At 39.4% G+C, this 59,120-nt stretch overlaps 1 protein-coding gene across 1 annotated transcript; it reads right to left on the bottom strand.

Annotated features, from left to right (window-relative positions):
* Positions 1–4,829: 4,829 nt before the first annotated feature.
* GAN (gigaxonin) lies at positions 4,830–57,947 on the bottom strand. Its single transcript, XM_030581579.1, has 11 exons — positions 57,682–57,947; positions 40,821–40,935; positions 39,192–39,542; positions 38,462–38,679; positions 36,300–36,421; positions 35,690–35,802; positions 34,070–34,219; positions 32,843–32,979; positions 31,831–31,959; positions 22,289–22,398; positions 4,830–20,426 (listed from the first exon to the last, which is right to left on the bottom strand). Exons 1-11 carry the CDS (start codon positions 57,846–57,848, stop codon positions 20,245–20,247), a joined length of 1,794 nt encoding a protein of 597 aa, XP_030437439.1. The 5' UTR covers positions 57,849–57,947; the 3' UTR covers positions 4,830–20,244.
* Positions 57,948–59,120: the final 1,173 nt, after the last annotated feature.

The following is a 59,120-nucleotide window of genomic DNA, read 5'->3' as shown; positions in this document are numbered from 1 at the left end:
CAAGGAAAGAAAAAATGTTTCAAAATTTGGAAAGAACTTGGAAAAACTAGAGTCACATGTGACACTTCCCTTTCCCCAGAGAGATAGGATTGCTGCGTGGCTTTCCCTTTCCTGACGATAAGCATATCCTGGTGGATAAAAATACATTTGTTCTTACCGTAAATTCCCTTTTGCCAACTCCTTCATCCCATGCTGGGTGTTCGGGTCTTAGGCCTCCTCACAGGCATAGGAAGACCAAGAGCTTTGCCTGTTTCAACTCTGAATAGCAAAGGGAGAAACAATAATAGCCTGAGCCTGCTCCCATCAAAGTCAATGGCAAAACACCCAGTGGCTTCACCTGGAGCAGACGCCGCAAGATCTAGACCACGGCAACATAATACACCTCTAAATTATTTATTCTTTCACAGGGCCCCATTGACTTGACAGCAAATTGGACCTCAATTCTTCAGCAACTTCAAATACATGAAAGAAAATGGAGGACTTTGTTGAATTAAATCTGATCAGCAGAATCCCTTGTGTTGTCTAATTAAATCCTCTTTCCCTACATTTTCAATGTGCCACAGATTTCTGTCCTGGCAATGCAGAGCTATGCACCACAAAGTGGAGACAGATGGTCTAGTGTGCAGAGGTTTAGCCCAGTGATTAGGGCACTTCCCCAAAGTGGGGACACCTGGATTCAGTTCCTCTGCCTGATGTGGAGAAAGGATTTGAGTGGTGGTCTCTTACCCCCCAGGTAAATGCCCTCACCACTGGGCTAGCTTCATTCTCATGCTCTCTCTGGCCAAATGCACCTTTAATTATTTGATACAAAGCGGAACAGCTTCAACACAGGAGGGAGGGAGGGAGAGAGAGAGAGAGTGCGAGTGCCCTGTCCCAGAATGCCCTATAGCTGAGCAGTTAGGACACTCTCCTGGGCGACTCTGGGTTCAAGTTCCTGCTCCACATCAGGCACAGTGGGAATTTGAACCTGGGCCTCCTGCATTCCAGGGGAGTGCTCTAATCGCTGGACTATAGGATCCAAAAGGGGGCTCCCCCCCAGTGTTTTGTGGTGGGCTCAATCCAATAGGCATGCTCAGAGCACATTTACCAGCTCAGGTCCCACTGCTGAGACAGGCAGGGGATTGCATAGTCTGAGGATCTCAGCAGCAGAAATTTAGGCGGCAGCTACATCAGGGTTTTGAGGATCTAAATTTTGGACCCGAGTGCCTAAACCCATTTGTGGCTCTAGCCCCGTGCATGTTACTAGCCAAAAGGCACACCAAAGGAGCAGACGTGATACCAAAGGAGCTTGGGCTAGGAGTGCTGTGGTGGCCGTCCACTTAGCCACTGCGGGCAAGGCATTGCCGTACTCAGCTAGGCCTAAGGTGCTAGGGAAGGCAAAAAAAAACCATGACGTTTTAGGAAGCATTGAGGAAGGGGCAGCATGGGAAGGTAGCTCTGCAGTTAACAGAACACACACCTCAGTGGTCTGTAAATACAGTAGGTGTCTTTCCTAAGCAGACATGAAAGGCCCATTGCTCAAATTCATCTGGAGGACAGAACTGCTACGTAAAAACCTTTCATATTAAGTGCAAAAGCTACATAAACATGAAGCACAGATCTAGACTCAACTGCTAGAGAGGTTGGTGCAGACAACCTGAGGGCTCGAGTGTAAACACAGGCTCGATGATACAGAATCTAATGTTGATTTACTTTTGTTGCTGGTGTTCCCATGGTTATTGCTGCGTAGATGAGCTCTGCCATATCTCCTCTGTCTTACTGAGACTTGGAAACAACGAGGAGAGGTTAAACTTGGATTTATCTTCGTTCTACAGGCCGGAATCCTAACTGCTACTGCGTTTCCTTTGCCTTTCATGTACAGTGGAGATATTGCTCCCCCGAAGGCTTGAAGCTTCTATTTTACCACACCCAGAAAGTGGGGGCTTGTTTTTTGTTTAATTTTTGAACCACAAAGGGGTCAAAAGCCGAATGATTTGCAAAGACTGCAGGTAGGAAAGTCCTGGAATGTACAGACATAGCACTTTCCATGCAAGAATCTTAGAAATACTTGGCAAAGGATGGGGGAAAATGGAGGAACAGAGAGGTTAAGTCACTTGCCCAAGGTTATACACTGAGTCAGGACCACAGATTTCTATGCTCTAGCCATGTGTCAGAGAGTGGATGGTATAATAACCTGAACCATAAGATCTGAAATACAGAGTCTTGCTGGAATTACTGACAGCACCTTGTCCTACTAAGATAGTTCACTGCCAGTATCTATCTGGTATGCAGTGTATGGCACAGGAGATCTTTGCCAAGGTGTGCATGGGCATTGAAGAGCCCAAGGCTATTTTCATTATCACAGTTTGGCCTTTGGAGACTCAGAGCAAAATGTCGCCCTCTCACCAGCATTGGATGTTGCCCTCCACACTAGAGTTAGCTGCATTTCACTGCATACAAATTATTCTGAGACTTTAGGAAAGAAAGACTATTTATGGATATATGCAATATAAGGTCTGTAGCTTGGTTTTGCTCTCTAAAAGAGAAATTATCCATCGACTGATAGAAGAGCTTCCTTCCAAGGACAGATTCCAATGACATCAGGGGAAGAGCATGCAGACCCCACCATGAAAGGGCAACCTGTCTGCTTTTTAGTATTTCTCTCAGCTAAACACAATCTGAGCAGAGCACTCCTCTTGCCGCTTAGCCATGTTATAGGCAGATGGCTTAAACGGATGCTGAGCTGTGTATATCTGGAAGCAACCTGATATCTGGTCACAAATTTGTTATTGGACCTGAATTCATTCAGGGAAGTAGAAACTGTTTTAGCCATATTGGCATAAGAGGACATTAACCGGGCAGCCTGGGCTACAGCTGGCCAGATCCTAGGATGGCCACTAAGTCTATCCTCCTCAGACCCCTCTGGTGCCAGATCTGCAGTTTGCTGTTTCCAATTTTGGTTTTGGAGGGTTGGGATGGAGTAGATGCAGAGAAGAAAAGGTAGGAGGACATGGGCCTGAGTTTCAGACTCAGTAAAAGGCCTTTGAAATTAAGCCTAGGCAGTTCAACAGGACACACGAGGGTGGCGGACAGATTCCATACCCTAAGGAGTCCAAATTCTGCCAGAGTTGCAACCAAAATAGCATTTACCTCCTGCATGGACAAGGCATCATTTCTGGAATTCCAGTGTTCATATCACAGAGTCATATCTTCTGAGATACGGAGTGCTTCCCACAAGGCCCTGAGCATCCTCCAACTCTCACTTGCTTTGACAGGAACTTAGCACCCCGCAGGACTGAGCCCTAATGGCTCTCTTGGTAAGTAAGAGACACAAGAACAGTATAAACTATTTGCTGAAACACAGCAGAGAGATGACATTCCTAGTACCAAGTCAGTCACCGTCTATCGATGTTGCTGCTTATCACATTCAGCTGAAGATCTATAAGCCGTACACCAATGTAGGGCTACTGGTGGTTAAACTGTGAGTTAAGCTGTTTAACACTAATTTACCAGTTATTCAAAAGTAATTGGGCCAAACAGTCTCAATACAAGCATGTGAAATGTTGGAGCTGCACCCATGTGCAGCAGATCTGAATTTGGGTTCTAGTTTTGGTTTCTTTAATATACTATATTGCATAAAGAAGCCATTCTAGAGAAGGGTCTGGAGAGATGTGCCTCCAAAATGGTCAGAGCCATATTTTCTTCATTAATGGCAAAAAGACAATCTGGGTCGGCTGGAAAAGAAGTCAGGTTTGACTGTTTGATCAAATGAAGAGCCTGGGACAAAAATTCAGGGCTTCTGGTGAAGAATAAAGTCTTGCTTCTCTAGTCTCACCATGACAACTGATAAGCTTCTGATTAAATGAGAAGCAGCACAGAAGGAAGGGCCTTTTTCAGTCATGCACACTCTTTCTAACCTATAGAAGAACTTGTGACTCTGACACTAGTTAGGGTTTTTGTTACCTAGTTCTTCAAATTGCATCCTCTTGCTTCTCCCAAGATCCATCCTTGTGAATTTCATCTATTACCCAAATCTAATTTTTATTAAAGATGTGTAAGCCCCAATGGTCAAAGAAAGTGCAAAATGTATCTCTATCATGTACCATTTACAATGTTAATAATTAATAGATGTTGTTATAACCATGTTTCAGAGATGAATATTGAGTGTTAGAAATTATTATAACTATATCAATAAGTGGGGTTATATATGGCCATAAGCAACCTATTGACCTGGACTAATAGTTAACTATCAATCATATACTAACTCCTAATAAATGGAATATTATCAGGCTTTGTATTAAAGACAGAATGCATACATACCTTTTGTACTTTTTGTGACCTACTTACTATCTATTTCTCTATTTTTCTCTGTTTGTTAGTTTGGTAGAAAATTTCGAAAGTGCCTTTGTGACTTATACAATAGATGTGTTTTTGAAAACACATTTGGCAGCACTTTTTGCATAGTAAAGCTTTCACTGCGTGTGTAGATTTTTAAAATGTTTTCCTCCTTTTCTGCTGCTGCATGAAAACGAGGCAGGAAAATGTGAGTGTAAAATTATAAAAATTGGCAAAGGGACCCAGGGTAAGGTGGAGCATCTGAAAATGCTAATCATTCTTTTTTTTTTTAAATGACTAGATTTCAAGTTGTGTCCTCTTTTTAACCTTCCATTTAAAGAAGAAAAAGGGAAACACTGAAAATTTCACTTGAAATAATCAATTTGGTGGTTCAGTAATCATGTTTAAACGAGATCCCAATAACTTTGAAAGTGAATTCTGAACTACATTTCACCATTTAAAAAAATCAGAAAAATAGAAAGCTGCATTAGGTATAACAGAGTAATTAACAAGTCTTCAAACTATTAATGTTTTATTTGGTTAGTTTATTAAACACCTTTAAGACAATTACTTTTGGTCTGTACCCTTCTAAAAAATATTTCAAGTTTTGAACGGACCTCCAATACATAAAGCAAAGGTGACTTTACCATACACAAATTTCAGATCAAAATACAACACTCTGTTTTCTGACATTTATAAAACCCGGTCAATACAAACTACATTAAAAAAAGATAAAACACTTTCACTGATCCTTGGTAAAATATTACAGCACAATTTGCACATTGGCAACTAAGTCCCCGGAGCACAATTCATGTGCTTTTAAATGGGAACTTCCCCTCAGTTACTCAACATTATACTGAACATGTAAACAAAGTAAGTGCTACTTAATCCAGGAAAGTTTTTGTATCCCTTTTTGCATCATTAAAACATGTAAACCAAAGAACAATTCTGCAAGAAAGGTTACTGATAAGAATCAAGTAATTGCTCCACATCGTAACTGCAAAGTTATGCAGGATTACGCCATGAAAATAAACTGATGGAGGTGGATCAGAGAGTTTGTTGGGAGATTTTATGACAAAGTAAATTCAGCAACATATTATTCCTAATAGCGTATTATAAAGCTCTGAAATTACATCCCCACAAAATTATTTGAGGGTACAGCTTGAAAAATTACCAATTTCAACACTTGAAAGACATTCAAGTACACACAGTCCTCTTTTAACTGTTAATACAATTTGTTCCATTGCAAAACCCATTTTTTCAGCAGGTCACAAAGTACCATTAAACATTGCACGTTGAAAAAAAAAAGAATACATGTTAGCATGAATAATGTTTGTTAATAATTATTCCTAGGAGCTTGGACTTCTGCTAACCTATGAAAGATGCGGAATCTCTTATTAAGCAAAACACGCCAACAAATCAGAAAATATATATAACTATAATGAAAACTGAAGTGTGAGTTGACAAACATTCACTTGGAAGTCCCTAAATAGCAAACATAACCATAACCATCTTTGAGAAGATAAACTAAATCAGAGTAATGACAAAATATAAGATATCTGATTTTTGCAAACTGTATACCTTATGTTGTATAGGCAATTGCTCATGCAAATTAGTTGTGCGATTCATATTTTCTACCTGCAGTTTTCAAAATCAGTCTTTTTATTTTTCCCTGTAATAGTTCTCCAATAGCCTAATTTTGTTTAAAGTAATTGAAGTTGAAATTAAATTGTATAGTTTCCACTAACGCTAAAAGAATATTGTGCATCAGTTAAGGGAAAATATATAAACCAATCCAATTACATGAATATTTAATTTTTTCAATACATCTCATCTGGTTCTAATTAAGAGCCCATTAACTGGGATGCCATAAGAACTCTGGAACTTTTCAGGTTCGTGACCATTAATGCCACAATGATCTCATGAAGGAAAATTGCATACTGCACAAGTAGTACGTATTATGAAATTAGCACTCAAATGTAAAAACTATAGGATGGAAAGAGATTACAACAACAACAACAACTATAAATTTGGTAACTTAGTTGGTCAAATATGACTGAATTACTGCACACTGCTCTTTTCAAAAGATAAAGTATTCCCGAATTCAGCCCACACTGCTAGGATTATTCCCTTAAAGCTACAACTCCATTCTATAACTCACTATACTGACACTATGAAAATACGTGTGTGTGGGTGCGGGGGTGGGAATTAATGTACAGGGTTAGCTAGGGCTTTGTAGTAACTGAATGGAATGGAAGGAGGAACCATGGGAAAATTTCATGATGTATTTTAAAAAATATTACTAATAATTTCTAACACAAAACAGTAAGTATATTTTGAAAAATGCATAAAAACCCCATCAATACAAAAATCCCCACTAAAATTACATAGCTAATGAATTTTAATCTAAATATTTTATGTGCTTTTCCTATAAAGGCCACTTTGACATCAAAGTACAAAAAATGTACATTTCCCAAAATAATATTTCTCAATTAAAAATATTGGATATGGAAGCATAAGAAACTTCTAATCTGCTAACAATGTGGACTGGCTACTTCTAAGGAAGAAAAATATTTTCTAGACACTAACATTTTCAGTAAACAAAAACAAAACACTTTCTGATTTTGTTCTGATTGCATTGTTCTATAGAAGAATTTGGGTTTAGGACTGAAGTGAAACCAACAAGACATTTTATTTCATCCAAGCAGAGTTGATTTCAGACACTTCACAGTGTGATATGTCAGGTCAGAGGGATATGTACAAGTAAACAAAGGCTAACCTGAATTTAAAAGGGCAAAAAAGAGTAATGGAGATTAAGAAAGAGGCATGGGGTAAGGTAAAAATATGTTCAGTAAACCAAAAAGTCCACCTGGAGGTTAACATAGAGGTGAAAAGTGAATGCAGGCAAGAGGTGGTAATTGGAAGAGGATAATTTACCAGTAGAATGTACAGTTAGAGGCAAATGTTTTCTATTTTCAGTTCCGTTGACAGAGGGATGAGTGAAAGGCGATAGAAACACAATAAGACAAAACCAACTTTACTGGAAAACAAAATAGCGACAGAACTCAGGATCTCTAGCAAGACTCCGGTGCACACAGGGTCCATCTCTGAATTCTGATGCAAGTGGTACAACCAAAAGAGTGGCAGAAATTAAACAGATTTAGGCTGGGTTTTTGGTATCTAACTTCTTTAGGCTCTTTTCAAAAGACCAAGCTACCAAGTATTTCTGAAAATATCAGAGGCACCAGTGGATGACATGGGGATACATGCAAGAGCTACATATACCTGGAAGGATCCAGCAAGTTACAATGGCCCAATATACCACTGGCATAAAGGAGTACAAATGCTATGAAGTTAATGGAATGACACTCACTCTAACTGGTGGCAGATCTGGCTTCATGTCTAGAAGCTCTGCTTCACAAGGAAGAAGTTATTGGCAATAGTAATAAGAGACTGCCTAGCAGGACACACTGGGAAGTATATTATTTAAAGAGTCAGAATGCTTAACAACTCAGAGAAAAATCTGGCAGGAAGCAGTGGATGTAGTTTATTTGGACGTGAGATTTTTGGGCACCAGTCCATCAAAAGCTTTCCTAATCTAAGGTCAGCATGGTATAAAGAGACAAGTATTTGAATGGTTAAGAAAAAAAAAATCAAAGCCAAAACATGCTGATATTAAAAAGTTAGCACTTATATAAGTTTTATCTTCAAAAAGCTTTAAACCATTAACACCCTCATTTTGCAGATGGAGACAGAACAACCTGGGAAGACATTAAGGTGAGAAATCCAACCCCACTTCCATGGCCATGGCAGGCCTCTCATGCAATAGAGCTGTGGTAGGGGTATGGTGGGAGGGGAAAGAGGACTGTGCTTGGAAGAGCCACAGACCACATGCACCTCTGTGTTGCAAAAGGCTCAGCTCCATGGTGATCCTTGTGTGACTGCACAGATCCTCAGTTGCACAGATCCTCCACTCCTTCCCCTGTGGAAGAGGCAGGGTAAGGCTAAAGAGGATTCCTACTATCATGAGTCACGGCTCTTCCAGCCCCTCATCTCTCAAGCAGATACACTCAACCCCAGCCCGATTCCCCGATTTGGCCCTGAGTGATTTACACTATACAATTTAAAGTCAATTAATGAAGATTCGGAGTGGGAATACGATGGAAATAAAAGATCAGTTTCCATAAATTACTAAAAAAAAAAAAAAAAAAATCCAAGTTAAAACCTTCAACAACCAGCAAGTTTATAGAATGACAATCTATGAACAATTCAGTGACATATTAACCTTGTTCCTAAACTGAGACTATGTAACCGACCAGATGAGCATGTCTCTAGAGAACTATGCTTGAAGACTTTCTATGGGAAAGCGACAAGACATTTTCCTTGACCCAGACAGAGTTTTACAGGAAAGTCGTCATAAAATAGTGCTATCATAGCAGATATTGATGTAGGATACCGCAGGAGTAGCACCATGCAAAGGCTAGACATTGTGGGGATGTCAGCATTCTGATTTTTCTAACATTACTTTCACTGAATGACTAATGCAATTATAAATGCTCCATTGAGATTGTTATTGCATTGTCCAGTGCTAAAACATAGTAAGGAAACAAAGTGGGTGAGGCAGTATCTTTTAATGGACTAACTTCTGTTGCTGAAAAAAGACAAGCTTTTGAGCTACAGAGAGCTCTTCTTTAGGCCACCTGAAGAACACCTGAAGGAGGACACCTGAAGAAGAGTTATGTGCAGCTCAAAAGCTTGTCTCATTCAGCAATGGAAGTTTGTCCAGTAAAAAATACTACTTCACCCACTTGTGTCTAATATCCCAGGACCAACACAGCTACAACTACACTGCAAAATATATATTAAGGGCCAAACAGGGACTGCACATGATTCAGCCCTAAGACTGGACCAAATAAAAAGCATGAATTTTTTGTTATTATTTATTCTTTAGCCCCACCCAACAAGATCCACGATATTATATATACCGGGTTTAAAGAAGGCAAATCCTGAAGACAGAGTATGGAGGAAAACAGTGACTTTTCTTTTGAAGGTCTGATTAGAAGAATCTCAAATAGCCAGACTCCAAAAGAAAAAATCATGAAAAGTAAGTGTTCAAACAATTAACCACAAAATGTACACATCCCTATAGTTTTTTTTCTGTAAGTTTGTAAAGAATTTAGCTGTCAAATACTTCCTAATATGTATTACAACATTTGGTAAACTCTCTTGTAGTAAGACTTCCATATCCTTCACTCCCAAATTTCCAATACCTTCTGCCAACATGGCAATACTGCACAAGAGGACAGTTCATTACTCTGCCAAGGGTGTTAGACAGCAGGGCTGAATTAATTACAGAACCACTGCTTGCAGGCCCACAAACCAAAGGGAGCCCTAGACTTATCCTAGTCTTGTTCAGAACAAAAATGTTTTAAATTGTTGAGATTTGTATTTTGTTGCAATGTCACAAAGAATATTCCATTTTCATAAAAGGCCTGTAAAATTTTACTATTTCTCATTTACACTCAAAACATCTTTTTTTGAGCAAACATTCTAGCCTTTTTTAATGTCAATATTTTGAGCTTAAGCGATCTTGTTTGGAACATTATCAACCTTCTCAATGAAGAATATGAACATTTTGAATTTTTATATCCACGCAAAAATTGTGTTTTACAAGATTTCAGAGAATGGACATTAGACAAACATGGTGTTAATTGCAATGAAATTTGGAGAACTGAAGCAAAACACTTTCATGGTTTCCTAACGTCCTGCTAGTAACACAGCAAAGTAAAATCACATCAAACTTCAAACATTATGTCATAACGTGTAACGCCACCTACATCTTATATCCCAGGACTTGTATATCCCATTTTTTCTTGCCCTGCTACGTAGGAAATAATGTGGACCCATCATTCAGAGAGCTGCAGGAGGCAATGGCCTTCCATGCAGAGGTCATGTCTACACTGCAGCAGGGAAACGTAATTCCCAGTTTGGGCAGATATACACAGCTCTGTCTAAAATCGTGGGTATGTACAGGGGCAGCTAACCAGAGCCATCATGGTCACACTGCTCTTTATAGCATGCCACCTTGAGCAGAGCTAGCTTGTGTATGTCCACCTGAGCTGGGAATCTCACCTCCCAGTTGTAGCACAGATGTATCCTGTCAGCAGGTTTGGCTCTGGTGCCCCCTCCTTCAGCTTTCCTAAAACAAGAGGAAGGTTCTAAGGTGAAGAATAGAGATGCTTTAGGTTCCGTTACTTATTGGTGAATTCCCCAAGGGGTAAGTGAACAATGCATATAATGCCCATCCCCCCTACACTTAGGGGCTCCCAGCATGGAGGATTCTCAATAAGTTTGTAATGCTTGCCATGGGGGCAGCTGAACTCATTTTATGTTTGGAGAAGTGACATGGGCTCATAAATGGCTATAATCCCATGATTCTTCCCCTCCCCCAACTGGTGCAGGAGTAAGAGCTTCTATGTTCTCCATGGCATCAAAAACCTTTTATAATAGTCAGTTACCAATTCCCCAAACTGAGCTAATGATCTTGATTAAAAGAAAACAGGATTAAAATATAGCTTTTTATCCCTTAGCCAGCATTTAAGGGACTTGCTCATCAGACCCACTAAGTCTGTTTTGAGCTCCTCTGGGAGTGCAAAGCAAACAAAGCTATACCACTTCAAGCTGGCACCACACCACATAAGTGGCAAGGCTGAGGGAAAAATATGTGAGGGTGGAGGGAGGCCATATCCAGAACTCCACTGGGGTGCAGTGGTCCCTAGCTGATATAGTGGCCCTTTGTAGGCTAAGTTGCACCCGGGACTGGCCCAGCACCCTGAAAAATCAGGGAGCCACATGGATGGGAATGCTCCCCACAGGCAGGATGCAGGATACACCTCCCAAGTGCAAAGCAGATGTACCATTTGCAGGAACATGCACAGTCATTACAATTTTAGTTTAACTGAGTTAAATTTATCTGAACAATTTAAGATGAATATTTTGAGGGAAGCTTCCTTTGTGAAATATTTCATATTTTGATATTACAAAAAAGATGTGAAGGCTATTTCTTAAAATTTGCATTTGTATCTTTAAGGCCCTTACAAGTTAAGGAGCTGTACAAAATTCAAGATAATTGCATATAAGCACTGAATACTCAGAAAAAAGCACTAACAGTTATCAATTTACTAGTGGCATTTTAACAAGTCAAACACAGTGTGTAAGAAATCAGAAGTGTGTCAAAACAGCACCATTAGGAAAGAAAGAATGAATTGGTTCCTTTTTATTCAAACTGAACGGAAGCTGGATACCTGAGGTTCCAAAGTAGGTGGCAAAATCATGTTCTCAAATCTGGAAGATATTCTGCTCTTCCTAGATGGGCAGGTTGGGAATTCCAAACATAAAGGGCCTGATCCAACATCAATGAAGTCAATAGGAGTTTTTCCAATTACTTCGAAGGAGATGTAATCAAGTCCACACACAGAGCAGAACATACCGTAGGACTAGACAGAAGCTTGCCTCACTGGTCTAGTTCACTTACAAGTGCAAAGATTTTAAAGTACTTTCCTATTTAAAGCCATAAGATCATATGCCTTTGCCTGCTTCTTACATTTACAACTACAAAAGTTTATTTACTTTCAAGTAATTGTCTTGCAGCAGCTGCAGGAGAACCCCTATGCCTGCTAGTGAAGACTAGGGTAAACTATCCTTGAACAATGGCAATATTCCACCCTGCTTCCCATTTGCATCTAGCCTTTTGTTAAAGGATAGAATGCAAGCTAAAAAAAATTCCACAATTTGGCAAAGTGCAAAAAATAAAATAAAATAAACCACTGAGGTAGCTGGGTATAAGAGTTTATCCCCAATCAAAAAAAAAAAAAATCAAAGGACAAATTATGAAAAAGACAAATACTTCCTGCTACAAATAAAACATACGTGGAAGCGTGCTACACATGTTCTATCCATAGACCGATCATAGGTATTAGGTGAACTATAACCCATACATGTTTGATGGAAAGCAAGTCTTAACTGAAAATGCACAACTGAATTATTCAGCTAAATGCAATGCATAGCATAGAAGAGAGTACAAAGCCAGTGGCAAAATGCCAGTGTATAGAAAAGTAGAGTTGTTTGTGGCATACTCCATTCAAATTTAGGGATTAGCACTGGGCTGGAGTGGTAATAGAGCCATGGTGCTAGCAAAGAGAAAAATGGAGAGGGTAGGAAGTAGTTAAATAGAAGGCCCTCCACAAGAATGGCCAGAGACCTGTGACCCTCTGATTCCATAAGGTTTTGAAAGCTGCCCCTCTGGATTTCCAACCAAGGTCTGCAAATCCTCTGCCCCTTGATTAAACAATTGGTCATTAACACCTGAAAGTGAGCTCTAGGCCCAAATTACTAGCTGTGCTGAATATCTGATGGGTGCAGTTGAGGAGAGGGTCACAAAAGAAGCCAGTTGCAGCCCGTTTTCTACTAGGTCAGGCCCCTAGAGACCAATCTGGCAACTGAGGATCACTGGAGCACTGGATCATTCTAGCCATGGTTTCAATGCCAGGAACTGCAAAGAAGGCAGCATTTATGTGAGAATTTATGGGCCCTTTGCTCTGGCCTGCCACAAGGCTATAAGCGCATGTCCCTGACTCTTGGAGCTTGATATTTGCCTCCTCACTCTCATGTTTAATATTAATGCTATATTTTAAAAGCCCACTATTAGTACTGTGTAAGATCTGAATCAAATGCACTTAAGTATCAATACAATATTGCATTACTCTGCATAACACTATACAGTCTCAATGAGAAACATATTTCTCTAGTATTAAAAAAAAAACCAACCTCCAGGTATGATGAGAAAAAACTACTAGGTTTTGGAACCTCAAGGAAAAAATTAAATTCAAATGGGCCTGAACATTAACCTTTTTTTGCGCCAAAATAAGGATGAATTGTATTTCAGCAGATCATCCACAAATCATTCTGTGTGTGTGTTACAGCCACCAACCAAAAAGTTTAACACTAATTCTGAAAGCATTTGTTCATGTGATTGCATCTCTTGATTTCTACTGAAAACGATCTGAAACCTTAACAAGTGCTTTAATGAAAGCTACTTTAGTACAACTTGATTACTGTACCAGACATCCTTCTGTGCCCCCCTGCTGGCTCTTAGTCAATATACAAACTTCAGGGAAGCTAGTAAATTTCTTGTTCCAAGTTTTGGGGAACAAAGTCTTATTTGTTTGCAAAGCATTTAGAGTTAACTAGTTCTTATTCTAATAACGAAAGGATGAAATTAATTTTTCTGCTATAGTGCTACATTTTTTTAAACTTAATTAATACAAGCAATAAGCGACACAGCTTAGTTCTTACCTTTAAACTAGAATCTATGTTTTCCTATTGTGCTCCATGAATAAATTAATCAAACAGATGCTGCCGAGCTGGAGCTCTCAAACACATGAATTCACTAAAGAGAGAGAAACTCAGGAACAGCCAGTGATAAATATGTTGTAGCCTATTACCTATTGCACATTAAGACCCAGATTTTCAGCAACGGTCTTTGATTTTAAAGGTGCAATTTTGTGCAAAAAAATGGTTTTTAGCCTGCCATTAATTAAATGCAGGTGTCCACGTGCATGCACAAGATTACATCAATAAGAACAGAGACAGAGCTGGGACCTGGTTTAAAAATCAGGCCCCCAAACTGGATTTAAATTAAATACAGCTTTAAAAAATACATTAACATTAGCATTGATATGGAGAGGGAAGGGAAATCAGATTTAGAAGTACTTACTATGTATAATTTAAAAAATTTTTTACATTTTCATAACTGATCACTGAAGTAACACTATAAGTTAGAGTTTCTTCTAGAGATAGTAATAAGAAAGCGTCCCTCTCCCAAAAAGGTCTCAATACGGTCTCATTTCATTATTAAACGAGAAGGCTATATCTAGCTGATTTCATAATTAATTTACAGTCTGAGCAACTCTGTGACAGATGTATATGGTATTCACATGCTCATCCTGCTTGGAATTGAATAATAAAAAAAGAAAAAAAAAAAAAAGACACCACGCAACAAGATTTAAGCTATTATGTTGAAAAGTTCCAGCCCTTCCAGTTTAGTTTTAAGGCATTACAACATGGTCTTTCAGGTGACCTCCAATTATTATTGGATAAATTTCCCCCTTAGCTTTAAATATTTATGATAATTTAATTTTTATAAATAGCATACAAGCTACCTATTTTAGGGTTGCCAAGAAAATTTAAGGGATTCAAATCACTGAAATAAATGTAAAGTACCTCACCTGTAGGTAATGCCTTATGATTTAATGCATTTATTACCACAGTCCCTGTTTCACCTAACAGAGAAAGCTTTGTGTCTGTTTAATTAGGCACTTGGAAAGGTGTTCACTAGTCTTAAAGCATATATTAATCTAAATTTTATTTAAAAACTGGTAACTAGTCCAACTATTAAGTTACAGAAATGTCATCTGCCATTTTGCCAAAATCAGTAGGGCTGCCATGTTATTACAGCATTTAGTAAAGTACAAGTGGTTCTTCCTAGAGTGATTTAAATTTAACATTGCACCCTACTGAGGTTTTGTAGGTAAACTGTGTATTCAAAAGGCCCAGCCTACCAACACACCTTAGAACACTTGCTTGTGCATTCTGAAGTAAAGCCTATTTATTTATTTATTCCCTCTGGACTAAATCCAACAAGGAGCCAAGTGCTATCAAGTCAATGAACACTGAATGCAATCAGCACTTCATAAAATCAGGCCCTAAATCTTATTGGATGAGTGATGTAAGTATGGTTGCCAACCCTCCAGGATTGTCCAGAAGTCTCTAGGAATTAAAGATTATGTCATGCAATGAGACCTCCAGGAATATGTCCTACCAAAATTGGCAACCCCAGATGTTAGGCATATGAAAGTAAACACTGTGCCTCAAAATATATGTATATTTTCCATTATAATGTACAGTAGCATGCTACTGAAACATGGACCCTACCTGGTAAAGAAAGCTTTTAATCACACTAATAAGCAAGAGGATTGCAAACATTAAAGAAGTTACAGTACTAATGTCTGTCTAGAGCTGAACACTTGCCACCAGTTCAACATCACCATAACATCAACAGCACCAAAATCCTGCAAATTAACCGAGAATCGGTGCATTCTAAGTGAAAATAAATTTATATCTAATGAACCCAGGAGACAGAATTTATACACACAGCTCAGGAACAAAATAAACTTAAGAGAAACCCAGACAAGATGCTTAATATGTCAAGAACAGAAAATATCCTTATCCTAAATTAAATGCAACACCACAAAACTTCTTGAAAAGTGTCATTGAGTGTGGCACAAGAATACACACTGGTTACAATAGAAGGAACTGTAGCCTATGAGTACGTCTGTGTCCCTGTTAATACTCACATTTGCTGTGACTTAACCTGAGACACAACCTTCCTTCTGCAGGCGAGATTAGTTAAAATGAATTGCACTTTATCCAAATATTATTATTGTCAGCTGCCATTTTTTATTTACATGCATGTAACTAGTGCCCTAATAAAGAGCAGAGTGACCATATGCATCACATGGAGTGATGTTTCAAGGCAGCAATGTAGAGTAACACAAACCTGCAGAACAGTATTAAAAATAAAGAGATTTACAGTGTTTAAAAGTAGCATTAATTTAAAAAAAAAATCACTTTTTTTAAAACACAGTGAATTTTAAATATCCCTGTAACAGAAGAATAGTGTATTACCTGTATATATAGAGAAAACCAAAAATTTGGCACTTATAACAGCTTTCCTTTTGTTATTGCATACTACACCGTGTATGGAAAACACATAATACCAGAAACAATCATTCTGTATAGACTGTATATTTATGGAACTACTGAATAGAGAAACTGCACTTAAAACATAAAAATTCACTTTTGACCATTGTGCAATTACCAAGACATGCAAGCACAAGAAATATTAATAAAATAAAATTAAAAAAAAGTACTACCACTTAACTCCTTTGAAATATTACTAACATCTCTAATGGAAACTAAACTGCCTGGGATTTTTTGGAAGGGGAACCCAATGCATAGAGGTAAAGTATAGGGCTGCAGTAGCTTTGATGAATGTCCACCTTTTATATTTTCAGTGATAACTCCGACTCATAAGACAGCGTATGAACATACTTTTGAGTATTATGATTCCACAGGCACACAGAACCAAGTTTGTCTGCAGTGATTAATAAATAGGATTTTAAAAATTGGGATTAACTTCCAGATTCATTTTCTTTTCTTGTTAGTTTTAAAGAGAGCTTCAGGGCTACTGCAAGTCTCTTGACTGAAGACAAGTTGACATGGCACTGTCAGGATAAATCATGTGCTGTTGCTGGTAAAATATTAAAAGGAGAAATGACCTGTTTTGCTATAGTTAAGCAGAGGACTCTTAACTAGAGCTATATAAAGGTTAAACAAGCAAAGAGGTTGTGAATTTGAAATCCAATCTAGCATTGGATGTTCAGCAGCATAAATTTCCCATGAGATTATACACTGTGTAGAAACAGACTTGGGTTCCCAGGCTTAAAAGACCAGAGACTGGTTACTACACTGATGCCATGCTGGTTGGCTGGGGAGGTAAATGTGCCAGGTGGATCTTTCTTTAGCCTTTGCCAGAAACCATGCATTGTACTAGTCATTTCTGGTTTTGAACTTTTCCTCTACTCCTCTAGCAAAGAAGCCACAGGCTTACACTCTTAAAATAGGAATATGACAGTGCCACTATGATTAACAATGCAGAACCATTAACCCCTTTTTATTTTTATTGATTTATTTTAATAACTTGCCAAAACATTCACATTTTATTCTGAAGTTCTCAATTCTGGGGCTCCACCTTAAGGCAAATTTTTTGGGGTAAAGTGAACAAAATCCTCTTTTTATTTATTTATTGTAAAGTTCAACCTAAGGGAAAGAAACACAAACCACCACTATTCCTATTTAAAAAAAAAAAAATTGGGCTAAAACAAAAATGGCTGAAGTTTGAAACTTGATCCAAACAATTCTCACCAAAGTCTTTGATTTTACAAAAAATACTTTTGATTCAAGACACGACCATTTAAAAACTGCATACTAAGCATGCATGATAGATATTTTCCTTAACGCATGCACTGTGTACACAGTAAGTTAGTTAGCTGTACGCTTAAATGTACAATTATTGATTCAAAGAATTTAGGCCCCAATCCTGCAGTAGCTCATAGAACTATTCACATGTTTAAAGTTAAACGTATGTAGGTGTTTCAGAATAAGTGGCTTATATTCCTCTGTCAAATCCAACAAAGTATTTTAGCTGCACAAGACGATTATTTTATTTTCCTTTTTTAGAAAATGCAAAAATAACCCTAATGTTAATCCTACTTTACCTCGTTAAATGTAAACTAACATTTTACTTATTAACTTTTGCCATAAAACATGGCCAGAGCACACAGAACTTGGGATTTATTTAAATTTATTTTGTGCATTTACTACCCAGTTTTGCTGGGCGATGAATGCCATTAGCTCTCACTAACTTCAGTTCTCAGGAGGTACTTCTTGCAAGATATTAGATAAAGTTTTCAAAAGTATCTACATTACTTGGGAGCCAAAATTCATTTTCAAAGTGACTTGGGTACTTAGGCTCTTTAGACTTAGATCATGTCTTCACACAACCGCTATAGTGGTATAGCTCTGGCTGCTGTAGTGTGGATGCTTCCCATATCAATGGAAGGGGTTTTTCAGTGAATATAGTTAATCTACCTCTGAGAGGCACTAGGCAGGTCACCAGAAAGCTCTTCTGTTGACCTAGCTGCGTCTACACCTGGGGTTAGGCCAACCTAACTATGTTGTACCGTGCATACAATTTTTCACAGCACCACTATGCAACGTAGCTGGGTTGATCTAATTTTAAATGAAGACCAGGGCCTTAGGTTCCTAAATAACTATATCACTTTTGAAAACAGAACTTATGTCATTTTGGACATTTTACCTTAAGCCTTTAATTTATAAAAAATGGGAATCTTTACAAAACTTTTTCAACACAAAGTCTAAAGATGGAAACAGCAGTTTACATTTTTGTAATAAAGCATAATATAACAAATCTGAAGACAAATACTAAGTCAAGTAAATTTCTACTACAATGTGTAAAAAACTATTAAAAATATACTGATTAAAAATAGGTTACTGTATACAGTTCAGATTCTGCAGCACTTCAGCATTACAAAAATCAAGGGGCTAAATTCTACCTGCAGTTATTGATTTAACTGGATTATTCTGTTACCATTACAGAAAGATGATGAAAATTAGTAAGTCTTGGAATGTTTCATTAAGGAAAATTTACATAGTTGAACCCTAGCTATTTTGTTCTAGTTGTGGTCTTTATTTGAGAAGATTACTTAGGATAGATCAAAGGAGTTAATCTGGATTTATACGTGTATAACTGAGGGCAAAACCTGGCCCACTGATTTTTGGTTGAGGTCCTTCAAAGTTTCAGAGTGGAAAGAACAGTGTCTTGTAACAGTACCAGCAACACTACAAAGTATTAGAAGAATCTTTAGGGTGGAGATAAGGATAAGATTCAACTGCATTTCCAGCTCCATTTTTTTTTCTTTCTTTTTTTCCCCCCCCTAGTGTTGTGTGTCACCCATCACAAGTAACAAAAATGAAATTAAGTAATGAGGTAAAGTGTGTTCTACCAGCAAATTTTTCCTACTAACATAACTCAATTAAATATTACTCGCAGTGTTAACAAGACTTAAAAGGAAAAACCATAAAACAAATTCTTCACTACAACTGCATTCTAAAACAAGCTTTCAAAGCCAAACAGCAGTAATCAAGACTCTGTACCTTAGCACAGAGATCATTAGTAAACCAACTTCTGATCCCAATATAAGTTACCTGTACAATTTCCTTTAAAACAGGAACCTGAAATCAAGTTTTCCACAATACATATATATCCTTTTTAATGCCCCACCTTTCCTTCTCCCCTTTTGCACAAATACATGTCCTCAGCACGGCAAACTTGCAGTGATTTTTAAGTCATCTGAAGGGAAAAGGAGTCCTATTTCTCTCTGAAAAGCAACTCGTGCTGCATTCCTTTACCAGCCACAGTAAAGGTGTGACATATTCCACGCCTCAGTCCTTCCCTCTATTTCAGTAATTGCAGCTTCCAAAATCCACACAAAGAACGCATGCTGGCCCACCAACACACGGAATCTTCAGACCATTTGAATGACACAGTGTAGAAAAACAATTTACACATCTATAATATATTGTAACTCTTAGTTCAATTTTAAATATATTTAAAAGATCCTTAGGAATGAAAATATTGGAAATGAATGAAAAACATATGTACACCTCCACCCTTGTAGGCACAGACCTTGACTAGTGAGAAAGGGCTAGAAATAAAGGTGCAATAACCAATATCTCCCTCCAGCTGATTCAGATGAAGAACAGTCTTGCAGTATACCAGAGAGGCTGGTTTTCATACAGCGTATCTATGTACTAAAGCTATCCAGTTGAAGATAGCATGCTAACTAACTCTTATCAATTCCCCTCAGGGGAAATGCACCTTAATTTTTTTTTACTTTTCAATACAATTTGTTATATTTCTCATTCATTCCTGCTTCAGACACAAGGAACTCCTTCATCAGTGTAGTTTAATTTTTTAGATAGTTAGGACTGAAGGTGTTCCCTTTGTCATGGTATTTTTTTTGTTTAATATACAGCTATTTATCCCCCAAACAAGAGCTGAAACTCAAGTTTTTAAGCATTTTAAAACAAACAAAAACAGATACCATACCAAAGCACAGCATATAATGTAAGTTTCAGTTGCAATAGCTTTGTTTTTCATTATATAAAGCTATGTTATGGTGGATTGTGTCAGGTTCTTCCCATCTTCTCCATTTTTAAGAGGACTACTCATGGGGAAGGAACACGAATACGGAACAATCCTTGCTGAAGCTGCAGTCGGAAAAGCTTGCAGTTTGCAATCCGCAGGGCTGCGCAGCCAGTGCGGCGAAGGTCTGATGGGAATAATGGTTTAGTATGGTGCCAAGTTCCTGTGCTCCTTTTAAACTCTCTAACGTAGTCATAATTGGTACCTAAAGTTAAATAAAAAAAAATTCATTGCACACTCAGTTACACAGTATCAAGCAATTTAAGTCTAATGATGCCAATATATTTCCAGACCAAATGGAAAACAAAAACTGTTCTGATCAATTTCTGAATATGTTGGCAGAACAGTTTTCAAAAGAAAGTAAAGCTAAGAAAAACCTGAATTTAAAAGAACAAAACTAAGGAAAGAGCAGCAACAAATTTGGGACCCATTTTACCTTATTTTCTGAAAGTTCAGCTACACATAGGTAGCCATGAAAGTAAGTTAAAAATCTTTCAAGAACCAGTAAGAGGTAGGTGACATCAAGAGTAATTAGTTTCAAAACATTTGGTACAGACAATGCCAATTTTAGAAGCTACAGTGTTTGAGGATTTCAAAACACCAGTGGGATGGGTTCTTTGCTGGAAGATGGAGCATTCCATGTGAAAAAGAACATCCAGGAAAAAGAGGTTTTGCAATTATGATTAAAATATGTATGTCATGTTCATATGAAGCCTCGTTTCTGTTGTGACAGATCATCATTTTGGGCACATTCCAAAACAAATAATTATAATACAGGCCATTGAAAAAACGTGGAAAACAAAGTGAGACATTCACCACAAGTAAGGAATAGGTCCATATACTTCAGAAGCTAAAGAGAAGTTCTTTGGATGTACAAATCAATATCCTATACAGGACGTACTGAACTAATTTTCTAATGTTTCAGAGACCAGTATCCCACTCTAATCATTACTGGAAGTGCCGTGGGTATCTGCTCTTCTTCCTTTAAACTACTATAGAGAGTTCTTAGTATTTACTAGGCAACTCCGTGCATCAGATGTAAACTGCACATTTATAAAATACTTAGGAAAAAAGAGCCATATGTGTAAAACTAAGCTTTTGATCAGTTATGCAGATAGTACAAACACTCATTGCCATGTTTACAAACAATTACCTCCCAGATTTTTATTATATTCAATGTGTTCATCTGTCTCTTAAGAATTTCTTGAGAAATAAAAAAAGTTACTTTTATAAATGTTTATAGTTTTTAGAAAAATTACTTTTAGAACATGGTTCTCTGCTTTTTCCTCATTCTTCCTCTTCTTCAGCATTGCCATTTTGCTTTAAAGCTATAATCTACTCAGTTACACATCATGAGTCAGGATTTTTTTCATTCAAACAGTAAAATATTACATCTTGAAGAGATAAATTAGTGTTTAGTTAAACTTGTAACACTAGTTTCTAAAAAGTTTCCTACATAACTTCATTATTCCCCTTTCTTTCAAATGTGTGGTGATTGTCCTTAATATATATTCTCTTAGCAACATTTACTAGTGCAAAGAAGCAATGACATCGTTGCAGAAACCTCCACAGCATAATCCTACTACAAGTTGTTATTGTTACTCAATTTGTAGGCTAGTCAGATGCACAGAGTTGCTGACCTACCAATGATATTTTTGAGGAACAGATGACGTTGCTTCTATATTGTACACACACAAATCCAAGAACTTGCTATTAGCCTTGGTCTATTTTCCTAACCTTAGCAGCAGTACTCAACCAAAATATCCTAAAAGAATTCTTAAAACTTCTGAGGGATTTTAGATCATGTTGGTGCTCAGAAATACAAAAGTAGGATTTCCAGTCAAAAGGCTAAATTCTGCCATTAGTTATCAGTTAATTTAATATAACACCACTCCCTCCCCCCGAAGGCCAATGGCAACTGAGAGCAGAATGTGACTCAATCTTGAAACCTGGACCAAAATATGAAATCTTACTCTTTTATTCTAAGAAGTCAATTTAAATAAATTTTAAAACTTAAGAAAATTAGAAGAAAACAAACAACCTGAAGTTACTAGTTTTGATTCTAACCTGTATCAAGATCTCCAATGACATAAATACTGGCCCCAATAGGTACAGCTCCATACACAAAGGAAGAACTGGCTGGGATGCATAAGTTCTGATCATTTAGATAAATCCACCTGTAAGAAAAGGCAAAAAATTTGTATATGAATTATTGACAAGATCTGAGAGCTAAAAACTCAGAAGCTTTTTGACAAACAGTTTTACCAATTATAAACTTAAGCAAAATCATGCAATCTAACATTTTAGAAAGAGGCTCCCACTGGAAATTGGGCATCCAAGTTCCTTAGTCCTTGTCTATCAGCAAAAATATTGTAGAATAAGCTATTCAATTACTCTACAACAGCTCCCTGTGTGGACGTTATTCCAGAAATCCACATGGGGAGCTATTCTGAAATAGCTTATTTCACAACAACTATGCTGGTCAATTTCCCTGGGTAGACAAGACTTAGCAAGCTTTGAAAAGTCTCAGTCTAATACTTGCTTTTACATCTGTGCTTATTTTAGGACACAGTACAGGAAATAGCAAGCTCTTATACTATGTTTTTGTTACCAGACACTCCCCATATCTCCCCCCTTAAAATTCTCATGCCAACCTTGTAGTCCTACTCAGTCATCGTCAGAAGTAAATTACTACTTAAGAAGTGTGCAGCAGTTGATGGGTTTTATTTTTCAACCAGGAACAGGACAGTAGATACTCTGAGACTGCTATAGGATTTTTGGTAAGTGAATGAAATGTCTAGCCTTTTCGGACAGGAAGACAGTTTTTCCAGTTTTATATCATGCTCTATTTGGTTTCCACTCCCGTTGAAATACTAGGAATCACAGCTGTTTCCTCATTAAAGGGATCCCCCATCTTCAACGCTATCTCAGTCTGACTTTCCTACTGACTGAAGACCAACTGTTCCTACAAATACCCTTGCGAGCCAGAAAACTAATGTGTATTCATCACAAATATGCTGACAAGACTGGTTTATACAGTTGTCTGCTTGCAAAAATACCTGAAGTACAGAGCTGCCAATTTAATTGTCTCTTCCATGGTTTTGAAGTAAACCTCTACAGATTCCTGCCACATTTCTACAGATGCTGATGTACTTCTATTTACAGTTCAGTGCAGCAGCATCAAGACTACTTAAAAGTAACCTTACAAGGGCCATAAAAGACAATATGGGCAAGGACAAAAATATTTGAGGGAAAAAATAAAAATCCACAGGAGTCCTGAAGATTTTAGATAAAATGCCTGGAGATTTAAGGAAAAATATCCCCACAGATGATGCTGACTCTTCTGTATTCCTGTACTATCCCCATTCGTTACTCAAAAGTAATTCTTTCTTGATTCAACTCAGTCAATTTGAGGGGAGCTTGATAAACAAATATGTTACTTTACAAGGAAACAGAACTATTTGTAAGGGCTGATTAAAACTAAGAATTAGATGCCTACATTTCTACTTTGCTCTGAGCTTTCTGTATCATATGACAGAAGCTCACGCCAGTCTCACGATTCAGTACATTCAGATTTATATCTTTAAAACAAGCAAATAGCATCATACTTTGTTTAAAACAAGAAGAAAGGATGGTCTTGTGCTCAGGTACAGGGGTAAGAGTCAGGAGACTTAGGCTGTATTCCTGGCTTCTTTTGGGCAAGTCACTTAATCTCTCCAAAATATCCTTTCTAATCGCCACTGGTCTGGAACACCTTGGTAAACATAGCAGTGGATTACCAGGGTCACAGTGCTACTGCTGTAAATAATTTATTTTAAAAACCATCCCTTTACAGAAGGCCAACCTTTAAACCGGAGGGGGGGGGGAAGCACACCAGTTAGTGGGCTAAAATTTTTAGTATCTGCCTCTGTGTTGAAACTGTTTAATGGGCTCAAACTACTTTGGAAATATCTTTAGAAAAGTGATTCTGGGCCGCTACACTTCATTCAAAGTTTCATCCAGAGTAAAGTTTTATAGCACAGTTATAAATCCCTGAAAAAGATGTGCCTGTAATTGAAACAGATGTTCAAACTTAAGAGTGGTGTAGCAGCACAATCAGCAGACCTCATAATTTACCATCAACAGCTGTTGCATCATTTCACCTTGAATAACGCACCCTTTTAAACTCATAATTTTAGTTCTAAACTGCCATGTATATATTGCATTCACTTAATCAGCAATTCAGTTATGCAGTACTGAGGTTTGTCTATAGAAGGTTCATTGATAGAGTAATAACTACATTATTTCCCTAGTTGATTTGAAACATTTGAATTATTACAGGAAGGATGGTAGTTTTCTTTTCACTGTTTACAGGCAACATATGTAATACACATTGCAACTGCTACCTTTTCCAGGGATCTGGGAGGTGGTGGTCCTAAAGTGCATAAAAAAACCCCACCAGCATGTCCAACTAGAGTTGACACTAATGTCAGTGATAGGACTTCTTTCCTCCAGCTTGCATTCACGCTCCCTGCCACATCAGCCTTCCTCAAGTGCTGTCTTAAGATGATGAGCTTTCAATTGTACCTTGAAAGTTAACATGGATGGATAAGTAAATTCTAAACTCACTGGGCCCGCCTTTACACAGAACAGCCTGCCAACAGCTCCCTCCTATGGACCAAGGGAAGCTCCAGCTTCAGTGCTTCCACTGATCTCAGCTGTGGTAGTATGGTATAGAGAGAGGCAGGGTTTTTTAGTCTGTTCCCACCCCTTAGCCCCCCCCCCCAACTTTTATGAAAGGTGGATACAAATATCTGCTCTGCCTGATTCTCTCCATCCCCCAAGTTAACTTGACGCAGATTTTACCATCCTATTGGGTCTCAAAGTCTAGAGGTATAGGTTTCAAGGTCCGCTGAAATTTACAAAAGCTCCAATTACTCTGCTTGTGGCTACTCACTCTAGTTCCCATGGAAACTTATAGTGAATCACTATAACCTGGAAAAGGGACTTTTAGGTCTAATTCCCCACTGCAGTGTTACTTTAAAATGGTGGGGCTTTAATCCTTTATATAGCACCAACTGGTACAACATCTGGGAATCTCGCATTATTTAACAAAAAAAAACACATACACAATGTAACTCATGTATAGGGAGAAAACCACAGCCAGTTCTTCAGGAGCCCAAGGACAACATTCACAATGAAACAACTTCTCCTACCACAGCACTCTAGAAAAGCTCAACTCGGAGGCCTACTAGAATAGTTGTGTTCACAGTGTCCTGCAGGATACAAACTTGTGAATCAGAAGAGAGTTTTACAGACAAACACCCTCTGCTGCAAACACAGTTTCCCTTCTGTACCCCTGTGGGAGCTGTATCGAAACAACCACCTAGTGTTTTTGGCAGTTTTACCTCTCCTTGAATGAATGAAGGGGATTCTGCAGAAAGCACCAGATCTCATTATAGCTGTCATTTATGGCTAGGGTGACCAGATGTCCAAATTTTATAGAGACAGTCCTGATTTTGGGGTCTTTTTCTTATATAAGCTCCTATTACCCCCCACCCCCATCCCGATTTTTCACATTTGCTGTCTGGTCACCCTATTTATGGCTGCACCTGAAGAGAGATGGGCAGAAGAGCAACCTTCTACCATCAGCTACCCCACTACAGAGCAGACACTTTAGGAGGGCAGCTTCATTGGCTCTTCCACTTCCCTCACTAAAGGAGAGTCAGGGAAGCATAGATTCTAAGATTTCATTTTTGCTTACATCTACTGCAAGGAATGGACATACTAATATTTTCACTACATCTGAGAATCTACTTCTGGATTAGATATAGATAAACTGACAAAAAAAATTGAATTTGAATAAAAGGCAAATAAGATGGGAAAATTTAATTTGATTTACAATAAAAAATAAGACTACTTTGAGTAGGAGGAAGTACTAGGGTTGTCAACCTTCCAGGATTGGCCTGGAGTCTCCAGGAATTCAAGATTATATTGTGATGAAATCTCCAGGAATTTGTCCAACCAAAGTTGGCAACCATAGTAAGTACACCAATACAGAAAGGTATGCTGAATATGCAGAAGTGTGAGAACTTTTCACAACTACACTGAAAACATGTTCTTTCTTAATGGATCTGATGTCAGTTTGTGCTAGGAAATCATGTGAATCAGTTAAGATTTTAGGTTCATTTACGCCAGAAACTTAAGGATTATGAGCCTATGTGACCCTAAAACTAGCTGAGAGCCCAACAGCTTTTCTACTGTGGATTGGAACCAAAAACAGAAATAATAGAAGCTGTAATTGCTCATGAAAATTACATATTTAAAAAATAGCCAAAAACTTTTCCGGAACAATTACAGCAGTTTTAACAGTTAAGCAAGGAAGCAACAAAAACAGGAAGGGCCAGGGGTCATTTTTCATCAGAGTTTGATTAGATTCCAACTTACTGTAGGTTGCTTATTTGCCTACTGTTTGCACAGTATGCAAATATACTGTACTGAGAAGGTCACAATGTTCAAGAGCTACAAAGTACGCTTTTGTAAGGTTACTCTTTTGTGCACTTATTTTCTGTAAATGGTTCTGCTGAAATCAAACTGAAGGAAGAGGAGGTGACAGCTTTCTTTGTAACTGTAGACAGAGCTGACAGATGATACGGCATGTAAGACTACAACATATGTTTGTACGTTTTCATTGAAGATGACAGGGGAGGGAGAGGAAGCTTTTCATTTTTTTAAAGCAATTCATAAATACAAAGAAGAGATAGCCCAAACAGCTGTAATTCATAAGAATTGGTAAGGCTTCTAATTCTGAATTAAAAGTGAAGTACAGAGACAGAATACAGTAGTTTACATTAAAAATACACTGTCTAAAGTGTGTACCTACTATGAACACAATCCTTATAAATAAAAGTATCTATTTTCAATTTTAGTTTATATGTTTATGCATAGTCCATATCTCCTTTATCTCCAGGATACTGAAGACATCCTTGTCAATTTCATGGGAGTATTTTTCTGCCTCTGGTTATATTTTGTGGCAAATTAAAAAAAAAATCCATGCACATCCTATTTAAATGCTTCTCTCTCTATCAAATACTGGAATATTATAGAAATTGGTCATTTTTAAAAATTCAGTTTAACAAGGCATCACTTCTAAAACAAAAATAAAAAACTCGAAAATGCACACATTTTAATAGTGCCTTTCAACCCAGACACTATCAAAGCAGCTTAAAACCAGTGCACAGAGAACCAGTGCAATGCAGCAATTTATGAGGTAGAGGGCAGAAGCCAGGAAGTCAGTTTTCTTTCAGAATGTGGCACAACCTGTTGGAGGAATGAAGAATTCTTATGCAAGATTTAGGGCCACTCTGTAAGTTTCTGAATGGAGCCATAGGATCCCAAATATTCACATTAAACAGACAACATCTTTGCTTAAAGTCATCACCCAAATTCTCCCATCCCCACACCTGATACAGCAGGGTAAGCTGGATGTCACTCAACAGATAAAACTTTGGAGGGATGAAAGACTGAGTTGCCTTGACCTGTGGGTCTTGAGAGTTCAGACACAAAGTCTGATGCTAGATCACAAAGCCACCCCCACCCCATCTTTTCAAAACTTTCTTTAAAACTATCTAAATATATCCACATTGTTTTAACTAGGACATACAGTTCATGACCAAACTCAAACAATGTGGATTATAGAACAATCTCAAGAGACCTAGAGCGCAAAATACATTACCTACATATCGTCAGTCAAATTCATATACCTAGATGCAAGATCATTCCAAAACCAAATTGATTTAGAATTTTAAAAAGTGATATTTTCAGATATAGCAACACTTAAGACATCATGAGGACTACTAAAACTATTTAACCTTATCCACATCATATTACAATCTATGCTGACACTCCACCTTGCTTCTCTTTAAACGCTCTGAAAGCTATTTTATTAGTTGTCTTCATAATTAAGTTTGGTACAGGTCCCAACATTTAGACATTTGTTTCTAAAATGCCTCATCTGGTATGAAGAGATGTAGGCAAACTGCTAGGCATTATAAAAGTTTGTGACAACAGAAAAAGATATTAATTTGGGTGGGGGCAGAGGGAGAACTATGAACACTAAAACCACATGTGGCACTTACTGGCAGAGTGAGATAAAGGCATTAACAAATTAAGGCCTCACTCCTGCAATTCAATTCACACCTGCTGCTTCCATACCAATGCACCCTTGAGCCTGGGGCTTCTTGTGGGTGTAAAGGTCTGCCTGTGCAGATAACAAAAATGAGGCCCAAATTCTCAAGTAACAAGATCCAGGAGTTAGAATGAAGGGGTGAGGGCTGTAGGAAGGGGATTGGATAATCCTGCACGTATATGTTGCTATATAAGTAATAAATATTATTAATATCAAATGGCTAAGTTGACAGCTGGGGATTTATTGAGAAATATTTGTTTCCATTCACAAAGGTGGTGTACTTCATGACAATGTACAGACTATTCCAGCATCTGCTACCTGTAACTAACCTCAAATTGCCATGATCTGCAAGTATGCAGCAGCTGTCATTTTAGAGCTGTTGGGCCAAAACAGGCAAAGTTTTTGTTGTTGTTTTTTTAATTCACTGTTGGGGCCCACTTACAATTTGATTGCCCGCTATGAACATATCAATGAGAACGTCAGAATCTTCCAGTCAATAGTCTAAAGATGTTTATTCATGCAGCAAACTGTACAAGGGGATGTTGCTATCATCACAAGTGCCAGAGAAGAGAAAACATTTAGTTTCTGTCTACACAACAGTAATTGGCTCGCTGTGGTACGGTACACAAAAATCAACAGATAAAAGAAAAGTCCAAAAGGTTTTTTGTAAGTATCTTGCCAAAGTATGTGTATTATGCACTAATCTCATTGCTGCTGCTCCATTTAACACAAGAGGCGAAATCCCAATTATATTTCCTTAAACCTAACACTCTGGATAGCTGTGTCTCATGCATACACACCAACATACTGCAGCTTTAGTCAGAAAATAAGTGGGTCCAATATCATCCATGCATTTTAACTAGACAAAAATTTTGACGTGTACTGTCTTTCTAATGTTATTGGGATCTGAGATGTGTTTTCTTTTCCTTTATATAAGAGAAGCCTATTTGTAGAGGCATCTTCAAAGTATGCAATTTCCTTCACAATACCCCTACTGTGGGAACAAGTAAATTATCTAATGACAGTTAAGAGAAGATGGATTAATTAGAGGCAAACAGGTAAAGATGTAATTTTTGTGTATATCAAAAGTAAGGACATACTGTTGAATCAGTCTGTACTATGAGGAGCAAATGTTACCCAATTAATTCAAAACCCATGCTCAGAGTTTTAGTGAAGTTATAATGATGTATATAACAAAGCACATATTTTATATGACACAAGTGGAAGATCCTGTACTCCAAGCAAAGCAGTACATATTTTTTATTATTAGAATATACTATTCACAGATTTGAACAATTATTTAAATTCATCCTTCCACTCAAACTCAGGTAATGAAAAGCAGGAACGGACAAGGCTGAATTAGATGAGAAAAATGACAGCTTTACGTTTTTCCAGGGGTAGCCAACTTACCCTCATTTTGAAACTTAACACACACTGTATTATATCAGAAACACGATCATTTAATTATACCAGCAATCTTTCTTCAAAGAATATGAGCACTATCGAGGCACTATAAAAAGTGTTTTGTTTTGTTTTGTAAAATGCAGCCTCTTTGTATACAGTCTTTTTTAAATAGATGCAACTGCAATAGTTACAACTTCAGTGGGCTCTAAAATGCTTTAAATGACTAAGATGAACTATATTCAAGTTATGCAGCATTCTGAATGTATTTGAACTACTCAATGACTGCTTATCTTCATTATCAAGATTTATACAACTAAAATATCACATGGTTATATAGCACCCTCTTCTGGTAAACAGCATTATAAAAAAAAAACAACAACTATCCCTTCTTGCTCTGGTGACCAAAGCTACCGTACTGTCCAAGACAGGAAGTATAAGTTACTAAGCTGGAATATTACCATCATTTACTTCTGGACTATGGGCCAAATTTTTTATCTTGGTCTTCATCATTTCTCCATTTTTGCAGGTACCAATAAACTAGGCATAATTTTATACTTGTGTTTCAGGATGCTTAGAAGTGCAGGTCCCTAAATGCACTCTCAGTTATTGGCATCGGCAAGACACAGGCTACTGTCTGAAATCCCACCCCAGATGACGACTAAAATGAAAGGGAAGGTTATTTTTTTTTGGGGGGGGGGGAAAGGAGGGGAAGAGAGGGAAACTGACCTTATAGTCTTGAGAGAGATTCTTTAGAAATCTGACAAGTTTAATGAACATTGACAGTTAAAGCATTACTAATTTGTCTTGTCCTTTACTAGTTTCACAAGAATCAATACCAAATCTTACTGTAAGAATCCCCTTAACTCTATGTGCTGAATAGTTATAGCTTTACTCTGTTGAATAGAATCTACTGTGGTTCCCTCATCTAACTAACGTCTCTGCTTCAAAGTGTCATCCCTGGAAGAATTTTTAAACCATTGCCAGTTACCAACATTTGTACTAAAATCACTAAAAAGCAGTGACAACAACTTACCTGTCATCCCATCCATATCCAAAATTTGGATAGGTCAGGGTTTTCCAAACTTTTTAGAAACTTTAACATGAATCAATCAACATTGCTGGAAGTTTTTAAATTATCATGTTAACATGGGATCTGGAGTCCTACTCCAAATAACTTTTGAAAAACAGATGCATCTTGGAAGCATTTCAGTACAAAAGAATGGCAGTCAGTGGGGGTGGGTATTTAACACAATTTCAGAAGCTAGATCTTTCTTTTCTGAGTCCCCAACTCCCTTGCCATTTTTGTTAGGTTTATAATCACGGTTTTCCTAAAACCTCTCTCCCCCTGTATTGCTATGTGAAGGGACCATGGAAGCACCAGGAGAAACCAATTATAGTTAGACTATACACGAACAAACTGGAAAAAATAGAGAAAAAGTTGTTTTTCTTTTAGGTTCTTTCAGTTATAGTCATCTTGGGTTTTACATGTAACAACAGGTAAAACATTGTCATACCGAAGTTGACAATATCACTTTAGATCTACATCTTCAGACATAAAAATCAACCGAGATCCCACTATTTTATTTTCATGCTATGGAAAGCCCACAAGTCTTTATATATAAAGACAAGGTCTTGAGACATGAACATTTTTATCTCCTCTATCCCCACCAGTTCACTCCTTGCAACTCTTAGAATTTCTGACAATGGCAAATCTTGTTTCAGATTATAAGAACTATAGCACATTCTCTCTCTCCTTATTTCACTATAAATCAGGAAACAGCAGATATTAGCCCTTGTAAATTATGAATAACCAGGAATTATGCATAGTCATCAGCTTGCTAACAGCCACTTCCTTTGGTAAAACTGATACCACAGGTAGAAATATCTAGGTCAGTTTCTTTGAGGTAAGAGGGACAAGAATAATTGGCATTTGTTGAAAAATTACGTGAATTGCAATGCTCTATTACACCACAAGGGGAAAAAAAGAGGGTAAGAGAGGCGTTAGTGATTTTCTAGGTCTACAGCCAGAACTACTTACCTTTTAAACTCATCATGATAAAATTCAGATTTGCATGTCACCATCTCACTGGCCTGATTATCATCACGACTTCTGACTCCACCAAACACGTAAAGCTCTGAGGCAACTCCACATGCCACTGCCCCAAATCTGAGGGCCAAAAGGAGACGGAAACAAATAATATTTAATCTGTATACCCATAACCTTGTACATGCCTTACCATAATTCTCTACCTCTTTCATATTCAGCAGATCAAGTATGAAGAAATATTTAAAACCACTTAAAAATCATTGTACAAAATAATAGAGCAACAGAGTATCTCTTTGGAAACAAAGTTCTAAGTTCAAAGTCAGTATGAATTCAAATACTGACACAATACCATTTTTTCCCCCATCCTGTAGAATAGGAGTAATTCTTGCAATATCAGGAGTCTACATGAAACAATCATATCTGGTCACAGATCCTCAGCTGCAACTGAGAAGTATCCAGTGCTCCTAGGAGCAAAGGGGTCAAAGGTGGCTTTGACCATGGAGTTCTCTGAGAATACTGCTCTAAATTGCAGTAGCAATAGGAGCACCAAAGGACTGTGTCAGCAGCCAGAAATCACTGGGGCCTACACCATGGTGCCCTGGCTATCCCATTTCCCATACTACCTCTCCAGCACTACAGCTGGGATCGTAGCTACTATGACAGCTTCACGCCACCCAACAATTAAGTGAGACACAGGGAATCCACCTCGAGGCCTCTTTTGCCAACTTTAGGACTGCTGTGCATTACCAGGGTGGCACAAAACAGTCCCAATTTACAAAATGACCCAGGCCTTAGTGTTAAAACAGCTGCACAAGCTGTTGACTAGCAAACATACACTAATGTCAGACACACACACTGCCACACTGAAATTGATACTAACAATCTATTAGTTTCTTTAAAAATAAGTGCGTTTGGACCATGTTTTTAAATCCATATTATTTTTGGTTTCAAAGGATAAACAAAGTGTCCTTGTAACCTAGATGTGCATGTGCATCTTATTCACCTTCTCTCTTTTAGTGGACAGATGGCTGTCCATTGCTGAGTCCTAGGGTCGTAACATTCAACAGATTCAAACAGTTTTCCATAGGAGCCTCCACCCATGGCATAGATTTTCTTCTTCATAGTTGCATAGCAGCCAATCTTTAAAAAAAGAAAAATCAGAAGTTGAAAACTGTAGTACCTTAAACCAACTATGTTCAGTGTTCTAGATGTAGCAAAATCATTGTTCAGTCATCAGTCAGTCTCATTAATACAACACAATCTGAGCAGTAAGGAAGCAATTTCTAACAATACATAAATAATACTGAATTTCTAGTTTTCAGCAAAAGAAAAACATTTGTTTGCTTGGAAAAGAAAAGAAAACAAGTTGACACTGAGTTACACACCCCATTTTCATTTAGAATTACTCTGTAGAAACAGTAGAACAAGTATCCCCTAAAACTGTTCCTTATAATTAGCTAAAAAATATAGGACTTACAATGGATTGTGGCCACCACCATAAACAGTCCAATAGCTCATTAACTTCTGTCCAAAGGATAAAAGTACACCAAGAGTGAAAGTAAAGCAATTTTCACGTTGGGCCGCAGTTTAGTTTGTACAGTGACTCCTACATTTTAAACTCATTTATTTCCATTTATTATACCTTCTACAGTGATTCCTGAGGTTCTCTTCAACCAAATGTGTTGACTGTACAAAAGTGCATTACTAACACTTTGCTTAGAAAATAAAGCTGATGAATTAGCTGTAGGACATATTAGCTTTTAAATGTTCATTAGTCAGACTGATGTAGTTACACTCGTTTTTCTTCAATTGTATTTATTTTTATTAACAACATATAAGAGATCAGACCAAATAATATTTTACGTTATTTTGAAAGGACAGTATCATTAAACAAGTAAACATGCATAAAAAAGCCCAGCACAAGTGCCTTCTTTCGCTTTAAAATTAATCACCATTCATGAATTTTGCATCCAACGGAAAGATAAAAGCTATACAAAGAAAAAGACATTTGTTTTACCCAAACTGCATCTCAAACAGCACAGTCTATAAAAATTTGATCTAGAACAACATTTTGCTATAAATTGAGAGGAGACTCCTCTTCCCCCCCCCCGCCATGTTATTTTCATTGACTTCAAGTAAAAGCTGTAATATAAACAGTGCAAGTATTTGACTAGGGACTTTAAAAAGAGTTTAACAATAATGCTTTTCTAAATTATGATGTAGTTCTTACCTTTCTAACCATGGTCAGATCTGGCTGCTTGGTCCAAGTCTTGTTATAAATGTCATAGCACTCCATAGAGCGTAGCTCCCTTTCTCTATCCTCACCTCCCAGAATATACAGAATTCCATCAATCTCCACCAAACCAAAATTATGTCGTGCCTATAGGAAACACCAATAAACACTGTAGTAGCATATTTACAATAGTAATGGCTGTGTAATCATTTTTAATACCTGCTCTACCTGCAGAAGTTTGTAACTCAGATCACCTCTGTTAAAAAAAGTTATAATGCAAAATATCAAACTCTGGAGCAAGTTTTTTATTCTCTAATTTAATATAAGAGCCTAATATAGGACAAACAAGAGCATTAAAGTTAAAACAGAGGTTCAGCAAGTGAATAGTAACATGTTTCTTTAGTATTCAAGAATCTGAGCTATGGATCACGCTCCATTCTTCAACTAATCCAGAAGCAAGAATTTCCCCTTACAGTGACCAGGTCTGGCTTATCAATGCTGCAGATAAACAATCTGGACCCATAATTCCCCATTGGCCCAGCTCTCTTGATGGTAGCAGTGGTGGAACCTGTAGTTTAGCCCAAGTGCACGTGTTTTTAAACACATGTTTTCTCTAACCTTATTCACAGTAGGCTGTAAAAACACTGCTACTGGTTCCACAGTTACCACCAAAAAGAGCTATGCTGAAATCCCCTCAGGTGCAAGGATGAGTTATTTAATAGAAGGCCTTTGGTAAAGAAAATTCTGGAGCACAATCAACAACTTCTTAAATAAAAAAAATTCTATACCTGCTTAAAAAAATCAGCACCCCAAAAAGGTAACTTTCAGGACTTAAATTTATATATAGTGGAATAGTCACTTTTTGATGGCACCTAACACATGAAAAAAGAACCCTGACCCTCAGCCAAGCTGGCAAATTTACGATAAGGTTCAAGTTACTTTCCATGTGTTACTCATTTCATGTGCATCCTTCTGCATGGTCCAATCCTGTCATCATGTTAGATTCTCAATACTAATTTTATATATACACTTTTTTTTTTTTTTTTTTTTTTTAAAGGCCAGTAAACTCTAATGGGTTACTTTATGAACAGAACCAAACATCAGAGTTCACAAGAAATTCTGCATCTCAGCTCCATAGCTAGTTCTTCAGTAACAACCAACGTTTTCCAGTGGCTGCAGTTATTACTAATCCAAGCGTGGCATCTAGGAAATGTATGAGAAAAACAAAAATCTGCACCATGGCTTTGATTCGATCAAGTGCAAGCAGCTAGAAAATCAATTGGTCTGACCTATACTGCATTCTAAAAGTGCTATCTGTCCATGATACTGTACTTATATGACCCCCCCCCCGCCCATAAACATAGCATCTGAGTGCCTCCAAATATTTTAATGTATTTATCCTCATAACATTCCTGTTAGGTAGGGGATTACCATTATCATTTTACAGACAGGCAACTGAGGTACAGAGAGGCCAAGAGACTTGCCCAAGGTCACAATGGAAGTTTCTGGTAGAACAGAGATCTCCCAAGTCCTAAGCTAGTGCTCTAACTACCACACCATCCATCCTCTACTTTTCAAAGGAAAAATAAACCCCATAGAGTTGAGTAGTGATCTTGCCTCATTCATTGGTGGCAAGGAACTCCATGAATTGGTATCAGGATCATATTTTTCTCCAGAGCTCAGAGTTTCCTTATTTTCATCTTGACCTCCAAGTACAAACAAAGATCCTTCTGTAAAACAAAGTGCATGTGAAAATTTTAAAATGGAAGTCACACCAATTCTCATCACAGGGCATTGAGCTACATCTTGGAAATCACAAGTTCATAAAAATGCCTATTGGACTCCAGACTGGCAAAGGGTAAAGAATGTACTTTTCCCTGTGGTTTAACCCATCAGTGCAGACTCTACAGGCCAAATTCAGCACTGGTGTACTCAGTGCAACACAACTGAAGTCACAGTGTGGTTACCTGAGTAAAACATACCCACAGCGACAGTTTCAGCAGACTCCAACAAAATATCAAATTATGATTCCAAGATATTCACATCAGAGGGAACCCTCACAAGACAAAGCAACATGCTGGGGGAAGGTGGGTGGGAGAAAATGAACAGGCTCTAGTGTAGCTTGCTCTAAGAAAGCAAACTACATTACAAACTATACCCCATTTTTGACAATCTGGTGAGTTTACACTCCACTGGCTTTTTGTTAAAATAACATGCTGTCATTTACCTGCTGAGAGTACTCCATGGTTGATTCTTGGAATACTCATAGGGGCAAGTTCAATCCAGAGTTGCCTATTAGGATCATAAAGAGGGCACATGCATCGCATCACAGCTGTTGGTTTCCGTGACCTGAAAAAGGAGGAAATTATATACACACACACACACACACACACACACACACACACACACACACACACACACCTCGATATAACGCTGTCCTCGGGAGCCAAAAGAATCTTACCATGTTATAGGTGAAACGCGTTATATCGAACTTGATTTGATCCGCCGGAGCGCGCAACCCCGCCCCCCACCCCAGAGCACTGCTTTACTGTGTTATATCAGGTGGCGTTTTATGTAAGTATTCAGATATATCTGAATACTTACAACACGGGGTCACTAAAATTGCTTGATTAATCCTGTATTTTAAGTATAGATTCATAAACATGTGCATCTGGAAAATGTCACAAAGACACGGTCCCAGCACAAAAGAGCTTACAATCTAAATTTGTAAATGTACAGGCAAGAAGGAGGGAGGTGGGGAGAATATGCGATGCAAGGAAACTAGCTATGGCCCTAGCTAGTGAGGAATTTTATATAAAAAGCAGATTATACTATCATAGAACATCAGTATTTCTTCTCCCAGTAGAATGAGTTTTAAATGTAACTGAACACGATGTGCTACTGAGTTTTTCATCAATACTGAGCAAAAGTCAGAGCTGGGTCAGCAAAGAACAATTCCCTCCTCCCAACCCCACAAAATACTTGAAAAAGGAAAGGAGAATGGGCATTGTCACCTTAAATCTCAATGTAACAAACAGAGAATCTACTCTGGCATCACAGGTAGGTCCTGATGCTAAAGCAGAGATCTGATGTTATTAAAATGTAACACTGATCTGAGGAAAAAAAACCTGTAAAATAAATGTTGCTTTTGGTGTTCCATATTTATTCTTAATCAGGACTTTCACATCAAACCTGCTCAGTTTACAAAAGTCTGAACAAAAAATTTTTCTGGCACCAGCATACGGTACCACAAAAGTTGTCTTTGGCTTTCTACCTCACTAACTATCAACGCTGAGGACGTTTTAATCAGAAGTTTGCTATGGATCTACACTGCTATTATAAGGACTCTCAGAAACCTCACTCAGTCAATCAATGGACATATGATTAAATGTGATTAGAGTAGTTTTTGTTTGTATGGTGCCTCGAATATGTAAAGCGCTATGATAATGCTACATATTTATTTGTATTTTAATACTCAAAGATGGATTTTCAGAAGTTTAAGTTAAGTAACTTGTTCACTGACTATATTTGACATTCTAAAATGGATCAAACATAAGGGTGTTCTAGGCACATCTAACCATGCTAAAAAACAAGTTTTATAAATGTGCCCAATTAATTCAACACTAAATGGGTTAATATTAACTTCATTTCTTTATCAAGAAGAAGATTGGACATACTGGGTCACAGCAAAGGTCCATCTAGCCCAGTATCCTGTCTTCTGACAGTGGCCAATGCCAGGGAATGAATAGAACCGGCTATCATCAAGTGTTCCATCCTCTGTCACCCATTCCCAGCTTCTGGCAAACAGAGGCTATGAACACCATCCCTGCCCATTCTGGCTAATAGCCATTGATGGACCTAGCCTCCATGAACTTATCGAGTTCTTTTTTTGAACTCTGTTTGTAGTCTTGGCCTTCACAACATCCTATGGCAAGGAGTTCCACCGACTGACTGTGCATTGTGTGAATAATACTTCCTTCCGTTTGTTTTAAACCTGCTGCCTATTAATTTAATTTGGTGTCCCCTAGTTTATGAGTTATGAAAAGGAGTAAATAACACTTTCTTATTTATTTTCTCCACACCAATCATGATTTTATAGACCTCTATCATATCCCCCCTTAGTCATCTCTTTTCCAAGCTGACAAGTCCCAGTCTTATTAATCTCTCCTCATACGGAAGCCATTCCATATCCCTAATGATTTTTGTTGCCCTTTTCTGAATCTTTTCCAATTCCAATATATCTTTTTTGAGATGTGGCGACCACATCTGCACGCAGTATTCAAGATCTGCATATACCATGGATTTATAGAGAGGCAATAAGTTACCATCTGCTCACTAATTGCTTAAATAATACAAGTCATTTCTGTCAGTAACGTACTGAATACTTACACTCTTTCTTCACCACCAACAGTCACTATACACTCAGAATAACCTCTGGGTTTGAAAGAAGCCAACATTGCTTCCCCCTGCTGTGGTGGAGTGAGTGGAATGTTGTTACATTCTTTGACAATCTCCCGTACCAGTGGTTCACTCATCATCTGTTCACGCAAATAAGTTGAATCTAATCCTGAAACCCACACTGCTGACATGACATCCTTCAGGTGAACCTAGGAAACCAGAAAAATTCAAAATTTCCAAAACAGTTTAAAAAACAAAATTCTGTCCACCATACTTTAGAATATAGCTCCAAGGGAATTCTTATGTGCTGTATTTATTTTAATATACAGAAAATACTGAAAAATATTTTATGGATAAAAACTTAATTTATAAATAAAACTATTTTAGAAATCACAGTTTAAGTTTCTATGTCTTGTGGCAAACAATGGTTACTTCCCCTCACCCAACAATAAGCTCATATATCAAACACATAAAGACTAACAACTGTGTTACTTCATTCGGTGTTTTTATCTGCAAACAAGGGGAGGATGCAGCTACAGTATAAGCAACACTTCAGCTCAACAGCTCCCTATCTACTTTCCATCTTTATATACAGTGTAATATCTAAATCCTAGAAATGCAAGAATACAGGAAAAATAAATTATCTGCACTGTATTCCCACCAGGTAATTTTATGTGAGCCCAATTTACTAAACTAACTATGTAATTTAGTGCACACTAACCTTTCTTAATTCTGAATCGTGGGAGATCCATCTAATTACTGCTTCAAATACATATCTTTCATTTCCAACATTCAGCTTTTCCAAGGATAGCACTTCTTTCAGTTTTTGGGGACTCAGTTCCAGGAACTCCTCTGTGCTGCTGACATCTCGGAAGTGAGTTTCCAGATACTCCGAGGCAAGGTAATAAACGTGACGCAAACAATAGTGCAGTGCAAAGTCCCGAATACCAATACAGTTCTCAGCAGCTATACAACCTTCTAAAAACTCACAGCAGAGGGTTTTAAGATCTGTAAGAAGCAGGAGATCAGCTGCCTGCAGAACATCTTGAATAGTGTCTTCATTTAGCCTGATCTGCAAGAGTTTATTGTAAAAAGTTACAACTACAATTCACAATCTGATATAACTTTATAACTGATTCTTAGGGCTGGTCTACAGGATCACTTACGATGATATAACTTACATCGCTTAGGGTGTGAAAAAGACAGCACCCTAAACGACATAAGTTACAACCACCTAAGTGCTGTCCACACTTTGTTGAGGTGGAGTAATTATGCCAACAGAAGAGTGCTCTCCTGTCAGCATAGCGTGTCTTCATCAGATGCGCTGCAGTTGCGCCAATGTAGCACTTCAGTGCAGACTTGCCCTTAGTGGGTGAATAATGGAATGTAACATGGGCATAGAAGATGATTCGAAACTACCATGCAGAAGGATAAAGCCACTGCTGGTGGGCAACTTAACTGGGGAGAAGGGGGGTGCAAGCTGGGTAGAGGGCATCTGAAGGGATGTTTTGTCTGAAGGAACAATGGAATTGTTCAACTTATCTGGGAAAATGAACTATATTTTGCTGGTAGGACAAATCAGCACACACAGAAAAGAGACAGAGCCCCAACTGCACTTTTTTCTTCTTTACAGAGGCCTTGATGATGAAACTATTTTCTTAAAAATGGTTTCAGTTAACTAAGAGCCGATGCCACCTCATGCCTGTTTGAAGACCTGTTTGAAATTAATTCGGCAAGGTCAGTCTGGTTCCTGATGGACAAACCAAAAGCGGATTTTAATCTGTGTTTTGCTGGGAGTCTTAGTAGTGACTAGGGAGGACTGAACGGATGTGGAGAGAAAAAACAAACAAACAACTGTGTCAGCTTAAATGGCTGGAGTTGCTGGATACCAGCAGGGCAATGAGGTGGGAATCTCGGACTGCCCAGATGGAAAATGTTCTGTGAAGGTCTTCAGCCTCCCAGGCTGCCAATCCAGACACCTTTCACAAGTACCAAATCACACATGCTTTAAAACTAACTCAGTGAAGAAACTAGTAAGGGGTTTTTTTGGTTGTTTTTGTTTTGTTTTTTTTAAAGTTTAACATTTATTGTTTAAAGTTTGTTTCTTGGGATATACCACATTAAGCAGAGCAAGAGAACACATCTGAAGTGCTTACAATCTATTTTTGGTTCATACCAGTAGCCTGCATTCTGGCGTATAGAAGTCATTTCATAGCAAAGACTCAAAGCACAAAGTTCACTGTTGCTGCCTTTTTTGGATGACAGGATAAGACAAAAAGCGGGGCTTATCTCTAACTGGTGCTGCTGAATTAGACAGTGAGAGATGCAATAATTCTGTTAAGCACCATACCTGCCCACTGAAGATGTAATCCAGTATTTCTCTCATGATTTCGACAGATATCCCTTCAAGTTCAATCTTATATGTAGATCCATCATCCTTTGGAGGATTATAGTTCAATTTTGTTCTGCGGGGAAAAACAGTAACTAATGAGTCTGCAGTATCTGGTTACCAAAACATCACGGGTAGTAAGTACTTCCTTGCAGAAGCTCTCAAAGCAAAGTACCAGGATATTGTTAGAAGAAAGGATATCACAAAAATACCTACACAGATGCCTGAGCATTCCAACAGGTGTTAGGATCTGAATCTAGAGGTAATGTATATAATAAACAGACTTTATGCCAGCTATTTTGGGGAAATTAGGTTAATATAATTTAAGAGGCTAGTCCTATTAATCAGGAATCATGATTATGGCTACATTTTAGTCACAGGAATTTTTAATAAAAATAATGGGCAGGTCACAGGCTGTAAACAAAAATTCATGGCCTGTGACCTGTCTATGACTTGTACTATATACTCTTGCAGAAACCCTCCTATTAATGAGACAATGCTGTTTAGAGGTTTCAGATCTAACCAAATGTACGACTGTCTAAACAGTGTCCTATTTCAGGCCATAAAAATGGTTAACCTGAAATCACTTACTTCAGCTCAAATCCAAACAACAAGAACAGAAAAAAAAAAATCAATCTTGAGAACATTGTACTTTTAGGGGTTGGGGGATTATGTTTTTGAGAAAAAGTGCCAATATAATAAGCCCAGGAAAAAAATTATATATATATATATATACACACATTCAGAACCATGAAAATGCACACTGAATATACCCCTTTCAATATTTACTCTATCCCCATACGCTATCCTGAGGACAACTGGAAACTATAAGACCACATTATTTATCCATTAGAAAGGTTCACTTTATCAGTGAGGACAAAAATGTTAATAAATTAAGATTAAAAGTAAGCTATGTGATACAGAGATAAAGAGGTCTTGAAATTTCTATTTGTTTTTAGTGTGTTTTCAGTTTTTCAGGAAAAAAAGTAGGTACAGATATGGAGGGTGGGCTGTGCATAACTGTGAATTTCTATAATTTAATTTTAAAAGTAAGATTTTGAAATTGTTTAAATAGAGATGTTTCAGCAAGTAACTATACACGGCTGGTGGAATAGCAGATATTTAATTACAATTCCCAGGACACTGTTTTATTCTGAGTTGCATACTTGCTGCATAGTCACACATATCTAAGTGACTGGGGAGGCTGACAGTTATTAGCAGCAAACCAGCATGCAGAGATTTACATAATTAGTTTGGGTTGTTTCATTCTCTAATTTGGGACTTGGCAAAGATCTTTTCTCTGATTGGCTCCTATACAATACTCCGAACTTTGGAGCTGTTTGGCATCAACAGAGAAGGCTGCATCAGCTTTTCTTATTTCAGCTAAAGGAAATAGAACACTAAGATTTACATGCAAGACAACCCTCCCCACCCCGCAAAAAACAACACTCCATTATATCAAAACAGCAAAGAAAACATTGTATCAACCAATACAAAGGGAACGAGGGTAGGGAAAAAGGGGTGAAGTGGAGTTTTTGTTTGTCCACTTCTCAACTCTGCCCTCCCCTTCCAGGCCAACAAGTTTTTTCCCCACCAGAACAGCTGTCCTATTTGTTATTACATTGTATGCCCTGGGAGTAAGTACAGCCTCTTGATCCAAATTCACCTTTGAAAATTATGTATGCAAAAGTATATTGCTGTTATCCTGGGGAGAAGAGGCCAGTTGACTGAAGAGGAAGAGTAGAACAAAAATAAGGGAGAAACGTTACGAGGATTTTTTAAACTATTTTCTTAAACCATTCAATTTGCAACAGGTCGGCAGGTTCGGCAGACCGTGGCTCCCACTGGCCACGGTTCACAGTCCCAGGCCAATGGGGGTGGCGGGAAGTGGCGTGGGTGAGGGATGTGCTGGCCACGGCTTCCTGCCACCCACATTGGCCTGGGACGGCAAACCGCGGCCAGTGGGAGCTGCGGTCCGCTGAACCTGCTGATGCGGCAGGTAAACAAACTGGCCCAGCCCGCCAGGGTCCTTACGCTGGTGAGCAGCGTGCCGGAGGTTGCCGACCCTGGACTAACACATGTTTGTGGTAGTGACTCAATCCCAAATTAGAAAGTGAGCTCTACCCAATACTAGTTAGAGGGATTTGAACATGCCAAGGCAATACGCCAGACTCCCCATCAATAATAAGCATTGAAACCTCCTCTGCAGATATAGGTACAAACCTACTCACGCCCAGGGCCAGCTCCAGGGTTTTTGTCACCCCAAGTGGTGGGGGGGGAGGGGGGGAGCCGCAACTGCGATCGGTGGCAGCTCCACCGCGTTGTTTTCTTCTTCGGCGGCACTTTGGCAGCAGGTCCTTCCATCCAAGACGGACCACCACCGAAGAGCCCCCTGCCCCTTGGCTGCCCCAAGCACCTGCTTGCTGAGCTGGTGCCTGGAGCCAGCCCTGCTCACGCCAAGACACAATGAAGGCTAAGTTGGTCTCCTCCCAATTCAGGTCCCACATAGCGTTTATGAGCCATCACAGTGCCACCTCCCTAAGCCTTGTTTAATTTTACCATTAAAAAGCTAGACATTTGATAACGTGTCTCGATTTATAGCTATAACACTTTCCTCTCATCAAGCTTGAATTTTGTGCATGCAAAACTTTTTAGATCATATTATAAAACAGGTCAGACATAGAAACATGATGAAGCAGTTTAATGCCACCCACCCCCTCCTCCAAAATACATGTTACAATGAAATAAGTAGGATTTATTTTTCAGGTCACACCCCGGCCCTTTGGCAGCACACATGGAAGCTATCTGTCTTCACCACACCCTGTAGGGTGTGCCAGCTTTCCAAATATTTTGCCTACGTACTTAGTTTTTAGGTGTTCTGAAAAGAATGAGCAATGTCAGATCCCAAGGCAAAATGATCCAGACAACAGCGCAGTATAAAAAATAAAATAAAAAAAAAAGGGAGAGGAAGGAGAATTGTTTTGTTTTTGTTTTGTAAGGAGGAGGATTGCATTTAGTTTAAAGCTTTTCAGAGTACAGAAAAAAGAAGCTGGGCTAAAAATTAGATAATTAAGTTTTTGCAGATTGTAGGAGGAACAAGACAATTCCTTCAAACAGCAGCCACAGAGACATAGCATTCAGCATGTTTTTCTACCACTATCAGCATTTCCAAGTTAGGGCCCCACTTCTATATGTCAGCAGAATTTTCCGCTTCATTTTACTGTGTTTTAAAGGCATTGTGCTGGCTCATGATTTCATTTGCCCCACTATAAATCTGATATTATTCTACTTCAGTCAATGGATTTAGGATTTACAGCCAGTGTGGAGTAGAATCTGGCCCTCAATCTCCAGTCAAGTCTGAGGCCTTGTCTATAGTTGGGTTTTAGCCATCAGTGGCAAGGTGGATTGATTTAAACCCCCATGTGGAAAGCCTTGATTTAAATAATCATTTTAGTTAACTTTTCCATTAGTTCTTCAGTTATTTTCTAAAAAAAAAAAAGATGCACTCTCATTAGTTGATATAACTACTAAAACATGTTGACTTACAACTAAGCAGTGCCTTTATATTAGATTTAGTACATCTTTTTTGCTATCTAGGAGGGTATGCTATAACTATATACATTTATTTAAGCCATTATATATCTTATTATTTTCAAATTCTTATTAGCTGTACATTTTTAGTATGTTAGAAAATGGTGAATGATGGGTGGAATCATAAATATTCATAACTTGAGAAATGAGCTAAGCAAAGCTTAGGGAGAGAGAGACTATAAAATAGGCACACGAGACGACTGGGGTGAGCTCAATGGATGATCCCAATGATAGTGTATCTTGGAGTCAGAGGCTGGCTCCCAATGCCTGTGATGAGTTTTCCAGTCTCTTGCACCCAGTAGGATAGCCCATAGGTCCCCACAGGATCAAGCCCTTAATACAGTACATGACCTATTGTGACATATTTATAAAGCTTGATCTCTAAAGTGAGATGTTTTCCCGATTTTTCTTTATATAATAGAGAAGTAGCCTTTAACTAAAGTTTTTGCTAAAGGTTTATGGGGATTCAGCATATTTATTTAAATGTTTTAAGAGATAATAAATTAAAGCCTTAACATATTTTGTAATTCCGATCTTAAAAACATTTTTTAAAAAGAAAGATTATAATTTAAATAAAATAAAAAATATCCAGTGTAAACAAATTAATTTTCATTTTTTCCCCCAAGAAAATCACTTCTTTTTATGCACCCTTATCAGTGGACAGAAACTACTATAGCTATTCCAGTGCAAAACCCAAGCATAGACAAAGAAGCTACAATTTGCAACAGTTGAGTTCATCTTGGTACAAATTGCAACTTTCCTGGTCTTAAGTTTATGGTTTGTACCATTTAGCTGCACAGGTTGCTGGCCACTGATGGGAGAAACATAACTAAACCCAACTAGAAAACCTTGTCCACCCTACAAAAAACCACAAACACGCTCATTAGTCACAAAAAGTGTAACTGAAAGTGTTGATCACAGCCTGTCTTGGTTTGAACTGTGATCAGAACCAATTAAGGTCTAGGTATATTCTGCAGCATAGACAAGGCTTAAGGCACATCCTCTTATATTAGAAGCACATTTTAAAAATCCTTAACCTTTTTGTGACAATGCATTTGTAAAGTGACCTGAACTATTCTAAAGTAATCTTTAAAAAACAAAAATACAAAAACCCGTACAATATTATTCAACAGGTAACAGCTTAGCTAGTATAAAAAATACTAGTCGTCATTATATCTCTCTGGTTAACTTTAACTTAGCATCTCGATTATAAAGCTTCAAGCCACATCCTCCTGCAGGTGCCACCTAAATTTGGTTTATATATAGCTCATGTTTCCTAACTGCCACTTCATAACAACCTGAAATTGAAAATAGCTTGCAGACTCTTACTGAAACATTTCCATATACATTAGGCATCATTTTGAAACTATGACTTGCCTACTTTGTCATCTCCACTTCTGTTCAAAGGACGACATTCCTGGAGTTTGGCTCTTAACCAAGAGCTGGGCCTTTGCCTTGCTAAGGAATACACATAGTCTGCCAGTTTGTTAACTCTGCTCTCAAACATCTTACCAACAGCTACTAGAAAGGAACAAGACCAACTACAGATTAGGGTTGCTAAATCTACACATTATAAAAAAGAATATTAAAAATCATAGAACGTCAGGGTTGGAAGGGACCTCATAGTTCAACCCTCTGCTCAAAGCAGGCCCAATCCCCAGACAGATTTTTGCCCCAGATCCCTAAATAGCCCCCTCAAGGATTGAACTCATAACTCTGGATTTAGCAGGCCAATGCACAAACCACTGAGCTATCCCTCGCCCCAACTCCCTGCTAACAATTTAGAACTTGTGACTTGATGAGATCATCATCACTGGAAAACAATATCCTTAATGAGTTACCAAAGAGAACTTTTTTTCAAGTACTTTATACATTCCCATCCCATCACTATGGCACCTGAAAGAAGAAAGCAGCACAGTTTAGCCAACCTTTATAGCAATTGTAGAACGAAGCAGTGTAAATGAAAATCAATTATTTAAAAAAACAGTGTGAAGACGGTAGTACAATCATGTCACTCCTTTGTAGATGTGAGAAGGCAGTCAGCTGGACAACTGAGATCTTGGGAGGCTACGAAGAAGGAAGATGAGACAGTCAAGGAGAAACAGAGCTCAGATGAGGATTTCAGCAAAGGCAATGATGTATACAGCCAGCATTGCAGAGTGCAAACTCACAAGATATTGTGTATGTCTGCGCAGCAAAGAAAAACCCATGCCAGCTGACTTAGGCTCCAGGCCAAGCCCGGAAGTCTACACAGCAGTGAAACAGCCACACAGCCAGAGTCAGCTGGCACCGGGTTTTTCTTTGTTGTACAGGCATACCCGCTGAGGTCAAGACATAGAAGGATTCAAAAAAGGAGTATATTTTTGCAAAGATAGCTACAGTCACACTAGATAGGAGAAAATCGTAAAAGGTATACACCCCACATGCGTCAGGATTTAAACCTATCATTAGGTATTTGGGAATAGGAACAGATTTCCCTTTTATTATTCCATAACTGTACACAATAGGGTTTCTTTCATTTTCCTCTATGGCATCTGGTACTTCCGAAGACAGGATACCAGACACTATAAGTCGGTGGTCTGATCCTGGATGACATTTTCTGGGTAGCGACAGGCTGATTTACAAATAGAAGTGTGGTAGAAAGAAAGTTTGAGATCAAGGAGAACGTACAGTGGAAGAAACAGTTGGTCTGAACTGAGAAGGGAGCTAGAAGAGAGTTCTATTTGACTCTCAATTGGTTTCTCAAATTTGAATTATCTTGTCCAAATAAAGAAAATAGTCTCTTTGTATGTGTAGAACAGGACATTGAAAACAAAATCAAGTGTATCAGTTCAACCAACTCTGCATCTAGGGTATTGCACAGATCTTCACCAGTTCCATGGCTCTACATTCTTAAGGACTTGAGCAGTAAATATATATTTTTGGAATTTATTGTGTTTAATATGAAAGATGACTGATTAGTAGACACTCATATTGTAGCGACCTCTGTCTCTTTAGAATTACAACTTTTTGTGTAAACTCAAAATGGGTTAGAGCCACAAAGGGATTTAGGCACTTCAGTCCAAAATTTAGATTCTTAAAACCCTGCACAGCTGATGTCCAATAGCCTAGACACTTAAAGGCCTTTAGGTACCTAAATTTCAGCCAATGAGGCCTTCTTTGTATAGTCCTGCTTTAAGAAGCCCCTAATTAACATCTTTCTTATCAACCTTAGCATGAGCACTGTATACTCCATTACAACTTCATTTTATATATCATTATGCTCCACCATACTCCCATCCAAATAAACACACTCTTAAAAGGCACTTCTCAGGATGGCCAGACACATTGAGTTTCTAGGCCAAGCTACTTTTTGGGATATGGTAAACCAAACGAAAGTTAGAAAGTTTTTCAGAAAGTCAACAACTCAGATACTTCTTAAACAGCATGCTTGAAAATTTAACTCCACTTAAGTCAATTGGAATTTTTTCACTGACTTCAGTGGGACCAGGATTTCTCTCAATTACTTTTAAAACAACTTTTGTGATTTATTCCTAACTTCCTAGAAAAATTCTACCCTAAGATGCAGTATGTGCCATTTCAGGGAGATTGGTAGAGAAGACTGAAGCTAAGGTGAAAACTAGCTTCCCATCCCTGGACTACAGCATGGCTTCAAACCCTGCACACTGAAGCATGTGTTACATCATGGTTTGTGTGTATGTAATTAAAAAGTAGATGAGCTGAAAGGAAGGGTGGGAGTTCAACTTTGGACTGAGGGTAAGCATAGGAAATTTCAATCCCTAAAGTTAGTTTTATCAGTACATGTCGGAAAAAACAGGGCCTTGTATCAAGAGTGCTTCTGCAACTTTAACTACAGCAGCATTTTGCATTAAATTACTTCATTGTTAATGTCACAGTCTCATTCAGTTAAGGCAGTGGTTCTCAAACTTTTGTACTGGTGACCCCTTTCACATAGCAGGCTTCTGAGTGCAACCTCCCTATAAATATATAAAAACATTTTTAATTTAACACTATTATAAATGCTGAAGGCAAAGCAGGGTTTGGGGTGGAGGCGGACAGCTCACGAACCCCCATGTAATAACCTCGCAATCCCCTGAGGGGTCCCTATCCCTAGTTTGAGAACCCTAGAATTAAGGAGACTGTTTTCAAACAGAAATGTTTATGAAACATCTACAGAAATTTTGTAACTGCAGAGAGAAACTGAACAAATGGAAATTTAAACAAATAAAAGCAGAGGAGATTCCAGCACTCATGAGGAAAAAAGACAACACTTCTATTAGCCAATAAATGCTGTAAGACAAATGATACTGTGGCTGCTATATTATTTTCCTAATTAAAATCTTACATAAATTCTAAGACTGATTTTGAAGAGCACTTGATTATTAAGTCCAGTGTTAAGCAATGCTTAGAACTAAATGATTAAAATGTCTTACTCACTGTATACATCTGTCTTCTCACAGACTCCACAACAACAAATCAAAACGCTGTAAATCAATTGTGCTTAGGATAGAAGGAAACATGGAATTAATAATGTGACACAAAGCCTTTCACAGTTGGCCTCCAATTCAAATCCAGTCCAATTAAATGTTGACAGAAAGGGGTTAACATCCTATGGTTGTTTATTGTTAATAATGTATATTACAGTAGTGCCTATGGGCCAATTAATACAGCCCCATTGCACTAGGCACTGCACAAACGAATAGTAATCAGTCCCTGCTCCTCAGAGCTTACAGTCTAAATAGACAAGACTGACACAAGATAAGGGAAAGAGTACAACACAGACAGAGTGAACTGCGAAGGCAGCAAACATCTTGTTAGTTTCAAGCCTTGTTTTATTTAAGAGCCTCCATGAGATTAGTTGGTCAAGTTTTGAAAGGAAAAGTTTGCACATGACCAAAAATATATAAATAAACTACAGTATTTGTTTGCCTGAAAGCTATTTCCATGACTCTGGGGTTAGAGTTAATTTTAAATACATTGAAAAATAGTGTGTGCTTATTTTTACATATACCAGATTATTGTACTGGAGACAAACCAAATCAGATTACTAGAGAAAAAGTAAGATGTGGTAACAGGTACATTACTAAATTAGGAGATTATTTAGTAATAGCACCATGTGCATATGTCTGCTGCAGTTAAGCACAGCAACAATTTGAAAACGAAGGACAAAAACACGTCCATGTAGCTGAAAATCTAAATTTCATTTCAAATACAATACTTAACACTTCAAAACACTGACTGTATAATAAAGCTTATTTTATCTATAAAATATGACTTCAGAAGAATGTTCTTCGTTGACAATAATCCTCACAGGCATAAACACAGCAAGGTCTACCATAAAAGAAAGGAACTGATTTGATCCTAAGATAGGATCATTTTCAGTCTCCTAGGCGATGTCTTCACTGCAGTCAACTCAGGTGCTTGGCACCCAGGTCAGCCTAGATCAGTTTGAGTAGCCATAATGCACATCCCAAATCAAGTTACTGCATCCTCAGTGCTGCAATCACATGTGTGTTGCTAGGTTTCTGGGTCATATCCCATGTGCTGCATGCAATAAACTGAGCTGCTGTATAATTTCCCCAGTGAATTGTGGAAGAACTTGTCTGTCCTTCTGAGTACATGGGAGCAATTGTGGGAAGGCACTGGAGGACTATCCGCACTCAAGTGATTTATTCTTTGTCCTCAGTGCAAAGTGGGCCAGTTACTAACCTGAGTGAAAGTGGCACCTGGGCACTAATCTACATCCCCAGTCAGACTAGCTAGCCCAGAATTTAAAGCATCACTAAACTCAGGTGAGAGGGTTGTGTGTGTGGACAAGTGGGGGCCAAGGGACAACACTCAATAACAGCCTGAATTAACTGCAATGAAGATGTACCCAAGAGTTTAGCCCAGTGCAAATAGTGTTCTCTTTAATACGCTATTACCCAGGTTAGGACAGATAATCTTTGCATGTTACCTACTGAATGTCACTTTAAAAAAAAAAAGGCAAAAGTGTTCACATCACTCAAGGACAGAAATAACTTTTAAAGTGCTTTAAGATCCTGTGAGGAAAGATATAATATAAGTGAAAATATTAATTTAAACAGCCCGAAAGCATTGTGAAGTAGAAAAGCATTATTATCGCAATTATACAGATGGAGAAAATGAGGCCCCAGGGGGGTAAGAGTTACGTTTTCAATGAGTCTCATGCAAGCACAGAGCACCGTGTGTAGGCCTTTGCAGGCCCTTGTTGTTCTGCATATGTAAGACAGTTAAGATTTTCAAAGATTTAAGTATGTACATTGAAAATTATGGTAAAGCTACCAGCCAAGAATCTTAATACAAATACAGCTTATTCCAGTAAAAGAATGCTCTTGCTGGTATAGTTTATACCAGCTCACTGACGGAAGGCAGGGAATCCTAGTGGTCAGAGCAGGGGTCTCAAACTCTCGGCCTGCGGGACATCTGCAGCCAGCGAGCCTCCACAATGTGGCCTGTGGGGCTCCAGCAGTTTTGAGGCCAGGTCTCTCCCTTGGCCTCACCCGCTGCCTCCGGGTGCTCCCAGCTCAGGGGCCCTGACAGCGCAACAGAGCTGAGCAACATCTGTCTGCTCGCTCCAGTGGCTGCCAGCCCCTCCCTGCAGCCTAGGGGCAGGGCAGGGTTGTGCCTCCGCACGCTGCCCCCACCCTGAGTGCCCCTGAGGCCAATCAGATGCTGCGGGGACAGTGCCTGGAGGCAGCATGCTGCTCCCTCCTGCCTTGGAGCCCCAGGTAAGCACCACCCCCCCATCCCTCTCCCAGAGCCTGCACCCGCACCCCCTCTCCACATACCCTCTCCTGCCCCCTAACTCCCTCCCAGAGCCTGCACCCCTTCACCACCTCCCACCCAGAGCCTGCGCCTGGTCCCCACATGCCCTCCTGCCCCCAAACTCCCTCCCAGAGCCTGCACCTGGTCCCCATACCCCCACAGCCTTCAAACTCCCTCCCCACACCCCCAAACTCCATCCCAGAGCCTGAACCCCAGACCCCCACTCCCTCCCAAACTCCTTCCCAGAACTCAACCTCTCACCTCTTCTACACCCAAACTCCCTCTCACAGCCTGCACCCTAATCCCCTACCCCAGACCTCCTCCCCCACCCAAACTCCATCCCAGAGCCTTAGGCAGGTGGGAGGTGGATTTTTTTTTGGGGGGGGGACGGAATTTGGGGACGGGGGGACAGGTTCTGGGCGGCATGAATGACATTGGCCTGCTGGAAGGATTTGAGGACTGGCACTGGCCCTAAGGTAAACTGAGTTTGACACCTCTAGGTTAGAGTATTGATTGGGACTCAGGAGACCCAGATTCTATTTCTGGCCTACTGGGTGACTTGGGCAAGCCACTTCACCTCCCCGTGCTTCAGTTTCCCCCATATGTAAAATGGAGATAATGATATTGATTCATTTGGTACACCACTTTGAGAATTAATGATGAAAAACCCTATGAAAGGGGTAGGTATTATTATTATTACACTAGAACTTTTGCCAGTATAAAAATGTTATAAGAAGCCATCACACTCCTAACCTGCAGTATAGACCTAGCTCTATTCACTTTCCCTGGGTTGTGTAACAGAGTCCCTTTTGACAAGTCAAGATATCAAAAGGACCACCTCTAAAGGGGGCAAAATGGTATGCTGTAATTCTTCTTTGCTCAAGCCTAGTGCTGTACCACAAGATTCAGGTGCCAGAGATGCAGGTGAAGTCTTCTGCCTCTTGTGAGTGAGAAACTTTGCCCTGGTTACACACTGTGGCACCAGATAAATGTGTGCATGTATAAAGTACTCACCCAGCCTTCCTGGATCTCACTGCCCTCCTAATATTGCAAACGTGATTGGATGAAAGAGTCTTGACAGGCCCCCAGGACAACTCAGCAGTAAAGACCTTATTGCCACTTCAGTCAACAAACATTTATGGATTAAGCAGATTTCTTTTACTTGCATCCCAGCTAATGCAATATAGGTGCCCGCAGGTAAGCAAAGGCAGATAGGAACTAGCATATGTTAACCTTCTGTATGGTAAGCCTGTGCAGTTTCAGAATTGCTGCATATTTGCCAGACCCTTCTTTCCTTTCCTTCAGCAGCTGCCATTTTTAACTGCAGTGGGTAACCGGTTTGTCAGAGGGAAACCAACTCATCTGTGCCTCCTGACATACATGTGCCAGAGTCACAACTGTCAGTGTAAGCAATCCCCATGCAAATCTAAAAACAGGCCATATACCTCTCTTTGTAGCCATGCCAGTGCATCAGCATACATACACGTATGTGGGATTTTCTGAGGGGGTGGCTGGGCATGAGCCAAACCTCTCTCTCTTACACACCCTAACCTAAGTATTTACATGCTGATTTGGGCAGATAGTACACAGCTTTGAAAATCTGACCACCAGTGACTTGCCCAAGATTTCAGTGCATGTGACACAGCAAGAAATAGAAACCAAAACTCCTGTCTCACTCCTGTGCTCTAACGATTATCTCCACTTCCTCCCAATTTGGTTACATTTAAAGTACCACCTCACATACTGGATAAGTACAAATCTGATTTCCCAAGAGTAACCACCAACTTCTTCCTGGCTAAGGTAAGGTCCTAGAATAGTTTAATTAATTCTAAACCTTAAACTGGGACCTATATATGGAAGTGAAGTGAACCTCTATTGTGTTGAGGCCTAGGAGATGGTGTCTGGTACTGAGTTCTCAAGACAGACAAACAAGGCCTCATTTAGAATCCTTAGTCTAGGCTTAAGTTGGATGACTTCAAGCTCCAGAACATCCTGCAGTGACACCAAATTTAGCAAACATCAAGCAGCTCTCAGAAATGCAGTACCATTTACAAATTAATATGGTTTGCACAACAATAATGGGACAAGTGTTCACAGCACCTAGATAAAAGCTAAAGATGAGCTACAGAGCAAAGTAATAAAATCGCTTTAACTTTACCACTCCTTTATGATGCATAAAGATGACCTCACATTATTTTTAAGCTGTTTTTTGCCTTGGTTTTAGACATTCTACATTTCATAAATATACACAGTCCCATAACATCTCAGTCACAGGCTACTTCCTAAATTTTACCTTTAGATGCGAAGAGATAATTCCCTTAGTTGCCATGACCTATTTCATCTGAAAGGAAAAACTACTGAACTGTCAAGTTCTGCTAGACACTTCTGTTCTCCAATGCCAGTTCCCTACCTTACCAGTTTTGCTCAACTAAAGACCCTGAGAAGTCAGGGAGTCAGGCTAGACAGCTGGGATAAGAAAAGGAGAAGAGTATAGGAGGCAGGAAGAAGGGGGGGAAATAGGGAGATGAGCAGCATGGGTAAAAAGTGGACGGGGGGAGGGGGCAAAATTACAGTTTCTGTCTCCGAGTTTGGTTTGGAGGAACCTGATATCCGTATTATGGTTGGTTATACGTTGAAAGCCCAAGGGAATTCACTGAAGAGATGAGAAAGCTGAGAGAAACATGATATTGGAGTGTTAAGATATGTCAATGAAAGTTACTTTTAATTAGCAAGTTTCTTGTGCAAGTGGGATTTGTGCTTAAGTAACCTTAACTCTTCTAGCACATATCCATGGGTGCAATTCATGTGCTCTTAAAATGCATGATATTAAATTTTTTCTTCCACAGAGAGCATCCAAATTGATCTTAAGGTATCAATAACTCTAATATTTCAGTTAAAAAGAAGTATAGGCTTTTCAATTGCAAAAGTAGCCTACTTAATGTAAATACATACACTGTCACCCTGGTTAAAGCAGCCTTGCAAGAATATGACGTCTCTAAACCCCTCTCGGCAACCTAATAACCTCAGTAAGCCATTAACTTCAAATCCTACTGGGAACTATCTATCTAAAATACTAACAAAAATTAGTAATTCTAAGAAATATTCAGTTGGCAACAAGGCATTTAAAATATTGGGCCAAATTCTACCCATATTACTCACACTTATTTCAAACTCATTTCTTTGATTAGCCTATCACTGACCTCTCGTCCTTAATGTGGACAGTTAAAAAAATGGATAAAATGTTTGTTATTTATACATCTCATTTTCTGTCACTGTCGCCTGTTTTCTATACCCTCTCTCTTCTTATCCCACTGTGTGTGTCACACCTAACTTTAGGCCCCAATCCTGAAAGCCAATCCACACAGCAAATCTTTGTGCTCTTGCAGAGATCAGGGCTTTAGCATTTAAGTTGAATGGGTAGGGATTAGTTCTTTTTTGGTCTCTCAACTATTATGCAGAAGTAAAAGTACTACAGAAATAATCATGAAGTCAAATTTAAAAGTTACAAAGTTGGTGGGTGGTTTCATTTTGTACATTTTTTTTTAGTTTTAATTGCTAAGCATGTTGAAGATATAATACAATATTTGAAAAATACAGTACTATCTGAAGCCTGTGAAGAGTTGCCATAAATACAGTAATACTGAGGGGAAACAATTTCTAGAACGCATTTTAAGGCATGTCTACACTGCCCCACAATTTGGTCTACAGGAGTGTAGATAGCAGTCAGCACCAAAGTGCTGCACTGTAACTCCCCCATGTGGATGCAGCAGGCACACATTAAAAGGTTCCTAGTTAACATTAACATAACCTGTTTGAAGAGGACTATGCTAATATATAGCACATTGGTGCACACTGCTATTCACATCTCTGTAGTCCAAACTGTGGGGCAGCAAAGACATGCCCTTAATTCTGACAGGGCTGATGCACGTAGTCTCCTGTAGGCACTTAGTAAAGTTCTAACATGTACAATATGTGATGCACAGCATTGTTCCAAGATGCTCAGCTTCAGTGAGTCTGGGTTCATTTATGTGCAAGAACTTCAAATGGTTTGTAAACTCTTGGACTAAATTAAACTGAAGTCTAGAACTGAGTAGTATTGCCTGATGGTTGCTTGAACAGTAATCTATCACATATGAGTACTTTCTGGGAAGTACAATTGCACACGTCATCTACATCTAGCCCAATCTATGCAGATGCTCATAGCATCTTTACAGGCAAATATAATTTGAGCAGATCTGAGCGAGTACCCTAGTATTAAGAGGCCTACCATCATTTGGGATTTACTTTAATACTCGGCTGTATACTGCCTCTTCAGGTACAAGGAAAGAATTGAACATTTGCCACCTGCTTACAGTGGAACAATCCTTGAAAATGTTTAAAAAATAATCTATGGAAATCATTTTAGTTCATGTACTCTCAGTCACACATTGCCATGTACTGTAAATATCCTGCCATCAAAGGCAAAATTGTCACATCGTTGGATTCTTAAGCTCTGACTACAATAGGAAATTTTCCAACTGCTAGCAATGGCTGCACCTGAACCCAGTGTAATTATGGATTAATTGTGAGCACAGTCCAGAATAAATTGTTTAGCATCAATTCAGAAACCAGGATTGTGTTGACTATTGTCTGTCCTGTCCTACACTTGCAGTTAAACTGTGTTCACCACAGTTTTGGTTGTACCTGTTGCTGACACCCATTGCCAATAACGGCCAGTTTTCCCAGTGCAGACTAGGCTGTGGTATATCTGGTGAGATCCAAAGAACATTCAATTATATTGTTAGGGTAAGAGAACTGCAAAATTTTGTACAAAGAAAGAAGCAGCCCATTCATATTGTGTTTAAGTTAAAATAGGTGTATTTCAGAACCAATAAGTGTTTGCTGGAAGCTTACATATTGCCAGAAATAAAACAGTGGACATCATCTGTGACACAGGCAATACATTTAATGCTAACAAGTTGTTTTTTGTTTTTTTGTTTTTTTTAAATCTGTAAACCAACAGTGAAGTAGGATAATGACTAGTTTACAAACTCTGGAAGAGCCACACTGTCACATGAATTTACAAAAAGCAAATAACCAATCCTAGAGTGCTGACTTTGTTTAGGGCATGTAACAGACAATAAACCCAGCTTTTATAAAGGTGAAATTACTCAGCATATGTGTATTGCTCTGAGAGCACTACAGAAAGTACATACTATTGAGAACAACAAACCATACTGAAACAGTGTTCTTCACTTTCATAATCTCCCTACCACTCAGTATTAAGTTTTGTTTTCCCGGCTTGTTGGTTTAAATCATGCCCTTATTATTGCCTAAGTAGTCGGAAAGAGACAACATGGGTGAAATACTATCTTTTATTGGACCAATTTCTGTTGGCATGAGAGACAAGATCTCCAGCTTACACAGAGCTCTTATTCAGGTCTGGGAAATGTACTCAGAATGTAACAGTTTGGGACATTTTCTGTTTAACAAACAAATAACCTCATAATAAAGGCATGAGTTACTGCAACAGAATATCATTTTTCCTCCAAAGGCATTTCAGACCATTCTACAAATGCTCAGTTAATTTTAATCAGCTTGAATTGCAGACTTGATCCAGTTAAACTTTCCTTTTATAAAAGCATATTTTTGTGTTTTAATCACTAGACTGTAGCAGCTCTTTCTTTGGAAGGGTAGAAGTACACACTCAGGAAAGTATTAAAAGCCTTCGATTTCATTGACAGCATATCTATACAGCAGATGGTGAAACTTCCATCTCAGCTGTTTACAACTTGTCTCCCAAATATAAAGGGCAATTAGATTTCTTCCTTAAAAACAAAACAGCTTTTGTTTTTAAGTTATGTGACCACAAGTACACACGCACAAAACCCGACCTTATAATTATTTTCTCTTTGGAAAAAGCTAAATGGATGAGGTTTCTCCCCTTAATTTTCAAAAACAAACATTTCTCTCCCCAGCTGAGATCGCGTTTGCCAGGTTGTAATGGAAACAAGTTGATAGGCACTTAAATAAATAATATTGGTAAACAAACCAAAAATCAGGCTTCCTGTGTCAATTGACTGGCGGCTTCCTAGGAACAGATGCGCTGGGCGGGGAATTGGCAGAGCCATCACACACACAGCAAGTGCCCAACGCTGCAAGGCCGGCGCACTGGGCTGAACTTGCTTTCCAGGGAGAAGAACCTGGGCGTTGCATGGCCCCTGTGGCCGAGCAGCGGGCTAGCTCGCGGTTCACCTTCCTCCGCCGACGGGGCCCGTGGGCAGGTGCCTCTTAGGGAGCGGAGAGGCTTGGCGCGGAGCCAGGGCGCGAGCGCCGCCGTTGTGCAGCCGCCTCAGCGCCGGCCGGGGCCCGCGGCCCCTTTCCCTCACCAGCACGCCAGGGCCCCGCGCCCCTCCGGCCCGTGCCCCAGGACCCCGCTCCCGGCCCGCCCCTGGAGCCCGCTCACCTGATGTAGGGGCTGGCGGCCGCCAGGATGTTCTTCTGCACCGGGATCTCCTCGCCCTCCAGCACCAGGTGCGCGTCGCAGAAGCGGCTCTCCTCGCGGAAGGAGCTGAGGGCCCGCAGCAGGCGCGCGGCGTGCTGGGGGTCGCTCACCGCGCTCTGGCCCGACATGCCGCTGCCGCCCGGGGTCGAGTCCCCACCGCCCGCCAGGGCCACGGCTGAGACCGGGGCCGGCTTCGTCTCGCTGCGGGCTCGCCCGCCTGCCGCGTCCCGCTCCTCGGTCCCCTGACTGCGCGGCTACCGGCTTCCTCCCTCACCGCCCCGGCACCATCGCTCCCGGCCCGGCTCGGAGCTGACATCATCTCCCTGCGCTGCCCGGCCCCGCCTGGCGGGGAGGAGCCGGAGAGCCGCGCGGGGCGGCGGGGGAAGCGAGGAGGACTCTGGCCCCCCGGCTGGGGCGGGGCCGCCGCCCTGACGCTCGGCTTCCCGCCCGCCAGTCGCTCCCCGCCGCGGCCCATTGCTCCCGCCCAGCTCCCCTCCTCCCTCGCTGGGTCTGTCCACACTGCGCCCCTCTGCTCGGGGCTGAGCCCAAGCCGCCTTCAAGGGGCCCGCATCAGGCTGACTGGGGTCAGCCAGCGCTCAGGCCCTGGCTCCTAGGGCTGCGCTGCGGCCATGGGTCAGGGCCCCAGGCTTGTTGTGAGTTAGGTACAAGCCCTGTTGTTTTGCCGTGTGGATGCTGCTCAAGCCATAGGCCCGAGTTAGAACAGCTGCCTAGTGCCCTGTGGATGTGTGAGCACATCAGGCTCTTGGTGTAAACACAGGTTTACAGGGCATTGTGGGGGCTCAAACATGGGCTTGGAAACAGTGAGTCTGCAAGCCCAGGTCCCATAGACCTGGAAGTACAATGTAGTGTAGTAGACATACCCTCTGAGGCCTCCCCCGGCTCCCACTGCAGGACATAGGAAGCAGGGATCTTCCTGCTGGCACCAGCTGTTGTAACTGCTCTGACATGGGAAAGAAAGTGATTCCCAAAGCTATGACCGCCTTCCAGCTCTCTGCCAAGGGCAGTTCTGAATTCATGCAGGTGGAACCTTCGGGGTGTCTGGTGCAGGGTACCTTGGCCTGGACAAATTGGATAAATGTTTATTTTTGAAAATTTAGGGGAGAAGCATCATCCATTTAGCTTTTTTGACATTCAAGGGATGGGACTGAATGCAAAGCATTATCCATCTGCAGGGCCAGCACCAGGGGTTTTGACGCCCCAAGCAGCCAAAAAAAAAAAAAAGCCGTAATTGTGATCGCGATCTGCGGCAATTCAGCGAGAGGTCCTTTGCTCCGAGCGGGAATGAGGGACCCTCTGCCAAATTGCCTCCGAATACCTGAAAGTGCTGCCCCGCTCTAGAGTTGCCGCCCCAAGCACCTATTTGATAAGCTGGTGCCTGG

The sequence above is a fragment of the Gopherus evgoodei genome, chromosome 12 (genome assembly GCF_007399415.2).
Source record: "Gopherus evgoodei ecotype Sinaloan lineage chromosome 12, rGopEvg1_v1.p, whole genome shotgun sequence".
NCBI classification, from domain to species: Eukaryota; Metazoa; Chordata; order Testudines; family Testudinidae; genus Gopherus; species Gopherus evgoodei.
This window is presented reverse-complemented; position numbering and strand designations above follow the sequence as displayed.

Coding starts and splice junctions, on each gene's coding strand:
- GAN (XM_030581579.1), bottom strand. CDS start 57,848: ATGTCGGGCCAGAGCGCGGTGAGCGACCCCCAGCACGCCGCGCGCCTG. Junction 39,543..40,820: donor ATTACATCTTCAGTGGGCAG/GTATGGTGCTTA, acceptor AAACTCTTGCAG/ATCAGGCTAAATGAAGACAC. Junction 20,427..22,288: donor CATTGGAGATCTTGATACAG/GTTAGAATCAAA, acceptor ATTTAACTTTAG/GTACCAATTATGACTACGTT.